This window comes from Zingiber officinale, chromosome 4A (genome assembly GCF_018446385.1).
Source record: "Zingiber officinale cultivar Zhangliang chromosome 4A, Zo_v1.1, whole genome shotgun sequence".
In the NCBI taxonomy this organism is placed as follows: Eukaryota; Viridiplantae; Streptophyta; class Magnoliopsida; order Zingiberales; family Zingiberaceae; genus Zingiber; species Zingiber officinale.
This window is the reverse complement of record NC_055992.1, coordinates 47,280,751-47,352,839: the sequence shown is the minus strand read 5'-3', so window position 1 is coordinate 47,352,839 and position 72,089 is coordinate 47,280,751. Positions and strand designations below refer to the sequence as shown.

At 34.6% G+C, this 72,089-nt stretch overlaps 1 protein-coding gene across 15 annotated transcripts; it reads left to right on the top strand.

Annotated features, from left to right (window-relative positions):
* The first annotated feature begins 30,341 nt into the window (after positions 1–30,341).
* Positions 30,342–65,465, top strand: LOC121969892 (probable inactive histone-lysine N-methyltransferase SUVR2). Of its 15 annotated transcripts, none has more exons than XR_006108698.1 (13): positions 30,342–30,581; positions 30,803–31,020; positions 31,219–31,807; positions 31,907–32,023; positions 32,751–33,931; positions 34,301–34,566; positions 46,870–46,936; positions 47,044–47,094; positions 54,289–54,382; positions 58,089–58,236; positions 60,037–60,089; positions 61,655–61,892; positions 65,186–65,465. XR_006108698.1 is itself a non-coding variant. In XM_042520197.1 (10 exons), exons 1-9 carry the CDS (start codon positions 30,491–30,493, stop codon positions 54,379–54,381), a joined length of 2,625 nt encoding a protein of 874 aa, XP_042376131.1. In that variant the 5' UTR covers positions 30,342–30,490; the 3' UTR covers position 54,382; positions 65,186–65,465. The 15 variants fall into 15 exon arrangements, 4 of the variants coding, with proteins under 4 accessions (XP_042376131.1, XP_042376128.1, XP_042376130.1 ...); XR_006108695.1 differs by having other exon boundaries at positions 58,081–58,236; XR_006108696.1 differs by lacking the exon at positions 58,089–58,236.
* The last annotated feature ends 6,624 nt before the right edge of the window (positions 65,466–72,089 follow it).

Below are 72,089 nucleotides of genomic sequence, written 5' to 3'. Positions count from 1 at the left end.
ATTTTCTTCTACAATGGCCCGCTAAGAAGGCTGCAGCACAACCCACATGCCTCTTTTCTTCGGTGAAAACTTCGGCTACTGGAAGGGCAGAATGGAGTACTATCTGAAGACAGAGATAGAGATGTGGATCATCATTCAAACGGGCTTCTTCCTACCAGTCGACAGCACTGGAGCACTTGTCCCCTGTGACAAATGGGGCACACCAACTTGCAAGAAAATTGAAGCCAATGCAAAAGTAACATAAACTCTTCAATGTGGTATAACCAAAGAAGAACTGAATCGGGTTGGTCCCTTCAACAGTGGAAAGGAATTGTGGGAAAAATTAATAGAGTTGCACGAGGGCACCTCCGATACTAAGGTAAGTAAAAGAGATCTAATTTTGAATAAATTATATAACATAAAAAATGCAAGAAGGTGAATCGACGAGTCAGCTACACACACACATCCAAGACCTTTTCAACGCCCTCCACGCAATCGGACAAAAGGTGGGAAATCGCGACGTCATCAGGTATGCATTAAATGCATTTCCTAGGAACACTCTATGGGCATCAATGATAGATGCTTAGAAGGTCTCTAAGGATCTTTCTTCAATTAGATTAGATAAATTATTCTCAAAGTTTAAATTACATGAGCAGACTAATGCATTATCAGATGAGAAAGGTATTGCTTTGATTGCAGGTGCAAGCAGAACGAGAGAACCAAAAATCAAGCGCCGAACTGAACATGAGTCCGAAGATGAATCAGACTCAGAAGATGACAAAATTACCGTCGAGCTCATAAAATTGGTACAAAAAATGTGCAAAAAGAAGAAGGTGACTCAATCGAATACGAAGGTCAAGTCTAGAGTAACATGTTATGGCTGCAGCCAGAAGGGACACTACAAGCCGGACTGTCTGAACCAGAAGCAATGAAGAAGGAAGTCCTTGAAAACAACGTGGTCTGAGTCCTTTGATGATTCTGGCGAAGAAGAACACAAGCAAGCAAGTTACCTTGCTCTACCGGTACAAGCGTACGTTGCCGAAATCGAGTCCGAGTCTGATATCGAGAGTGAATCGAAAATCAAGTCCGAGAGAAGCCACGGATCCGTATCCATTTCCAAAATACCTAATCACATTGTAAGCTCTCTAATTTCTGGTACTAATGTAGATGATTTACAAAATTTAGTTTCATATTTATTATAGAAATTAGCCAAATCCAACGTCCGAGTCAAGTCACTCCAAAAGGGAGTAGCAATCCTTAAGGAGGAGACTAAACTAAGTCATTTGACTGAGCCTGTTCAAAATGGATGTTCAACTCAAGCCCAACAACTTGAGGAAGAAAATTCCAATTTGAAAACTCAAGTTAAAGAACTTAAGGACACGTTGGAATGGTTCACCTTAGGTTCCAAGAATCTTGATTTGATTCTTGGAAAACAAAGACTGTTTACAACCGATCTGGACTTGAATTCAAGGCTAAACATAAATTTAGATCTTATTTGTCTATAGTAAAATGCTCAAATAGAAACTTACTCCAAGCATAGGTCCCTAAGTCGAACTTGATTAATTAAGTTCGACTTGGTCAATATTGGATCCCCAAGGATTAGATTCATTACCTTGATAGACTTTATCGAGGCTATGATCCAGGGGGAGCCAATAAAAAGACCATTTTTATCATAAAATAGAATTTTATGATGTTTGATTTACTATTTTTTATTATTCATGCTTAGACTAGGATAGATAAGGATCTATGCTTGATTTACACTTGACTAGTTAGATCGAGGAGTTTCAAAAAGGATATTAAATATCCAATTTCATTGAAAGGCTTTGTCTAGAAGTAGTGGATTATCTCATACCCAAGAAGACCTAGTGTCTCGGCACAGCCTGGAAGTCAATCATTGAAATAAATATTTAATTGACTAATTGTAAAACCTTAGTCTAACTCAATTGTAAATCAATCTTTAGATTAGAATTTAAATTGAAAATTAAATTAACCATCTCACAAAACTATTAAGGTTCCCTGATTGAAAATCTAGAAAAGGGTGAGAAGGATTTAGGTTTAAAGTAGTTAACCAAACCCAAATTAATTAAACTCGATTAAGTTTACTAAAAATTAATTCAATTAAACTAAGTCATTTTTATTAATAATCATAATTAATTTTAAATTGTTAATTACTTTTAAATCATAATTAAATTATAATTATTTTCAAATTATAATTAATTCCAAAAAGTTAATTAGTTTCAAATCATAATTAATTTTAAAAATATAATTAATTTCAATCCTTAATCAAAGTTAATTATTTTCAAGTGATTTAATTTTCAAAATCTTAATCATAATTATTTTTAATATTATTTAAAAATTTAAAATTTAATTACTCCAACATAAATGTTTTCAAATTCAAACTTATATTTTAAAATCTCAAATTTAGTATTTTTAAAATCTAAATTTAACTTAAATTATGTTTGAAATATACCTCTATATCATAAATATTTTTCAAAGTTAAAGATAAGATCAACTTAACTTAACTCCGTCTCACACACATTCATAAACTTAACATGCTTGATAACCTAGAATGGATGAGATAGAAAATTAGAAAAAAATAAATAATAACTTTTATGCTTATTTTACATGCTTGGACTCTAGAATACCCTAAAAGACATTTATTTAATTTTTGTCATTAATTAAGGGGGAGTGAAAGGAAGGCTAAGACATTAATTTTTATTTTATTTTTCAAAGATAAACTTTTTAAAGAGGAAGTTCAAACTATTTTTGAAAATAAAAATAAATTATTTTTGAAAAGATATTTTTAAGTATTTTTTAAAGAATTCATTTACTTAGCTAAGTATTTTTATCAAAATTTTTAAACTAAGTTTTATCAAAATATTCTTAGCTAAGTGTTTATCAAAATATGTTTAAAGCTAAAGTTTTTTTTAAACTAAGTTTTTATTAAAATATTTTTAAAGCTGAAGTTTTTATCACAATATTTTTAAAGATAAAAGCATTTTTATCAAAAACTTTTTAAACTATGTACTTAACTAAGTTTTTATCAACTTTTTTAAAGCTAAGTACTTAAATTAGTTTTTATCAAAAAAAATTTAAACTAAGCTTTAATCAAAATCATTTTTAAGCTGAGTACTTTTAACTAAGCCTTTTTCAAAACCTTTATAAAGCTAAGTATTAAAGTTAAGTTATTATCAACTTCTTGACAAAACAATTATTTTCAAAGCTAAAATTTAGCTAAGCTATTTTTTTTTTAGAAAAAGCTAAGATAGCTCCAAAACTTAAGCTTAGCTAAGTTTTTTTTACAACTAAGTAATTTTCAAAGCTAAAATTTAGCTAAGTTATTTTTTTGAAAAAACTAAGTAGTTTCAAAGTATTTCTAAATTAGCTAAATGTATTTCAAAGTACTTATTTTCAAAAGCTAAGTTTTTTTTTTAAAAAAAAACTGCCTCACTTTCAAACGTTTAAAAATTAGCTAAGTTTTTTAAGTGCTACCCTTCAGGGGGAGTTTAAAGTTAAATAAAATAAATATATTTTTCTTCTATCTTTATATGTAAAACTACCTTCTCTCTACTTAGTATTATTTTTAATTTATGACAAAGGGGGAGAGAAAAGTCAAAGTTAAGAATTTAAACATAACTTTTATGAAAGGGGGAGCATAAGGGAGTTTTTTTTACAAATTATTGTATTTATGCTCATGCTTAAATTCCTTTATTTATTGTTATGTTTTACTTAACTTAAAAACGTGTTGTCATAATCAAAAAGAGGGAGATTGTTGGTGCGGGAAGCATCCGACGATCAAACCTGTATTTTGATTATATCAAAGGGTTTAAAGTTAAGGTTATCTGTGGTCTAACAAGTTTGAATGAGATTGCAGGAAAGTACTAAGTGTTCTTAGGCAAAAGTCCTAGTGGATTCTAGGCAGGTGGAAAACCCTAGGGGGTGGTAATCCTAGGTCCTAGGGGGTGGCAACCCTAGGCGAAAAGTCTTGGCGAGTCGAGAGCTTTGGGCAAAATCCTAGAGTCGGGGACTCTAGGTTGGAATCCTGGTGTCGCGAACCGGGTGGAAGTCTAGACGGGTCGTGAAGCGAATGCCCAGCATGAAGATCGGAAGCTTCGGGCGCTGAGCAAAAGTCCAGTTGATCTGGAGGATTAATCTGACAATAAGTAAACTCTCCTGAGAGGAGTAGGAGAGGACGCGTTCCCCAATGAGGGAACAGTAGGTGTCGGTTCGACCTATGATTTCTGAGAAACTTGAAGTTAGAACCGGATAGTTCGAAAACCGTCAAATGCTTTATTATTCATGCCTATATGTGCTAACTTTATTTTGTAGGGTATGGTTGGTTTCTTGGACTAACGTATGTTGCAGAAAGTGAATTAGATATTTTTGTCTCAGATGAACAGTGCTCAAGGCGCCTCCATGGGGTTGGAAGGCGCCTTGAGCACACTGGTCGAAGGATCCGCGCGACAGCAAGCGAAGGCGCCTTCAAAGGACTTAAAGGCGCCTTGGATAACTGACGGAAGGCGCCTTTCGGTGAATAATCAACGATCACAACAGAGCTTATCGATGACTGAGATTTGGGGGATAAGAATTCGCTGAAGGCTCCTTCCAAGGAGCTTGAAGGTGCCTTCAACGACCCCATATAAGCAGGTCACGAATTGATGCATACAACAACTTCAAATTGCGATCTTTCTACTATGCACTACTCTATAAGACGAACCTGCTACTCAATAACGCGATTCCTGCAACTGAGCGACGCGACTCCGGCTACCGAGTGACCCGACTCCGGCTACCGAGCGACGCGACTCAGACGACCAAAAGCACGACCATCCATATATGAAAAGTCGTCGATATACTTTCAATTATTGCATTAAAACTATACTTCAAGTTGTAAAGATTCTCGAGCTTATAGTGATTGCCCATCGAAAGCAATCAACGATTGCGGGCCTTGGAGTAGGAGTCGACACAGGCTCCGAACCAAGTAACCAAAAGTGTTAGCGATTGTTTTTAGTTTACTTCTATATTTCCGCTGCGTATTTACAAAACAAACGAATTAGCCCGAGCGCTATCCACCCCCCCCCCCAACACTTTTCAATCCTATAATGTCAATTGGATTCGGTTGATTAATCCATGGGTTCGGTCGATTGATCAAGCCAGTTCCTGCAAAATAGTGTTAAATAAAATATTTCTATAAAACAAAGTTAGAACAATAATATAAGATGTATGAGTAGTAAATGATAGTAAAACTGTCTTGATCTCAACTTGTAAACCTTCTCGGTTTCTTCAATTAGATCAGCGACCTAGGATTTATTCCTTTCTAGAACACGACCTCACTGTCACTCCTCCTCAGTTACTTACCTCAATCTACTTGTCAAACATTGGTCCTCCAGACCTATTTGGACTTGGCCACTTAGTATCAGATCGGCTCACCAGGATTTCCTCTCGATCTTCGGTCCTCTAGACTTATCAAGCTTCCTTGCCAAGTATTGGATCCTCTCAACCCACTTGGGCTTCCTGCCTAGCTTCCACGGTCCGCTAAGACTTTCTCAGTCAAGTAAACATCCTGCACACTTAGTTAACTTGTTAGATCACAACAAGACTTAACTTGAGCATTTGACAATATCAAAACTCAAATTTAATTCTGGTACACCCTGCACCAACAGGAAGGTCGTGTCCTGGGAAGGGACAAACTATAGGTCACTTATCTAACTGAAGAAACCAATGAAGGTTTTTAAGTTGAGATCAAGATAGTCCTAACTATCATTCTCATGCATATTTAATATCTATTATCTATCTTTATTTTATAAGATCAATATCTATTATCTAACTCTGTGTTGTAGAATCATATGACTCCTTGACCTTCAAAGGATTATAATTTTTGACTCAAAACTCAGAATCAAGCTTTGTTAGTGGCCACGCTTGTAGAACTTAGAGGTCATCATTTAACCAAGGGTTCGGTCAATTGAACAAGAGGTTTAGTTGACCGATCATGCCATTTTATTAGTTGACCAAATGGAGATTCGGTCGATCGAACAAGTAAGAATGGAAAATAGATCAGGCTCGTAAATATGATATCACAGCATGATCGGTTGACTGAACCTAAAGATCGGTCGATCAAACAATAAAAGCATTAATGACAAAACAAATTTGGATCGTAGCGTAGAAGGCAATTTGAGGGATCAATCGACCAAATAAGGTGTGTTAGAGTGTATACTAAAAGCCTAGCTTTTGGTATAAACATTTATCTAGAAATAAGAATCACATTGGTCAAATGTCTACATTTATGATAAATGTAGTTGTTCAATTAATTTATATTGTAGATAACATGGTGTGTGGTGCCACACACAGAGGATCATGTTATCAGTATCTTATAAATTATAAACAGTAGCTCACGACCATAATGGAAAGGAACAAACCATTGGAAGGTCGTAGTGTAATTAGGTATCAGTTTATCTTGACTGTATAATTACACTAGTACACTCAGAGTGTATTGAGTAGGACCATTTGAGGTCGTTTCTTTTATACTGACTTTATAAAGAAACAAAGACCTCGGTTATTATGGAAGTGTGTGCTCTTAATCCTAATATAATAACAAGCACATATATTTGATATTTATTTCTTTAATTTATCAATGGGTGAGATTTAGTTCGATAAATCAATAAGCCCGATAAGTTGGGAAATGGTATCACTTATAGTGTGTGTTATTGATTATAAAAGGAAACTGTGTCCTAGAGATACTAGGTTGATAATGTCCTCAAGAGGAGCTCATAAGGATTGTCATGTTAAACCCTGCAGGTGGACTTAGTCCGACATGATAATAAGGTTGAGTGGTACTACTCTTGGACTTAGATATTAATTAAATGAGTTGTCAGTAACTCACTTAATTAGTGGACATTCGATATCTTAAACACAGGGAGACTAACACACTCATAATAAGAAGGAGCCCAAAAATGTAATTTGGGATTGGTGCAGTAGTTCAAGAATAGTTCTCTAGTGGAATGAATTATTATTGATAAAATTAAGTTGTGTGTTCGGGGCGAACACGGGATGCTTAATTTTATCGGGAGACCAAAACCAATTCCTCCTCTCGGTCCCTATCGTAGCCTCTTATTTATAGAGTATTATACCCATCTATACCCACCTTCAAACCCATGAGAAAGGGGCCGGCCAAGCTAGCTTGTGGTTCAAGCTAGGGCCGGCCAAGCCTTGGTTCATGGGTGGCCGGCCCTAGCTTGAACCTAAGCTTAGGTGGCGGCCCAAATTTAATTAAAAAGAATTTTAATTTTAATTTTATTATGTGAAAGATATAATTTATTACAGAGATTAAAATTAAAATATCTCTTTTAAAAAAGATCTACAAAAGATTAAAAGAAAGAGATTAGATCTCTTTCCTTATTTGATGGAAAGATATTTTATTTTTTCTCTCTGAAAATTATTCACATGTTGAAAATTAAAATTATAGAAATTTCTTTTATCAACCATGAAGGATTTTAAAAGGAAATTTTATTTTTAAAATTTCCAAAGACAAAAAGGAAGTTTTAATTGTTGATTAAAATTATCCTATTTGCTCTACATGAGGTGGCCGGTCACATACAATTAATTAGGAAACTTTTTTGAATTTTTTTTTAATTAATGGTTGTCAAGGAAAGTTAAGGAAATTTTATTATAAATAAATTTCCTTCTTTGCCAATGCCAAGTAAGATAAAGGAAGGGGTAGGGGTGCCTTCATGAACAACCTCTATTATTTTCTCCTTTTCTTTGGTGTGGTGGTGGCCCTTCCCTTTCTCTCTTCTCCTCTTGTTGGCCGAAACCTATCTTCTTGGTGGAGCTTTTGTTTGTGGTCGGATCAAGGAAAGAGAAGAAGGAGAGAAAGCAAGTCTCATCTCTAGCATCCCTTGGAGCATTGGTGGTGGCCGAAATTATTCATCCTTGAAGAAAATTATTGTGGCCGGCCATCCTCTTCCTTTCTTCCTCTTTTGTGGTGGCCGAAACTTATCTCTTGCTTGGAGTTCTTGTGGTGGCCGGATACTACTTGGAGAAGAAGAAGAAGAAGGAGAGAAAGCTTGTATCCCTTGGAGCTTGGTTGGTGTTTTGTTCTTCGTCCTTGGTGAAGCTTCTTTGTGTTGGCCGAACCTAGCTAGGAGAAGAAGAAGGTGCTTGGTGGTTTCTCATCTCGGAAGATCGTTGCCCACACAACGTCCGAGGTTAGAAGAGGAATACGGTAGAAGATCAAGAGATTTTTCTACAAGGTATAACTAGTAATTTTTCTTTCCGCATCATACTAGTTATTTATGGAAATAATACCAAATACAAGAAGCTTACGATTCTAGAATTTCGAATATGTTTTTCGATGTTGTGTTCTTTTGTTTTTTCTTTTCCTTGTGATTTGATTGTTCTTTTCGGTTAACCTAAAGTTATTTTAGGAAATTAAATATTAGCTTTCTATAAAAGGTTTTGTCTAGTCAGTGGTGGTTGCTCCCATATCCAAGAAGGTCGTGTGCCTCGCCACGTCAGTACTGGGAACCAATTATGGAAATTAATATTTAATGGAATTAGTAACTTAAGGTGATTTGGGTCGAACGTGTTAAGTTCCGCAGGAGATCCAAGTCAAAACCTAAAAGAACAAATAGATTAAGTTTTGGATCAAACGTGTTAAGTTCCGCAGGCGATCCAAAATTTAATTTAAAAGAACACATGGTAGCTAGGAAAAGGTTCAGACCTTTGTACAAAATTTTTGTACAGTGGAACCTCTAGGTTTTCCGAGTAGCAACCAACAAGGTGATCATTTGACCAAACAATTAATGCACTTAATAGAGTGAAGATCGGATCTAGGCAAAGAAGGAAATCCACGTGATTAGTTGATCAAAAGGATCAGTCGATTGAACATATTTTCGGTCGACCAAACGTGGCTTATAAAAAAACCTCAAGATCAATGTCGAAGATCAACTTTTATGAGCAACATTCTAATTCTCTCTGTTCGTGCTATTGCCACTACTATGCTTCATTTATGTGTGCAAACTGCTACGACTCTTCTCCAACAATCTGCACTTCAACTCTTCATCTTTGTCAATATATGTTGTACTTGCATTATTTCTGTAAGATAGTAGTTTGTTAATATCCTATACATCATTTGTATAAATTACTTCTTCTCCGAAGTTTTTGAAAAGAAGACTATTAGTGAATTACCCAACAGTGCGATCAAGGATCATGAGGTCTTGGAGTAGGAGTCGACACAGACTCTGAACCAAGTAATCAATTGTATCTTTTATGCATTGTTCTTGCTATCTTATTCCATTACTACTTTGATATTTGTTTTACGAATCAACATAAAAAGAAAAGGATTTTTAAATGAGTGATATTCACCCCTCCCCTCTATCGTCTCTATTCGATCATTTAATTGGTATCAGAGCAAGTTACTCTAAATTAACTTAACAGTTTTTTGAGCACTTTAAAAATCTTTTTTTTAAAAAAAAAAAATTGTTATTGTTGTTACATTCTCTTTTCTCCTTTATCTTGCATTGCTAATCCCAAGATAAGAGTCTTGAAAATTCTTTTTGTTTCTCAATTTTTAGAGCAAGAACAAATGCTACAATCTAAGGGATATTCCACCATGTGTCCTCCTCTATTTGATGGAAGTGATTTCCCATACTGGAAAAGGAGGATGGAAGTTTTTCTCAAAACTAAAATTGACGAATGGATCATTATCTAATGCAGCTATATAACACCAGTCAATGACCTGGAGGAATGGACTAAAGAAATAAAGAAGAAAGTACAAATCGATTTAAAAGCACTTGATACTTTATAATGTGGCTTATCAAAAGAATAATTAAACCGAGTAGGCCCCTTTGACAATGCAAAAGATTTATGAGATAAGTTAGTCAAATTACATGAAGGAACTAACGATGCAAAGATAATAAAGCATGATCTTTTATTAAATTTATTATTAAATATTAAAATGCTAGATGGTGAGTCGACATGTAATGATCACCCTTCTTACTATTACTACTCTCTAAGGGTGACCGTTACTTAACTACAAACTCTACCTAACCGGTATAATCGAAACCACGAGGAGTCTCTACCGAAAAATTTCGGTAGCATCTCCCCTGTACCGGTGACCATAAACTGAGGTACATATATAGTATACATCAGCCACAGGCAGCCGGAACATATATCAACACTCACGCAATTAAATAAGTGTCAAACTCATCTCAGCATACAATCTAAAATCGAATAATCTCCAATGACAAGAGATGTAAAATACAATCATAAATATTTATTAATCACTAAAATGCGGAAACTTAAAAATGCCCAAGTCTCTCCCATAGTCCTGGCATCACACACCATCCGCGCCACCTTGTCGTCTTCCTTTGCTAAAACTTTTCCTTTCCTGTATTTACAGTAAGAGGAAATGCAAACTATAAGCGAATGCTTAGTAAGCGTTGTCTAACTCACAAAAACTCGAATATGCATGTAAATATACTGAAATCCAAGAACTGAAAGCTCTAAAGAAAATACTACACATGCTCATCTAATAGCAAAAGAACAATACATACTGGAATGCTAAACATGTAAAGCTAATCAGAATAACATGCTAACATAAGGAAAACTAAAACTTGCTGAATTTTAAACACCTTCTGAATCTTATTTCACTTGCTTAAAAACTTATTCTTTTTATTTCACTTGTTTAAAATTTATACTTTAATACTTCAAAATAATAATAAACTTTCTTCTTGGGCCCAGACATAGTATCATCTTATGCGCATTCCCTAATAGGTTGGGGTAGCGAGCCACCAATCCTAAAAGAGCAGACTTCGGTCTACCAGGGTCAAGACCTCAGAATTGGACACCTAGATTTGTTTAACGACAATCTCGGAAGTCAGGTACTAGCCTCTTAAATAAAGTAAAATACTTGTTATCTTTTATTACCTCTAATATATAATGTCTCGGCATTTTCTTTAGCACCTTGTGTGCCAAAATCCCTAAAGTCTTGACTTTATGATCTACTTAAGACCTTGGCCTTTTTCTTTCTTTTCTTCATCTTGCTTAAACTTGTTAACACTTCTAATAAAAGAATGTCTCATACAAAACTGAAATATCAAAAACTGCATGCTTATAAGTAAAATCGTTCATGCATATTGAGGTAACAAGGAAACTCAAATCTGTATGCTTAAATGAATGGTAGCAAAGAAGCATATCTAAACCACATGCTAGAATAAAGAAACTCAAATATGTATCCTAGAATGAGTATAACTAGAAAACATATCTAAACCTCATGCTAGAATAAAGAACCTCAAATCTGTATACTTCAATGAAAGTAGCATATCTAAACCTCAAGCTCAGATTTAACATAAGCAAATTCTAGAATTTAAACTGCATTATACAAACAATGGCTCAAAACTACAATCCGAACACTTCCAGATATCCATGCTATCTCAAACCACAAACCAAGATTTGCAAGGCTACAACCAATTAAAGCTTGCTGGAAAACTAAAACAATACCTATATAAAACTTTTCCACAGCTATACTTTTATAAGGCAATCGTAATCTTTAAGCATGTTACAAGATCAAAAACTGGAATACTAAGCCTCCAACAACCCAATTCAAGGAAATCGCTACGGTAACAAAAGGAGACATAAGGTTGCTAGCTCCCATTCAACCCAAAGAAAAACTGATAGGGCACATACTATCCATATTGCATACGGAAAACAATGAAAACATCCAAATACCAAAGGAAACAGTGGGGACTACTAAGCATCCCAAGGAAACAATGAATACCTCAACAACTTAAGCTACACTAACTCAAATGCCCCTAGATTTGTCCTTGAATACCAACAACACCAAGAAACCATCACAACTTAAAATAATCTCATCATATCCAAAATTATCCCAAAATTCCAGCACTGCCTAAACTAATACGAAAATTCCAGCACATGCAAAATTGTTCACAATAAATTCCTGCATACATATATCTGTACACTAAATTTCTATGTGCAAAGATACCCTTAACTTGTCTAAGTATAGTAATCCTACCACTAAGATTACACAAGCACATTAAGCTCTACATGGTCAAAATATTCACACTGGAAACATGATATATCCTCTAATTAACTTCTCGGTCATCAACAGGTATAATGCAGAAATCTCACAGCAACATCGACGTGGAAAACAAATCAAACTCATGCTACTCTTAAATCCCTTCTCATCTTCTTAAAAACTCACGGCAACAAATCCAAATCAATCACTTTCATGGCACGATTCGGAAACAAGAAGTAACAAGAGGAAACAAGGTCCGAAGCAAACAATCACAAGCTAAACAACAGACCCTATTTCCTTTCTTTGAGGTACACGGCAGAAAGCTAAAGACTAAAAGAAAATTTACAACATACTTCGAATTCAAGGAAAACAAGATCCGAAACTACTCCTACCGCAGGTGAGAAACAACTTACATCGTGTTCTTGAACTCACAGCCGAAAAAAAACTTCTAGGGTTCGGATAACTCGAGTTCTCCGGCTCCTCTTTGTGCTCACAGCTTCTCCTTAACGAGAAGATCTTAAGGAGGTGGAGAAAACCCCTCGGAGAACCTTGGCCGGCCGTCGGAAGAGAAGACCTAGCCTCCTGCGGATTTCGCCCGAGTCGCCGTCGTCGCACGAGAGAGGTGAGGAGAGAAAGATTTGGGTTCGGCAAATACCTAAGTTCTCTTTTCTTATAACTAGGGCTTCAATTATAACTTATATATATATCGCTCCATATTTATTCATAAAACGCTTGCAGAATAGTTGGTTAGCTGTGTTTTGACCGGGTCAAAGGTCGAAGGGTTCGATTCCTCAACCGCGCCTTTTTTATTTCAATTTATTTTCAATTCCCTTACTGCTTAAATATATTTTCTTTTCTTATTTGATCAGCACGCCCGCTTGGGTTTCCTGGTCAGCCATATTCGCTTAAGACATCGGTTCAGTCGGAGGTCTCAAGTTCAAATCTTGGCTTGGACATTTTTTTGTCGAAACTTCTTTCGTTTAGTAAAAATACCAAACGACCTCCAAAAATTACATAAAAATACTCTAAAAATTTTTAAAAATCCCTAGAATATTTTTATAGCATTTTTAAATATTTTTAAATTACTTTTAGGACTCTAATTGAGGAAATTTGGTTTGTTACACGACAAGCCAACTACACATAAGGATTAAGGATATTCTCAATGGACTACATATCATCGACCATCAACTTGAGAACTGTGAAATCATCAGGTACACACTTAACTCATTCCCTCGAAACTCCTTATGGGCATCTATTGTAGATATCTATAAAGTTGCGAAGGATCTTTCCATTATTAAATTAGATGAACTATTTTATGAATTAACATTACATGAGCAAACTAACTTGAGTCAAACCGAGAAAGGGTTAACTTTGTATACAAGAACAAACAAGGAAGTTAAGCCCTGATCAAAACTAGAACCAAAGCACTTGAGTCATATAGCGTTTATGGAAAATACTGAAGAGTCTGAATTCGAGTCTTAAGACGAGTACAAGTTAGAGTATGACGACGAGTTCGAGAGAAGCCACGGATCTGCATCCATTTTTGAAGGACCCAATAAGGTAACTTTCAATTCGTAGTTTAAATGTTGAAAGTAATTAAATGCTTGTTTAAAAAATTAACAAAATATGAGGAACAAAATAACTTACTACTTAAGGAAATTGACCAACTTAAGGAGCAAGTTAGCTTGAATCACTCAACTAACCAAGTTCAAGTTAGAATTTCAACTCAAGTTGCAAAACTTGAGGAAGAAAATTTCAACCTGAAAGGTCAAGTGGAGCGACTCAAGAAGATGTTGGAAAAGTTCAGCTTTCGATCCAAATATCTAAACATGATGCTTGGGTCTCAACGAGCTGTGTACAATAGATCTGGACTCGGATACAAACCAAACACAACCAACAAATCATACTTGTCTTTACTTAGTCAAAATAGTAGAACTCGAGTCTAAGAATGGGTCCCTAAATCATATTTAACTAAACAAATTGAACTAGATCAGTACTGAGTCTCTAAGAGTCAAATTCATCTCTTAGATAGACCATATTTAAGCTATGACTTAGGGGGAGCAAATAGAAAAACTATTCACCCTATTTGATTGATTAAATATGTATGCTTAGATTTAGATTACTTTTCTGCTTAATTTAGAATAGTTAATTAAAAAGGTTTAACAAACCCTAATAACATAGCATCAGAATAGATTGAGATGATAATACGCCAAGGAAACTTTGTCGAAGGTATATCTAGACTAAATTATATGTGTTCTACCTAGTGCACTAGATCTAGTGGGTCTGGCCGAAGCTACCCTAGTTATTAGTTAATGTAAAATACCGGAAAAATAGGGAATATTAATAAGGGATTTTTCCGGAATTTTTGGAAATTTTCCGGGTATTTTTTGGAGCTCGTACGGACGAGTTAACGGGGACAAAAACGGGGCCCGGAAAAGCCTGTTTATGCTACCCGATTTAAGCGAGGAAAAGATTATATATATATATACTTTTCATTTTATTTTCTTATTTCTTTTTCCTTTGCTTTTGTCGCCGTTTCTTCCCTTGCCGAGCCATCCCGACGCCGCATTCCTTCTTCCTCCCTGCCCTAACCGCTGGCCGGCGGTTCCTCCTCTCCGAGAGCACAAAAACGCCGGCCACTTCTTCTCCCTCTCCTCCTCTCCTCTGCCGGAGCCCTAGCACCGCCGCCCGACCGCCTGCCCGAGCCAAACTCCTCTTCTCTGCTTGCCCTAGCCACCCGACGCCGAGCCACTGCCGTCGGCGACGCACAGAGCAGCGCCGGTCATCTTCCTCCTTTCTCCCAAGTCCGACTTCTCTGTGCCCTTCTTCCTCTCTGCCGCGTCTTGGCACAGCGCCGATCGCCTCTCCCTCCGCCCGGAGCAGCGCTGCCGCCGGCCTTCCTCAGCCCTAGAGCTTTCCCTCCGATCGTCGAGCAGAGCTTCTGCCCTAGCCGAGCCCTGCTGAAGTTGTGCCCTTGCACTGCCGCCGGCCACAGGTTCGTTTCATCACAAGACTTAGGCTTTGTACCCTAACTGTGATTGGAATTAGGTACTCTTTCGATTTGAGGTTAGGGTACAGATCCAATCAGTAGCGTTTGGGCCTGTTGGATAACATCAAGTGTTGATTTTGAGTATTTTGATTTAGGAATCAGTAATTTCTGAGGTAGCTGCAGCTAGGAATTTTGGCAGTAGGTTCCTCAGGATTGGAGCAGTTGTTTACCTTGAAATCCAGCAGCAAACGACTTGTTTTTCAGCAGCAAGCAGTGGCTATGATTTGAGGTAAGGGGTAGGAATTTGATATATTTTGTAGTTAGGTTCATGTGTAGTAATTTTGATACGTGATGTTGATGAATTAGGTTTATGTATCAAATTGGAGATAAATTGGATTTCTGGATGGTTAGATTGATCAGGGTTTTACCCTAATTTAGTCTTAAGAATTTTATTTAGCTATACATTTGGATTGGTTAAATAAAATATAATTGTATTGGATACAGGATTTTGACGCGAGACGAGTATCTCGATGTCGGATTTGGACATTCCTATTGGAGGCGGGTACTTTTGACTTATGTCATTTGATATGCTTAGTAATTAAATTAACATGTTGCATTAATTGTGTTTCTTATCTGTTTCGGTTAATCACTACCCAAATCTTACATGCTTGATTGATTGATTGGTTTTGCATCTCAGGTATATTTTACCTGTTTGTACATGCTTATAGGGGTAGTGATATGCCATGCTTGACCATGTTCAGGACCTAGGTTTTATACCTTCTGTATACCTTTGATTCGATATGATTCGTTGACCTAGGTGCACTTTTCTATATATATGGATTAGGTCGATGTTTATATGGTTATTGTCATGCATCATTTGCATGATTGCAGTGCGATAGTCCGCTCCATTATTGTTGAGCACATCGCCGATACATGGATCTGCACACACCACCACCATGGGTTAGTGGTCATTCTGGATGAGTGTGTTGCGGGACTCTTAGGCACCGCTGGTCCGCCATGGGTAGTGTGACACAACGTGTTATCCGGCAGGGATTCCTCGTCTTCGAGTACCGGGAGTTGAGAGCATTGCGCTCCCCTATCTATGATTTGGGGTAGGAGGATAGGTGTACTCGACAGCATCCCGTCCACTCGGTCAGTGACGTCGGAGTGCACGGTTGTCACAGCCCTACCCACTCGGCCTCACTTTTGTATGAGATGATCGACTGGCGTCAGGGGTGACCAGGACGCATCATTGGCATCATATGCATGATGCATTTATTGCTTGTGTTTGTGGTTGCTGCATTTATATGCTGCATATTGTTTGGATACCTATGTTTGACATGCATACAGGATTCCTTATCCCTCGGACTGTTTGACCTTATACTCAGGACCTGGTTAGTACAGTATTCTCCTATTTATTTCAGATGCATTCTTATCTTTCTTATCAGGAGACTGTACGCATGATTAGTGCTAGGTGTTGTTTCTTTACTTTGCATATCAACTGTACCTGCTGAGTGTTGGACTCACCCCGCCTCCATTGTTGTTATTTTCAGGTTGATGCTGTCAGGAGGGAGTTCCAGTCGCTAGTCCCCACTGCACGTAGTGCTACTCCGCTGCTGGTTTTTGAGTTGTTTCATTTTAGCTTTTCGCTATCAGACTTTATTTTAGTTTTGTTTTGGACTTACATATAAATATTGTATGGAATCTTTCCGTTGGATGAACTTTTCGTATGATTTGGATTTACTCTACTACATGCCTGCCTGAACGGCAGAAGAGGTAAGAAAAATCGGATTTGGGCTTTACGAGTGTAGTTGAGTAGGGTTGATTTCGAGTCAGAGTATTACTATGTTGTTTATTTTATTATTACTGCGTGGTTGTGTCAGCTAGAGGCTGAATATATAAATATAAACTGCGTGGTGATTGATTTTTATTACTGTTATTATTCCAGCCGCCTGTGGCTGAGTATTTAGTGCTTGTAGAAAATTTTGATTGTCCGCCGTACAGGGGAGATGCTGCCGAAATTTTCTCGGACAGGGACTCTTCTGGGGGCGTGACAATTTAGTGGTATCAGAGCAGGTTTACGATACTTTCTGTGTGTTTTGGATTTTGAATTTATCTGATACCAATTTATTTGGTATCAGAGCGGGTTATGATACCTGCTTTTGGTTTTCTGGAAATTTATCGGATATCGGTTGTTGGTATTCAGGATATTTGAGTTAGCCAGGTTTGCGAGTCAAACTGGGCATTTTCGGATTTCGATATGGTTATGTTTCGGATTTCCGTTTTGGATTTATTTGGATTTCCGGCGATATGTACGTTCGGAATTTTGAGGTCAAATTGGGGACTGGACAGCGACGGAACATCTCCAGACAGCAAATAGGTATGTTGTTATTTTATGTTGGTTATATTGGTATTGATATCTGTAATTTAATTTAACAGATATGAGACGATCTACTCGTATTGCTGCGAGACGTGGTGCTGGACGACCACGTGCGAGGACCACGGGATCTCTGGATATGCCAGATACCCAGTCAGGGACAGACTCAGGATGCAGCGGGAGCATCGGGCTCTCAAATCCCGATAGCTCCTGTAGAGATACCTACTTTGGCCACACCGACGGTATCCACGCCTACCCTGTTTACAGTACCATCAGGAGTACCATTGGTGTACCCGACATCTGCTCCAGCGCAGCCTACGGCGTATTCAGTGCCACCACCACTTGGATCTACAGTGTATCCTATACCAGTGGCACTGCACTCTGTGGCCTCATGAGCAAGCAATGCTCTACATCCCACCTTTCCACTGCACTCCAGTTGCCACCACTTTTGTTCCCAGCAAGCGGCACCACCACGGCTTATGCTCCAGATATACAAAGAAGACCGGAGTTCCTCCTCCGCTTATTCCGCGGTACCACCTGTAGTATCGCCCAAGTGTTTCCGATTCCAGCCGTCCCGACATGTACCATCGAGCGTCCCGAGCTAGGTTCCAAAAAGTCGATGAAGACTCGTTTCACTCTTTTCGCGGAGATCTCGATCCAGTATGGCTTTGTCATGGATAGAGACTATGGAGCGCACTTTCTTCTATATGGCTTGCTCCGAGTGGGAGAAAGCGGAGTGGCTGCCTACCATTTACGGGATGAAGCTAATGCCTCAGCGTTTTATTATTGGTGAGCGTAACGTCACATGGACCAGGTTCGAGAGGCTTTTGAGAGCCGCTTTTCCACCGTCCCTATCGATGGCTCACGGTGATTTTATGAGTCCGAGGCGTAATAATCGCCTGCGGACCGAGTATAACATCAATTCCTCCGTTGGCTCAGTTTTGTCGAGTTAGTTCATGAGGACGTAACTCGCGATGCGCTTTATCTGTGGATTGATGGTTATCTGCATGTACGACTTGCCGGATTAGGGATTTCATCTTACTCGATGCATTGAATCGAGCTTGATGATAGAGTTAGCTCAGACAAAGATATCCGGACAGAAAAGAAAGCATACGGTCGACTTCGTAGGTGTCCAGCAGACAAAGCATGTGACTGCCTCGTAGTAGTCACTGCACGGTCAGTCGGGTATTTCGGGTGTCTCGAGCCTCGTAAATCGTGGCTTCTTCGTGAGATGTTCCGGTTTTCTCACAGAACCGAACCACCTTCCGTGATACTCATTGTTTCGATGTGGATCCGGAGATCACCTCACCTCAGCCTGTTCTCTAGACCGGTTTGCTTTTATTGCAACCGCCGGGCACCAGAGCCGAGATTGTCACCAAGGCTCAAGACACGGCCCTGAGGGTCAGTCGAGGGACAGCTCTAGTCATCGGTATATCGAGGAGGGCGAAGCCCAATCTTCACAAAGGAGCATCCTCCGCAGCGAAAGATTTGGCATGCTTGGACAGAGTACTCAAGGCTTCGTAGCACCCCAGTTTTGCTTCAGACCTTATTATCCGACTTAAAGTGATCGACTCGCCAACCGTGACAAGACGCTTACCATCCTCTCGCCTTATCTCGCACATAGTCAGCGCCGCTGGCCACCAAGAAGAAGCAGTACAGCATTACCACCTCCTCCTCCGCCAGAGACTGGTCGTGTTCATGCTATTACCAGAGAGGATGCTCAGCGGGCCGACGGATCCGTTTTCCGCGGTACGATTTCCATTTATGCATTTACTGCTGATATTTTGATTGATACTGGTAGTTCGCACTCTTTTATATCCCGTACCTTTATGCGGGAGATTGGTAAATTACCTACTGTTAGGTTGCGGCGATTGACTGTCTCCCTACCGTCCGGTGATACTTTAGACGTCACCCAGGAGATCAGAGGTTGCCCGTTAGACTTTGGCAACATGATACTTACGGTAGATCTTCTAGTATTGGAGATGGTCGAGTTTGATATCATTCTTGGCATGGATTGGCTGTCAATATATCATGCTACCATTGATTGCCAGACGAGGGTGGTCCTCATGGAGTTTCACTGGCATTAGAGACGACGGCATCTCGATTATTTCGGCGATTCAGGCGCAGAAGCTGCTGTCTCACGGCTGTCATGGTTTTCTGTTGTCGTTGATCAGTACTGAGGACAGTAGTAGTTCGCAGCTCTCCGACGTTCCTGTTGTCCGGGAGTACCCAGATGTATTTCCAGAGGAGCTGCCAGGTTTGCCTCCCAAAAGGCCAGTGGAGTTCACTATTGAGCTGATTCCGGGAACCGCGCCGACATCGAAAGCTCCGTATCGTATGGCACCAAAAGAGTTGAACGAGCTGAAGGTTCAACTCCAGGAGCTTTTAGACAGGGGATTTATTCGCCCTAGTGTTTCACCATGGGGTTCTCCAGTTCTATTTGTCAAGAAGAAAGACGGCACCATGAGGTTATGTATTGACTACAGGCAGCTGAATGCAGTGACCGTCAGAAATAAATATCCATTACCACGGATTGAGGATTTGTTTGATCAGCTCAGAGGTACATCAGTGTATTCTAAGATTGATCTGCGATCCGGATATCATCAGTTGAGAGTCAGAGATCCAGAAGACAGCTTTCCGTACCAGATACGGTCATTATGAGTTTTTGGTAATGCCATTTGGGCTTACCAATGCTCCAGCGGTGTTTATGGACTTGATGAACCGCATTTTTCTGGAGTATCTGGATCAGTTTGTTATCGTTTTCATTGATGACATATTGGTCTACTCTCGTTCCGAGGAGGAGCATGCACAGCATCTTCGCACAGTCTTAGAGATTCTTCGACGACATCAGCTGTACGCGAAGTTCAGCAAGTGTGCATTCTGGTTATCCTCAGTTGGTTTTCTGGGACACGTGGTTTCTAGCAGAGGTATTTCAGTTGATCCTCGAAGATCGAGGTCGCTGGGAGCACCAAGTCGGATTCAGAGATCCGTAGTTTTCGGGATTGGCGGATATTACCGACGCTTTGTCGAGGATTTCTCGCGTATTGCTATGCCATCTTACCCGGAAAGGCGTGAAGTTCATATGGTCCGAGGATTGCGAGACCGCCTTCAGAGTCAAGCGAGATTAGTGTCGGCCCAGCTTTGGTTTTACCTTCCGGAGAGGATGGATTTGTACTTTACACGACGCTGCCTCTGCTGTGGTTTGGGCGCTGCTCGATGCAGCACGCAGAGTAGTCTCTTATGCTTCGTCGGTTGAAGGAGCATGAGAAGAACTACCCGTTCATGACTTGGAGTTAGCCGCCATCATCTTTGCTCAAGCTTTGGCATCATTTATACGGTGTCACATTTGAGATTCTCACCGATCATAAGAGTCTCAAATACATTTTACTCGAAGGAGCTTAATCTCCGACAGAGGAGATGGATGGAGTTCTCGAAGGACTACGATTGTACCATTAGCTACCACCGGAAAGCTAATGTGGTTGCGAATGCACCTCAGCAGAAGTTCGAGGGACTTTGGCTTGACACGGACTTCATACGGACTTGATTCAGTTTCTGAGTTAGATCTTGAGGAGCAGGGGACCCAGAGCAGGTATTCGTTACCATGGTTGCTCGATCCGATCGTGACGAGGATCCGAGAGGCACAGGCGGTGATCGGCATTTGTAGTTTATTAGCAGTCGATAGCTTCCGGGCAGCAGATCGAGTTTACACGAGACGAGGAGGGTATTATATTCTTCCGAGGCATTATGCGCACTCGGCCTCATCCGGTCTTACAGAGCTACTTCAGAGGCACACCGTTCTCGATTTGCGATCCATCCGTGGGGACTCGTATGTATCGAGACTTGGAGCGTTCCTTTGGTGGAACGGCATGAAGAAAGACATCGCGATTTTGTAGCTAGATGTCTTGTCTGCCAGCAGGTGAAGGCCGAGCACGAGACCTGCAGGTTACTTCAGGATTCCTATTCCCGAGTGGAAGTGGATCACATTACCATGGACTTTGTGGTAGGTTTGCCGAGGACACGACGAGGCCATGACGCGATTTGGGTAATCGTTGATCGATTAACCAAATCATTCTTAGCGATTTGAGGACTGATTCCCTGGATCGATTAGCGATTTGTATTGTCGAGAGATTATCAGGCATGGTGTTCCGTTGAGTATCATTTCGGATAGAGATCCACGGTTTACGCCTCGCTCGCAGTCTGCAGCAGCCTTGGGCACACAGCTTCAAGATGCCTTTCCATCCAGCGGATGTATGGACAATCGAGCGACCATTGACTTTAGAGGACCCGCCGAGGTCATGTGTTATGGATTTGGAGGCGCTTGGGAGGACCATGCCGTTAGTAGAGTTTCGCCACAACAACCTTCCATTCGGCCATCCGGATGGCACCGCTTGAGGCGTTGTATGGTAGACCTTGTCGGACACCCGTCCTTTGGGATGAGGTTGGAGAGGCTCGATTGTTGGGACCTCATAGAGTTCAGCAGAATGCAGAGTTGGTCCGTACTATCAGACGGAGGATGTCGAGGCGCAGGACCGCCAAGAGAGTTATGTCGATCGAGACGCACCACTAGAGTTCTCTCTCGCACCATGTATTTCTTCGAGTTTCACCCACGAAAGGGGTGAAGAGATTTGGCCTCGGAGGTAAGCTCCGCGGTACTTTGGTCCCTTGAGATCTTGGAGAGGATCGGAGCGGTAGCTTACCGGCACTACCACCGTCCCTGTCGCGTGCACGATGTATTTCATGTATCCATGCCGAGGAGATATGTACCACCCGCGCATGTATGTCCAGTTCCAGTTCACCGACATTACTTATGAGGAGGTTTAATTCTCGACCGGAAGAGCGTCGCTATGAACAAGACTATCCGATCGGTTAAAGTCGGATGGCGGATCATCACGAGGAGGCTACTTGGGAGCTCGAGGATACGATCCGAGCTCGATATCCCCATCTTTTCACTTGAGGTATGTGATTTATTTACCGTTCAAGCATTTATACTCTATATCTGTTGTTAGTATTTGCGATGGTAGATAACAAATTTGGGGACCAAATTTTTATAAGTGGGGAGAATGTAAAATATCGGAAAAATAGGAAATAAGGATTTTCCGAATTTTTGAAATTTTCCGGTATTTTTGACTCAGACGGACGAGTTAATCTGGGGGAAAAGCCTGTTTATGCTACCCGATTTAAGCGAGGAAAAGATTATATATATATACTTTTCATTTTATTTTCTTATTTCTTTTTCCTTTGCTTTTGTCGCCGTTTCTTCCCTTGCCGAGCCATCCCGACGCCGCATTCCTTCTTCCTCCCTGCCCTAACCGCCGGCCGGCGGTTCCTCCTCTCCGAGAGCACAAAACGCCGGCCACTTCTTCTCCCTCTCCTCCTCTCCTCTGCCGGAGCCCTAGCACCGCCGCCCGACCGCCTGCCCGAGCCAAACTCCTCTTCTCTGCTTGCCCTAGCCACCCGACGCCGAGCCACTGCCGTCGGCGACGCACAGAGCAGCGCCGGTCATCTTCCTCCTTTCTCCCAAGTCCGACTTCTCTGTGCCCTTCTTCCTCTCTGCCGCGTCTTGGCACAGCGCCGATCGCCTCTCCCTCCGCCCGGAGCAGCGCTGCCGCCGGCCTTCCTCAGCCCTAGAGCTTTCCCTCCGATCGTCGAGCAGAGCTTCTGCCCTAGCCGAGCCCTGCTGAAGTTGTGCCCTTGCACTGCCGCCGGCCACAGGTTCGTTTCATCACAAGACTTAGGCTTTGTACCCTAACTGTGATTGGAATTAGGTACTCTTTCGATTTGAGGTTAGGGTACAGATCCAATCAGTAGCGTTTGGGCCTGTTGGATAACATCAAGTGTTGATTTTGAGTATTTTGATTTAGGAATCAGTAATTTCTGAGGTAGCTGCAGCTAGGAATTTTGGCAGTAGGTTCCTCAGGATTGGAGCAGTTGTTTACCTTGAAATCCAGCAGCAAACGACTTGTTTTCCAGCAGCAAGCAGTGGCTATGATTTGAGGTAAGGGGTAGGAATTTGATATATTTTGTAGTTAGGTTCATGTGTAGTAATTTTGATACGTGATGTTGATGAATTAGGTTTATGTATCAAATTGGAGATAAATTGGATATCTGGATGGTTAGATTGATCAGGGTTTTACCCTAATTTAGCCTTAAGAATTTTATTTAGCTATACATTTGGATTGGTTAAATAAAATATAATTGTATTGGATACAGGATTTTGACGCGAGACGAGTATCTCGATGTCGGATTTGGACATTCCTATTGGAGGTGGGTACTTTTGACTTATGTCATTTGATATGCTTAGTAATTAAATTAACATGTTGCATTAATTTTGTTTCTTATCTGTTTCGGTTAATCACTACCCAAATCTTACATGCTTGATTGATTGATTGGTTTTGCATCTCAGGTATATTTTACCTGTTTGTACATGCTTATAGGGGTAGTGATATGCCATGCTTGACCATGTTCAGGACCTAGGTTTTTATACCTTCTGTGTACCTTTGATTCGATATGATTCGTTGACCTAGGGTGCACTTTTCTATATATATGGATTAGGTCAGGATGTTTATATGGTTATTGCCATGATTGCATGCTGTGTGATAGTCCGCTCCATTATTGTTGAGCACATCGCCATACATGGATCTGCACACACCACCACTCATGGGTTAGTGGTCGATTCTGGATGAGTGTCAGCAGGGACTCGTTAGGCACCGCTGGTCCGCTCATGGGTAGTGTGACACAACGTGTTATCCGGGATTCCTTCCCGTCTTTGAGTACCGGGAGTTGAGAGCATTGCGCTCCCCCATCTATGATTTGGGGTAGGAGGATAGGTGTACTCCGACAGCATCCCGTCCACTCGGTCACTCATCAGGAGTAGTGACGACAGAGTGCACGGTTGTCACAGCCCTACCCACTCGGCCTCACTTTTGTATGAGATGATCGACTGGCGTCAGGGGTGACCAGGACGCATCATTGGCATCATATGCATGATGCATTTATTGCTTGTGTTTGTGGTTGCTGCATTTATATGCTGCATATTGTTTGGATACCTTGATTGACATGCATACAGATCTTCTATACCTTTCGGACTGTTTGACCTTATACTCAGGACCTGGTTAGTACAGTATTCTCCTGTTTATTTCAGATGCATTCTTATCTTTCTTATCAGGAGACTGTACGCATGATTAGTGCTAGGTGTTGTTTCTTTACTTTGCATATCAACTGTACCTGCTGAGTGTTGGACTCACCCCGCCTCCATTGTTGTTATTTTCAGGTTGATGCTGTCAGGAGGGAGTTCCAGTCGCTAGTCCCCACTGCACGTAGTGCTACTCCGCTGCTGGTTTTTGAGTTGTTTCATTTTAGCTTTTCGCTATCAGACTTTATTTTAGTTTTGTTTTGGACTTACATATGAATATTGTATGGAATCTTTCCGTTGGATGAACTTTTCGTATGATTTGGATTTACTCTACTACATGCCTGCCTGAACGGCAGAAGAGGTAAGAAAAATCGGATTTGGGCTTTACGAGTGTAGTTGAGTAGGGTTGATTTCGAGTCAGAGTATTACTATGTTGTTTATTTTATTATTACTGCGTGGTTGTGTCAGCTAGAGGCTGAATATATAAATATAAACTGCGTGGTGATTGATTTTTATTACTGTTATTATTCCAGCCACCTGTGGCTGAGTATTTAGTGCTTGTAGAAAATTTTGATTGTCCGCCGTACAGGGGAGATGCTGTCGAAATTTTCTCGGACAGGGACTCTTCTGGGGGCGTGACAGTTAAACATAAATTACTTAGACCAAAACCTAGTATTAAGTTCTTTAGATTGATCATTTTTGAAAAGTTATCTCAGATGTGGTTACCCTAATGATTTCCATGTAATTCACCACAGTTTAGAAACTGACCCTATAAACTCCTTTTTATCAACCCAAAATTAAGTTTAAATTTGACATGGGTCAAACAACATTTTCTTCAAGAATTCTTAAATAATTCAAAATAATTAAAATAATAATCAACTCTAATTGAAATATGTAATAATCTAAAAGTAACTTTAACTAATTAATTAAAATTTTAGATCCGAATAATAACAAATTTAATTAATAAATTAATCAAACTAATTTAAAATTAATCTAAACGTAATCTAAACTTAAACCATCTAAATTTAATTTTAAATTACTTGAATTAATCCTAATTAAAAACCAATTAATTAATCTAAAAGTAATTACTTAAATATAAATTAACTTAATCAAATATAAATAAAATAATAACAAAAAATTTATTAAAAATAATAATAATATTTAATCAGCAATTATACCAAAATTTGAAATTAACTTAACTTTTAAAACTTAAAACAAATTAATTAATCTTAACTTAAATTTAACTTAACTCTAAATTCTTGATTAATTTTAACTTAAACCTAAAATGAAATTAAATAATTTTAACTTAAATCTAAATCTAAATTAAATTTAACACAATTAACTTTAATCAATTTTAACTTAATATTTAATTCTTAAACCTAAACAATTAATCTTTAAACTAATAAATCCCAACTAACTTCATTAATTTAATTAATTTTTAATCAAATAAACTTAAAATTAAAATTTAATAAAATGATCTTAAACTTAATTTAAACTAAAGTCTTTAATTAAACTCAATATTCTAACTTTAAATCTAGCTAATTAATTCAAATGAATTCAATTAGATTAAAGTATTTATCTTATCTTAATCATAAATTGATAAAAAAAAATTAATTAAACAATTTAATCCTAATTTAACTTAAACAATTTTTAACTAATTAATATCTTTAATAATAATTAATCAATTATTAATAATTAATTTTAACTTAAATTAATTAACCAATTTAATTAAGAAAAAATAATATCAATTTAATTAACTTAATCATTAAATTATTAATCTTAATAATTTAGAATTAATCTTATTACTAACTAATTCGAAACCAAATAAAATCAAAATTAATTTGAAGTTAACTTAATAATAATTAATTTCGAAACTTAACCTTAATCTAATAAATCTAATACAAAATTCAAAATTAGTTTAAACCAATTTAATATCAACTTATTTTTAAATGAATTAATCTTAATAATTCTTAAACCCAATTCCAACCCTAATGAAATCAAATTATTCAAAATCAAATAATCTGAATTTCAACTTAAATTAAAATAAAAACTTAATCAACAACTTATAATAATTAACCTTAAATAAAGTTAAACATTTAAAACAAATAACTCTAATAAGTAAATCAAAATAATAAGTAAATTCTAATTTAATTAATTAATCTAAAATCTAAAATTACATTAACTCAAATTTTAATTTAACTTGATTAAATTTTAAAGATGATTGTTTACACTAAAATAAACCTTATACTTTCTCCAAAATCGTTAGGTTTTGCGATGACTCCTGTTTTTTGATATGTGTCAAAGGAAAAGCGATATAATATTCAGGAGAGAATTATTGAACTCAAGGGGACAACTAAGAAATTGTTTACTTAACTTTGTAATATTTTAACATAGCTGTGAACCTTGGTTGTTAAACATGAAAAAGAAATAGATTACTAGTGCAGGGTGCATCAAAATCAAACATGAGTTTTGATGTTGCTAAAATTTTAAGTTAAGTCATGTTGTTATATGATGAATTGACTATGTAGCCTATTTACTCAAGTGGGAAAGTCCTAGTTGTGGTTAGGCAGTAAAGTTCAAACAAGTCTGGAGAACCCGATGTTTGGTAGGTAGTTTGAGATGAGGTAAGCAACTAGAGTGGAGCGATGGGGAGGTCGTGTCCCAAGAAGGGACAAATCCTAGGTCACTGATCCAATTGTAAAAACCAATGAAGGTTTCTAAGTTGAGATTAAGACAGTCCTAACTATCCTACTTATGCATATTTAATATCTATTATCTAACTCTGTTTTGCAGGATCAATATCTATTATCTAACTCTATGTTGAAAGATCATATGTCCCCTTGAACTACAAAGGGTCATAATTTTTGACTCAGAACTCAGAATTAGGCTTTGTCAGCAGCCACATGTGAATAACTCAAAGATCTTCATTTGACCAAGGGTTCAGTCAACTGAATAGGAGGTTCAGTCGACCGATTAAACTATTTTATTAGTAGATCGAATGGAGGTTCAGTCGACGGAGCAAGCAAGAATGGAAAAATAGATCAAGCTCGCAAACATGGTATCATAGCATGACAAAGCAGATTCGGATCGCAGCAAAGAAGGTAGTTTAAGGGATTGGTCAACCTAACAAGATGATCAATCGATCGAACAATTAATGCACTTAATGGAGTGAAGATCGGATCTCGCCGAAGAAGGAAATCCACGTGATTAGTCGACTGATAGGGAGATTGGTTGATCAAAAGGATTAGTTGACTAAACGTATTTTCAGTCGACCAAACGCGGCTTATAAAAAAACCTCAAGATCAGTGTTGATGATCAACTTTTCTAAGCAATATTCTCATTCTCTCTATTTGTGTTGCTGCCACTACTACGTTTTATTTACATGTGCAAGTTGCTAAAAACTCTTCTATAACGATCTATGCTTCAACTCTTCATCTTTGTCGGTATATTTTGTGCTTGCATTATTTTTGTAAGATAGTAGTTTGTTACTATCTTATACATCATTTATATGAGTTACTTCTTATCCGAAGTTCTCGGAAAGAAGACTATCAATCAATTACCCAACGGTGCAATTAAGGATCATGGGTCTTGGAGTAAAAGTCGACATAGATTATGAACCAAGTAACCAACTATGTTTTTTGCGCATTATTCTTGCTATCTTATTTTGCTACTAATTTGATATTTGTTTTATAAATTAGCACGAAAAGAAAAGATTTTTTAAACAAACAATATTCACTCGCCCTCTATCGTATCTATTCGATCATTCAGGATCAACGCCTAAGGGTTGTCCCAAATGGGATGCATCCTTACTACCTTCTAAATTGAAAGGTTTCTCTAGGACTTACCTTACTCGCCAAACATTCAATTTGCTGACCTATTTGGCTCATCCTCCGGAAGTGCTTATTTTCCACCCCTCGTAGCCGACTTCTCCAATTCATTAGATCCTGACAAGCCAAGCCGCAACTTGATGTCCTTAACGTAGCTAGCCACGACTTCCATGTTGTTCGCTTTCTTCCAAATCTTGATTATAAACACCAATGATTCCCATAGGCTACCATGAATTGATCCAAAGCTCCAGTCTTGATCTCAAATTGTCACCGACTTATCGTGTCTCTTTGCGTCATTGAGCGGAGGTGAAGGGGATTGGATGACGACAGGAAGCCATCGTCGGTGCTCCTCCAAGAAGACGACAATGGTGAGAAATCATCAGGATGATGATGAAGGAGAATGATTGTGAGATTAGAGTTTTTTTATGAGAAAAAGTAAAAGTGGTTCGGATGAGTATATGAAAAGGAAAAGGGGTATCAAAAGGAAAGGGGCAAGTAATTTTGAAAATTGCAAAATTAGGTATGTGATTTAGGTATCTTGGAAAGTTTTCAATGTGGTTCAGTATAATGCCATTAAAAATTTGATATTTTTCGAATAAGGGGAGTCCTAAGAACCCATTATTGGTGTTTGTTGATAAGTATCATTGTCCTAAACCTTATAATGAGTTTGTGTTAACTTTTATCAAGCCTTTACAAGTTTAAAAGTTCATTACTCTCAATTTATGTTATCAAATTCAGATTCGAAGGAATAAATATATTAAGGAGGTTTCCAACAGTACATTTATATTTTTTTGAAGATTCAAAGTTTTCTAGATCCATCAGTAGGTACTTGGGGAATATGATACATGATTTAGGTATGATAAAAATTAGGTATACGATTTAAATAATAAGAAAATAATAATCTTAGTTAGTCTCATGAGATTTAAATAATACACGTGACATGTGGCAATGTAGCAATTAACTCATATTAAATTTTGAAAAATGATATGCTCAAGTAAAAAATCTCAATGAAATGCTCACACATAAAATGATAGAGCTCACAAAAAATGAAATGGTAGGCCATAAATTTATATGTCTATCCTTAAGTATTTCATTAAGATTTTTCCTTGAGCGTATCATAATATATTAAAAGGACGCCTATCGTATTTTATAATTTTAGCAAAAACTACTGGAACATGCTACAAATATTTCAAGTAATTTCAATTAAAATTGTTTTAGTAATATACAAAATTAGTTAACTAGTCTAATAAGATCACAATTAATCTAACCTTATCAAAATTAGTCAAATTCTATGATATGAAATAATTATATTGAAAATTACTATAACACAAATAATTTTAAATAAAAGTACTACAATATAAAATAGTTGGTCAAAATTATTTGAATTAACTTTGATCAAAATTACTTTTGACCAATTATTTTACTTGTAATAATTTTATTAAAGTTGTTATAACAACATTAAAAATATAATATTTTTGCAAGGAAATATAATGAATATCATTTTAGTTTTTTAAAATTAAAATATTCTTTTACCGATAACTATATATCTATGCATATTTGATTGTAAATTGACTAGGAGTTCGAAGGATGGTAAATTTCTAATCTATAAAAAAATATAGATCAAGGAAGAATTATTTATAATTGTAGTTGAATCGTAATCGTTATCCGATTACAATTATTTACGATCCCTTTTTAGATTTACTATCTCTCTAAATTATAATTTGAATCAAGACGGATAATCGAAAGTTACCACATTTAGCACTCGATAACTTGACCATTTATTCTCCGTCGACTTTAAGTTATTTATTTCGGGACGGAAGAATCACATCTAATTATGTCTTATTCATGATTATAATCTGATTATAATTACAAATGATTTATTATCTGATTTTTTAATTTTTATTTTATTATTATTATTATTATTATTATTGTTTTTAAGAACTGAGGATCGAGACCGTATTGAAAGGTCCGTGGGTTGGAGTTATAACCTCGCGACAGGACTCAAATCGCAGAACTGGTCACGGGTCGTGACTCGCTTCACCGAGCGACTGACTGTAGCTCCCTGCCCTGACTCCAGGGACCAGGGCTGCTTTTTTTTCTCCCCCTTTCCGTTCATTTTCCTTCCCATTCTTTGAGCTGTCAATGGCGACACTGCATGCTCTCGTCTCAGTGTACACTAGCACAGCTTCTCGCTGACATACCATCTTCTGGGCTGATCGGAGCGTCCCCAACCTCTAGTATCTGCTGTATGACTGTATCTCAGTTTAATCTGCCTTGAATACCTTAGGAACTTTAGGTCTTTCCTTATATTTCTTGGCTATAATTAGGGGTTTTGTAGGTTTTTGCATTTTTCTAACCATCGTTTGAACATTTATTGTTGTATTCGCTCCCGGCATTGGATTTTGTGCTAGAGTTTTGCTCTTTCGTATCAGCATTTAATGTTTTTCGCTCTCCTTGTTTTCTGCAGCTCTTCTTGGTGATATTGGAGTTGGAATGGCTCCGATTACTGCAAAAACTAGGGTAGCACTGAATACAATGAAGGCCATCGGAATACCTATGCAAACAGCTAAACCAGTTTTGATGAATCTTCTTAAGGTTTATGATAATCACTGGGAGTACATTGAAGCTGAGAACTATAGACTTCTCGCTGATGCTATACTAGACATGCAAGAGTCAAAATCAAAGGTACCATTCTGATGCTACTCATATGTTCTATGATTTTTTTTTCCATTATATATATATATATATTTAAATTCTGTCGTGAAAGCTCCACGAGGAACATGAGAAGATTCTTTATGGTGAATGAGGATTGTATCCTAATTTAGATCTTCTGTATGTGTAGCTTCTTTTCTAGGCTCAAGCACTATTAACTTGTTTGAACAGGATATGGGCGGTATGGGTAAGAATGGTGTTGCTCGTAACGAACCTGAGCCTCTGAAGAAAAGAACAAGAAATAGGAAAGGGGCCAATGACCCTGGACCAGCAGTGATTAGCTCTGATACAGCTGCAGAGTTTTCACTTAAAAGGCCAAAATTAGAAGAAGATGTTCGTTCTGAAGCCTATCCTGTAACAATAAGAGATGAGCTAGCTAACTCAATGGACCACAAAGGGAAAATAGTTGAAACTTCATTGCCTGAAGTCCGTCCCATGTTAGTTTACACAAAGAATAGCAGAAGAAAAACTGTTGAATCAGAATTGCCTGAAATAAATCATAGAAAAGATCAAGCAGTTTACTTAAGGAACCGCAAAGGCAAAAAAGTCGCAGAAACATCATCTCAGCCTACTTTTGGAGAAGCACCTGAGAAATTATCAATGCCGCCATGTTCTAAGAAGCAAAGGACAACTGAGACCTTGTTACCTCAGTTACATGATAGTTTCCGAAGGACCGGGCAAGCTTCATCTCCTATGAATTCTAGAGTGACAAGATCTCAAAAACAAGGATTCGAAACTTGTTCTGGTCCAGATCAAATTGGTAAGCTTTCTAAGGACCTGCATGATTAATGACAATCGATGATTCTTTGCTTGGAAAGTTAAAAGTTGAATGAGTAATTGACTTTTGCAAATAATGCAGGTAACTTTTCTTCTGTTCCAGTCAGGCCTAAAGATGAACCACGTGATGATGACTTACCATTATGTGATACTCCTATTGCAGTGATGCCCCCTCCTCAGTCCATATCTTTTCATGTTGGTATATTGACAATCTCCCCTTTCAGCGCAGTAGGTTTGCATTAATTGTTATATTGTTCTTCCAGTTCTCAGTTCCTTGGAAGCATTATGCACTTTGGTTTTACAAAATTAATTTGTTATATCTAATTATAATATTATCTCTAGTTTGTTACTATCTCTGTTGTCTGATATTGGAGTTACATTACTTATATATATTTACTTTATTGTACCTTGAAATGTAAGATTTATCTTTAATGTGAAAAATGGCCAATGCACTTATTTTTTAGACTGATTTTTTACTGCATTAAGAAATGTTGTCAATTGAGCTAACAAATTTGACAAAGGATAATAGCACAGCAGTCTCTCTTAGTTATTTGTGTCTACCTGACATCCAGTCACTCTTATCCGTGGTTTTTAGTTGTTGATCTAGTTGGGTAGTATAATAAGTATTGCTGTTAGATTCAAGCCGTGTTTGACTCATTGATCTGAATGTAGTAGGAATATCTGAGTCCTGAGTAGCTGCATCACTTCAGGCCATGTCGTGGTATTAGAAGTTTAAGCATGCGGGTTATTCAAATTGTAGTTTTAGTGACTTCACAATTCCTAGACAGACTTGTAATTGAATCTTGACACTTTTCTTTGAAGAAGCACTTTTTTTTAGTACCAGGCATGCTATATTTGTCTACAAGCGGTTGGTCATGCAAAGTACTTTTCATGATTGATTTAATTTTCCCTTTCTGCTCTTGAAGGTGAAGTAAGTCATCAACATTCTTTGAAGAATCCTATTTTGCAGAAAATTGTTGTTCTAGATGGAACACATAATGAACAAAATGAGAAGGATAAAGAAAACCTCCCAGATAACACATGCAACAAAGGGTCCCCATCCAAAATCTTATCAGTTCAGGACTCATCTTCTGTCAATGTCAATGCTGGTTCATCAGATCTAGGGGAGGTAAAACTTTCATTTTGGTACAATTTTGATCGACCTAGTTTCCATGTGCCAAACTTGGAGGATGTTTACAAGCTAGTGGAGGACAAATGTTTGAGATCATATAAGATTCTGCAACCTAGCTTCTCCATTAAAAACCTCATGAATGAGATGTGCCAATGTTTTGTAGAACTAAGTTCTGAAATAACTGACAATGAGCAGGAAAATTTTGTACAGATAAATTCTCTGCTTGATTCACTTAAGAAACCTGTTATGGCTAGTGTGTGCATTCCTGCAAGTTCAGATGGTTTCTTGGGTTCAACACTGTCTGGTGGTTTTCAGGACAGATCTGGTCCATCCCACTGTCATAATGATGCAGAGAATAATCAAAATGGGACTAGTAAGAAAAGAAAGAAACCTGAATTTTCTGAATCTGCAAAGGATACATCACAGGGTTTGGTCATGGTTCAACAGCCACAATATCGACTTGCAGAATTTAGACCACTCCATGATGTGGATGACATATCTAAAGGTGAAGAAAGAGTGCGAATACCAGTGGTAAATGAAATCACAACTGATAAGTATCCACCATCTTTTAATTACATACCACAAAACTTTGTGTACCAAAGTGCATATCTGAATTTTTCTCTTGCTCGAATTGGAGATGAGGACTGTTGTGCTGACTGTTTCAATGATTGTTTGGCTGCACCGATTCCTTGTGCATGTGCAAGAGAAACAGCAGGTGACTTTGCCTATACAACAAAGGGGGTTGTAAAAAGGGATTTCTTGGATGAGAGTATTTCAATGTACCGTGAACCAGAGAAGCACCACAAATTTTATTGTCCAGATTGCCCTCTTGAAAGATCCAAAAATGAAATCTCACCAGAGCCATGCAGAGGACATTTGATTAGGAAGTTCATTAAAGAATGTTGGAGAAAATGTGGCTGCAGCATGCACTGTGGCAATCGTGTGGTACAGAGAGGCATTACATGCAATTTGCAGGTGAAACTTATTGTTTGTTGGAAATTAATAAAATTGTGGCCTCATTTTCTTTTTGTTTAGGTCTGTCTCTAGCCACATTATGTTATAGCTTTGGTTGAACACTTGATGTTTCATGATAACCAAATTCTCTTTACAGTAGAAAAGAGCTATACCTATCTCAAATACTACTAGATCTTTGTTCTCTCTCTTTTATCCCACTATGCATACTTTTTGAGTTGCTGCTAAATTTTTTATCATTATATCATACATCTACGAGCATATCTTGACAACCAATTCTCAGACGAAATGAGATATTCCTAATTAAAATGCTAAGTTTCCAATTGACTTACTTTTTGAGTTATAGCTAAAGTTTGTATCATGTTTACCCAGGTATTTCGTACATCTGAGGGAAAGGGATGGGGTTTGAGAACACTTGATGAATTGCCTAGAGGTGCATTTGTATGTGAATATGTTGGTGAAGTACTGACAAACATGGAGCTTTATGACAGGACAGTGCAAAAAACTGGCAATGCAAAACATACATATCCTGTGCTACTTGATGCTGATTGGGGATCTGAAGGTAGACTTAAGGATGAAGAAGCACTTTGTTTGGATGCAACATTTTATGGTAATGTGGCAAGGTTTATTAACCATAGGTATGCTCCTCGTAAGATTTGTTCTCTCTCTCTCTCTTTTTTTTTTTTTCCTTTTGCTGTAGGTTAGATACCTTTGGTTATGGGTGTTGAAACTATTGCTACTATTGGTCCTGTTATTTTTCAGGTCCCTAGGAGATTCTAATGTTTGAAATGATCTTGTTTTGTGCATGAGTTCCTGTTCCATCTGTTTTATCCAATTAGTTACTGCATTTGAAGTATCTACATAGCTGAACAAAACGTCGGGTGTGCTGAGGGTGGTTAACATTTAATTAATAAACCATTATAAGGAAATTATCATTATTTATGTTTATTAGTTCTAAATTAACATTAAGTTTGATGCCTGTAACTTGTAATACTTGCAATTAATGGCAAGTCTTGCAGGTTTTAACTACTAAAAGCTTATATTAGTATAAATTATTAATTAATTGATGTTTCTAATTTATCAATGATTATTGATAATTTACTCTTACGTGAATATTAATCAGTTAATGTTTATATTAAGTATTAACAAGTTATAATGATATTTTGTATGACTTATAAATATTTACAAGTTTTATTAATATCTGTAAGTATGTCAATATAAGGAGTGCAAGTTCATGTTAATTATAAAGATAAATAATGATATTATTAAACTATTGATTCCATTAATATTAATAATCCTGACATGCTTGTAAGAGTGCCAATGCATGTCAAGCATCAACGCGATACAATGTCAAAACCTTTTCAAAACCTTTTCATTTTAAACGAGGCACTGAAACTTTGGAATTGAACAATAAAATTTCATCATCTCACAACCTAATTCTATCATCACTATTAATTTTCTATTTAGCAAAAAGATATTGTTCCTTTTCTGTCATAATCAACTTATTACCTAAACACAGATTAAAACAAATATATACTTACAATAATTCAAGTTAGGGAGTCAAATTTATATTTTGGCTCATAGATCACTTAAAAGATATGAGATCCACTTTTTATTTTTTTCATATATTTTTTTTAAAGTCAATCTCCATTTTAAGGTTGATGAGTCAACTTCTAACTAACATGGTGGTTCATCTTTGGACTATTGTAGATAATAATTTCCTAAATTGATGTTAAATCTGTTACCTTTATTTCAAATTTATGAGTGACTTCTTGTTATATATCCAAAAAGCTTAGGAACAATAAATTGATAAGCGTTTAGAAGTTCAATATGAATGCTTAGACCATCTCCAACCCACATCACCAAATTTGGTGTAATTTTCACATTAAAATGATGCAATTTCAGCACCAAACACTATTTCAACTCCAACCCATCCACACCATATCACACCAAAAAGGAATATTCTTTAGAATATTCTATTATTCTTATTAATTTTTTTATATGATAATTAATTATAATTAAAATATATTAAATAAAATTAAAATAATAATTTTAATAAATTAAATATTTACAAATATACATAATAAAATTTAAATATGCTATTAAATACACTTAATTTAAATTTATAATAAATAATAATTACATTTAATTATACTATAAATAAAGATAAAGAAAATAATAATTATTAATTAATTACATTTGATTTTATAATAATATAATAAAATTAAAAAAAAATTCTCTCCATCACCAAATATGGTGATGTGAATAGTGCAACACCATATTTGGTGTTGCACTATTCACATCACCATATTTGAGGTGGGATTTGGTGTATGGGTTGGAGCAATTTGGTGTTAAATTTACACCAAATTTAGTGTTTTGGTGATCGGTTGGAGATGCCCTTAGTTATCAAATTTTAGGTCACCATTGAAGCGCTGGTTAAAAAGATCCTTAATGTTGTGGTTTGAAATCTTGTGAAACAGTCGAACTAGTCAAAACATATCATTCCGGTAAATTATCGAAACTCAATACCATTCGAACCAAAGTTTAAAATCTTGAGCCATGTTGGTTTTTTTTTTTTTTGATAAAAAAGATAAAATTCTAGTATTGTGCTGCTTTGATACATAATGCCTATGGAGGTTGAAGGAGGAAAAAGATGAAATAAAGGAAGGAGACATTGTCTGAGCGAGTGATATCTAGTTTTGGTAATTTAACAATTCGACTAGTCTGATACAAGATTTAAAACCGTGTTAGCATGAATAATGTCTCCTTCCTATGCTTTATCTCCTTCAACTTCAATCCATTATGGACACCATGCATCGAAACATCAACACGAAACCAAAACAATATCGTTCTAGTCAAAGATGGAAACTTTAATATAATTTGAGATTTTGAACCTTGCTTAAATAAAATTAAATTTAATATTAAGTTAAATCCATTTCGAAGACCTACTTATAATTATAGATCTAAAAATGGAAATATTAATATAAATGTCAAACAATGCAATGGTCTCCCCAACTAAAATCATAGTTTTTTAAAATTGTTTAGTAGTCTTTTGTTGCTGTTAATACTATTACTATTTAGTTTATAGAGTAAATAGTTCTCTTATTTAATGATATAGATGTCTAACTGATAATTCACAATGTATCTAATTAAAATTTGAGTAAATTATATATTTATATGATTAAACCTGGGTCAATAGTATTTTTGAACTAGATATCTATATTAACTCAAGATTCAATACATTACATTTTTGACATGTGATGTGAGATTACTGAAATAATCCAAATTGGGATGTGAGATTGGGTTAGATTGGTGATCCATTTGATTTTGGATTTTTTTTGTTTTTTTGCCACCCCTACTTATAGAGATATAAAGATAGTTTATTATATCATTGTATCCTTATAATAATTGTTAAGTTCAGCATACGCCTCTATACACTCATGTAACTCTTAATTGTGGTAAGTAAACAACAAAATTAACTTTCTAGGTTGATTAGCTTTAGAAATTTAAGTTATTACAAAGAGACATACTAATGGAAGTTCATTCCTAATAGATTTGTTAATTGTGAGAAGGATGTCTTAAATTTTTAATTCATGTTTAGTTAATTTTTGTCTTTCATTTCATAGATATTAGATAATGTGAAAATGTTATGCTTTACGAGGAAAAGTCATGATTTATGTCATGTAGAACATTCTTTCTTTGAGGGTTAAATCATCCATAGTCTTTTTTTTAAAGTCAAGTTTTGGGGCTTAATTAAATTTTCTTTATTATTAAGAGAAGGTTCTCTTAGTGGGATTTTCATGCCCTAGGAACTTTCCCCGCAAGAGGGATTAAGGGGGAGGAGAGGGTTCAGAGAGAGGAGTTAGGAGTGCTTATATAAAGAAAAATGACAGTGGAATTAAATAATTCTTAAGATTCTAAAAAAATCACTGTTGTAATTAAATAGGGTGAACTTGACTATCCTATCCATATTTAAACATTATTAAATTTTAAATAAGTCAAAATAAATCCAAATCCACCTATTTAATGGTCTCCACCAAATCCTAATGCGACTTTCATTCAACCCTAAAACTCAAAATATTGGGTTGATTTAGTTTAATTAATTATCTAAAAAAATTTAAAAAATTTAAAATGCAAAATTTAAATATGATAAAATTGCTATTTAATATTGATAAGATTTTTTGTTCATGTAAATTTGGTGACATCAAGAGCGAAGGCTGGCGATTGTGTGAGCAAGCAACTAGAAAGTTAGGGTTTGATGAGATTATTGTTCTTCTCATCTTCCTAGTGTTTTTTCTCACCCTTAGTTAAAGTTAAAAATAATTTATTTATTTATAAATAATTGTAATTCATTCTTTAGAATATTGTTAAAGATACACGATGATTGCAACAAGTGTTCATTTTTCACATTAGATTATTTAAAAAAATATAAAAATATTTTAAATTCAAATTTGATTTTACCGAATAAATTTTGAATCCAAAATTTTCAAATTTAATTAAGTTTGAGTAAAGTTTTATATTCTTATAAAACCAAATAAATTTAATTACAAAATTTAAATCTAATTGAAACCTAAAATATAATATTACATTTCAAAATATGAAAAACCTTAGATCTCTATTTTTTGTTTATTCTAATAATTGTAGGTACATGGAAGAAAAAAAAACTAAATTGGAACTAAGTAATAGAAATTTGAATTATTTATGTTTAATTTATAGTTTATCAAATAAAATACTTTTAATGTGTAATTTTTTTATTAAATGCTCATGGACAAATTTTAAATGCAATTATATAAACTTATAAAACTATACATTCATTTCAAACAAAATTACACCTCAACAATGGAAGCTTCTCAAGCCTTTGAAATTATTGTATTGTTGCATAATTTTAAAGCAAAGCATACCCTAATTTATAAAGGATCAATGAAAGTCTCATGTTGTATTCCAATGTTGTACTTGCAAAAGTTGAATAAACAATAAGCACAAATCATTATGAGACAGAATATTACAACTTATGAATGACTAGAGTTAAAAATTAAACTTAATTAGTTGGAAAAAATTTTAACTCTAAAAGTTAAAAACTGAGGTGATTAAATTAATCAACAAACATGCACAGTAGAAGAAACAAGTAAAAAGGGCAGCCCCGGTGCACGAAGTTCCCGCCATGCGGGGTCCAGGGAAGGATCCATTGTACGCAGTCTTATCCTGCTTTTTACAAGAGGCTGTTTCCAGGATTTGAACCCGTGACCTTTTGGTCACATGACAACAACTTTATCGTTGTGCCAAGACTCCCCTTCAGAAGAAACAAGTATTAAATATATATTAACAACCTAAATAATTATTAATTTTTAATTATAATAAAAAAGTCAATTAGAAGTTACAATTTATATTATATTAAGATTAATATTTAAGTATAAAAATCATACCGGCATGACACCTTATAGCCCTAAAACTATATTGTGTTGAGTCAAAGATTGAAACTGCAGAACGACTCTAGATTTTTAAACTTTGGTTCTAGGCACATTGGCTTGTATTCTTAGATCTTACAGTTGCTTAGTGTTATCGCACTAAATCCATTTCATAATTCTCCTGTACACATTTGTCTCTATTACTACAAACACTTAGTCGGGTGCTATATACTGATTTTTCATAAGAAATGCTCAAAATCATGGGCTTAATTGTGCATTTGGAACTCAATAGTAATGGTAGGATTCTATTCAACATGTTTGCCTTAGTAGCGGTAGAACTTGAGATAGAGCCACATTAGGCCCTCGCTATAGCCCATGCCAATTTTTTTAATTCTTATTATCTATATAATTTTTATTAAGTATTGGATTTTTTTAACAAAATAAATAAATAAACAAATTGAATCATCAAACATGAAGCGAAGGTGCTGATTTAAATTAGATTGGGTCAAATAAAACATAGGCGTGAAAATAAGGAATATGTTGGTTTAAACGGGGTTGATTTGATTTTAATTTTGATTTGGCCAAGTTATAGTTGAACCAAGTTTAATTGGATTAAACTGGTTTAATTGATTTAAAATAAGCTAGGAAATTTTTGAGAAAACTTAGGGTGTGTTTGGTTTGCATGTTTTCCATTTTCATTTTTTGGAAAACGCGCGTTTTCTAGAAAACGACTTTTTGTCATTCTCTATTTTTCTAGAAAATGCTAGCTATTTTTTTAGAAAACAGACACGAAAAATGCAAACCAAACACCATTATTCAGAAACGCGCATTTTTCAGAAAATGAAAATGAAAAACACAAACCAAACGCACCCTTAATCTCTCATTTTTTAAATTCTTTTCCATGTATGCAACCTCGTCAAGTCTCCACGTGTTGACTTCTTCTTCTTCTTATATTCTCTTCTCCTTTCTTCTCCCTGTTTTTTTTCTTCCCAACCATAGCCTAGTTGTTTTTCTTTTCTCTTTCTCGGACAACCGTTCTCTTTTATTCTTTCTCTTCTCAAGAGCAACTCTCCTTCTCTTCCTTTTATTGTTTTCCAACCGACTAATAGCAACCTAGTCCTTCCTCTCCAACGGGAACATCTCTTATTTTACCTTTTCTTGTCATTGGAGCTAGTCAAAATTGTCGAAAAAGAGGGTAAGCAAGGATTGCGGTGCCGTTTCGTGCCGGGCGGCACGAACGGTTTTTACCGTTCCGTCGCCCGGCCGAAACCAGCACACGACACGCCGCGATTTCAGCGCGTGTATTGCGCGGGCGTGGGCTGTGCTTTCGGCGCGTGATACGCGCGTTGATGCGCGCCAGCACAAGCTACACTCACGAGTCGCGACAGAAGGAATCGAATCGATTCCGAGCGGCGAGGTCGCCCCCAGCGGCGAGATCGGGTGCGCCTCGTGTGTGCCTGAGAGCCGAGAGATTTTATTTCGATTTTAGAAAATAAATTGTAATTTGGATTTATAACAATTCCTAAAGTTGGCGTGATATTCCAAACGTAATATTCCAAACAAACTTTTATAAATCCTAATTAAATTTTCTTAATAAAAATTAAAATATATAAAAAATATATTTAAAAATTAAAATTTAATTAATATTCTGAAAAATTAATTTTTAATGGTTTAAATTATATTTAAAAATTTAAAAAAATTATAATAAATCTGTTTAAAATTATAAAAAATTATAAAAATTCAGATATATGTTATAATATTTTTTTATTTAAAATTTAATTTATTTTTTAAAAAAAATAATAAAAATTCAGATTTATATTCTAATATTCTAAAAAAATAAAAATTCTAAAAAACTAATAAATTAAATTTATATTTTGATATTTTTATTATTTTATATTTTTTAAATAATAATTAATTAATTAATTAATTTGTATAATTATTATATATAAAATAACATCTTTATGCTAATTTATATATTTATTATAGATAATATTTTTTATCTTAGAATTAATTTAAAATTTGGATCCATGAATATTAATTTTGTACTTTTGTAATATGTTTAGAAATATTACAACTTTACAAGTCTTTTATTTTAAAAATTTTGATAAAGGTATGTTGTTATGTTTATGATTCCTAATAAAACACTATTAATCTTGTGCAATTCTGATCAATCTAAATTGAGAAAGATGAATTAATATTTTTAGGAGATTGTTTCAAATTTCAGAAGTTGATGTTTATAGTTTATACTTTATATACTTAATTTGTAAATTTACAATGATAAATACATTTTTGACATTATAAAATGATGATCATTACCTAGAAATGTATATTATCCTTATTTTTTGTATAATGTATAGGTAATGACACCAAAACAACAATCTCATGATCTAGCTTGGAGACACGCACGTCGATTAGAAAATCGATTCCATTGGCAATGTTTGCATTGCGATATGATTGGACGCGGCGGCGGGGTCACACGCTTAAAACAACATCTTGCTGGTGGATATCCAGATGTTTCTATTTGTCCAAAAGTTTCTCAAGAAGTTCGTCGTGCAATGAAAGAGGAACTTGATGGCAAAAAAGCATTAAAGTATAAACAACAATGAGAACGTGAACTTGTTGATAGTCGAAGCTCTAAAGAACCAATCTATGATGAAATGGAAGGTCGTGGTGAAGTTCCAAATGACGAAGACTTTTTAGCAGCTCTCAGTGCCTCTCGAATTCAATATGACTATGAGCAAAATATACGACATAGAAGTGGCTCAACAACTGCATCAACATTAGGAAGGAGTACAAGTGTTCGTATTACTTCAACACAAGGTGATATTGATCATTTTTTTCCTTCTGTGGGACGAATACGTACAATTGATATTGCTGATATTGATCCACTAGCATTTCCAGACCAAGCTAGCAAACAGACTAGGATTGATGATGCATATTCAAAAGAGAAGAAGAAATCAATCGGTAAAAGTATTGCTAAATTTTTTCATTTTAATCATATTCCCCCTAATGCAGCAAACAACACATACTACCGTAGCATGGTGTCCAACATCCAAAAATCTGGTCCTGGTATTCAACCTCCGACTGCATATGAAATTGCCGGTCCATATTTAGATGAACAAGTGGAGGAGATCAAGACTTGGATCCTATCATGCAAGAAACAATGGAGCTTATATGGGGTTACGTTGATGTGTGATGGCTGGACAGGACCTACACGGATGAGCATCATCAACTTTCTACTATACTGCAATAGAAAAGTGATATTTCATAAATCTATTGATGCAACTACAGACTATCATGATGCACCCTACATATTTCGTTTGATGGATAGTGTAGTTCACGAGATAGGTGCAGAACATATAGTACAGGTGATTACAGATAATGGTGCCAACTTTAAAAGGGCTGGAGTGATGTTGGAGCAAAGGTATCAAACATTATTTTGGACACCATGCGCAGCACACTGTATTGATTTGATGATGGCAGATATCGGTAAGCTCGATATAGTGAAGAAGGTAGTGAAAAAAGGTCAATCTTTAACAAAATTCATCTATAATCATCATTGGGTTCATGGATTAATGAGGAAATTTATTGATGGGGAGATTCTGCGACCAGGAGCGACTAGATTTGCCACTCACTTTCTACTGTTAAAATCGTTGAATCAGAAAAAAGTCGGATTAAAGGCCATGTTCTCTTCTGAGGATTGGGAAGCCTCTCGATATTCTAACACGACTGAAGGTAAGGAGGTGCAAAAAATTATTATGTCTGTCAGATTTTGGGACTATATTGCAGATATTCTTATAGCAGTAGAACCATTGTACGTTGTTCTACGTAAAGTTGATATGGACAAGAAGCCACAAATGGGCAACGTTTACCGCCTAATTCATGAAGCAAAAGAGGAAATTAAGAGGCGTCTACAATCACCGACCAAGTATCAACATTACATTGATATAATCACTACAAGATGGGATGATCAAATGGGAAAACCTATTCATTTGGCCGGTACGTATTTTTTAATGATAACGAATTTTTAATATTGTTATTAATAATTATATATGTTTAATTATTATAGGCTATTATCTCAATCCGGCATATCAATATCGTTATAATCTTGGCACAAATGATGATTTATTAGTGGCCCTCAGACATGTAATATCAAGACTGCATACAAACACAGAATCAATTGCTGAGACTATTAATGAAAGTCAATTATTTCGGGAAGCATATGGTTCTTTTAGCGATCCTATTGCAGTGTCATGCAAATATAAAATGGATGCAGGTAAGTATAGTAAAAATTATTACTAATTATTGTCAATAAATATAAATATTATTTTAATTTTGTTCTTATTTATCTTACAACTGAGTAACGGTTACAATATGGAGGATCAACTCCAAATTTGAAAAAGATTGCAATACGAATTCTCTCACAAACAACGTCTTCAAGTGATTGTAAAAGAAATTGATCAACTTTCTCCCTCATTCATACAAAAGTACGAAATCATCTTTCTTATCGTCGCTTAGAGAAGATGGTCTACGTTCAACTAAGAGCAATAATTGAAGAGAATGAAGAACAAGAGTCTAGTGATATAGACCCATTTGATATTGGATTTGTCCACACTGAAAATGATCCAATGATGAATTGGTGGAGCGTTATTGAGACTAAGAATCCATTACTTGATGAAGCAGGAGACTCACCATGACCATCTCAATTTCTTACTCAACAGATTAAAAAAATAAAAGTTAGAGGAGATATCTGTGAGGAAGAAGATAATGATTAAGCTTTTGATCAAAATTTTCAATTTTTTGGATCTCGGTCTAGACGTTCTCAAACATCCTAACCCCAAACCTAACCAAAGTCCATAAATAAAGACAAAGGCAAAGCTCCTATAATTTTTATTAAAAAGAAAGAAAAAGACAAACTTCCTGGTTTTACGGGAAGGTGTTAATTGAGAATTAGAGAAAATCTACTTGCAAGAACATGATGACAGTGATGAAACATCATCATCTTCTGACATTGTAGTCCGATGGAAGTGATGACAGTGGTGATGCATCTAGTGGTAAAAATTATGTCCCCTCTACTCTAGCACCAGAGCCATGGACATGTGAGATAGATTACACACATGCAACTCAAGATGATGATCATGGAGCTAGAGGTAGTACTATTCAATATTAACGTCGATATAAGGGTGACAAACAAAAGAAGCTCATAATTATCAAGATATGCGAGAGAGTTTAGCTGAGATTGATTCTAGTCGAAGTTCATCATACTCGCAACCTTCTTATTATAACTCTGATGCATCATATGGTGATCCGTCATACCAGAGCTCGGGGGCGTATGCTTATCCTTATCCTGTGCCTGTACCCGTTCCGATTTCAGTGGTGCCAGTTCAAATCCAACATCCAGTGATGAATCGAGACATGCTGATGAACATGTGGAATTGGAAAATTATGGAGTTGACCTAAGCAGAATGTCGCAAGAACCGATGCTTCCATCTGATTCACGCCACTCCTTTTGGTATTAATAAGGTAACATATTATGATATATCAATTTTAATTCAAGTTATTCCTAGATCAACTTTTTTTAAAGAAAACTATATTTAATTATTTTTTCTAACCATATTAAGTTGTTCAATAATTAAGAATTTATATAAAATTAATATACAACTTATTTTTAAATTATACACAATAAACATATTTATCTAATAATTACTATATATAAATAAAAAAATACCGAAATAGTATCGGCACGACACGATACGATACCGAAACCGTATCGTTCCGGTCTGGGACCGAAACCTCGGCACGGGTCGAGATTTTAAACCTTGAGGGTAAGACTTCCGTTTTCTTTTCATTTTATTCTTATAGTTGTTTTGTTGAAGAGTATAATGTAATGTAATGATTTTTTATTATATATATGTAATTTATTATATTTTTTATAATAATATAGAGGTCATGAGTTCGAGTCTTAAAAATAATCTCGTGCAAAGCAAGGTAAGACTATGTACAAGACCCTTTCTCGGGATCCCGCATTGACAGAAGCTTCATGCACCGGGCTATTACATTAAGTTCAAGCCCATCCAAACTGTAATTCCTGGATTCGTCCTTAGGTAGGACCCTAGTGGACATGTCAAATGAAGATGTAACTGTATGATATGTAGCTACAAAACAAAAAATAAACATAAGTTATTTATTTGTGAATAATTACAATGATCAAGCTAGTACTCTGTATGTAATTTGACTTGATCAATGTTGAAATCTTTGAGGTCTCAAATTTCTTATGAAATGTTCGATTAAGTTGACAACATATAAGTTGTTAGAAGATCTTGAGAATTTTATAAGATAAATATAACACAACCAAACTTTTATCCTACTAAGTGTGGTCAACTAACTATATGGATCCTTCTAACCCATTGAACTCGATCCCTCATCATTTATATTGAAATTAATTTTATCTTACTTTATCATTATTAATCAAGTCTTCATTGATCTCCCTTTTTCTATATTAACGTGCGTATTTTTCTCGATCTCATATTATTGGTCGTCTAAGTACATGCCTATACTATCTTAAACGTGCCTCTCTGATTTTCCCTCAATAAGTGCAATTTTATTCACTCTCTAATGTTCTAATGTTTTTGTATATTTCTCTTAATATCCTTTTTTCTACAACCCTTATCTTCTACTCCTTCATAACCCAACATTCAACTCAATATAATATAGTAAGTGTAAACCCATAAGTCTAATTGTCCTTTTGTAGAGTTTCTCTTTAAATTTTAGAGAATTTTATAGGATAAATAAGAATAAGAAATCATGTAAATTCAATGTTAAAACCTTATAGAAGCAAACTATAAAGGGATATTTTTTCTTCAGGGAGATGAGAGAGAGATGAGGGTGTATTTGACTAAAGAGTAGGGTTATGCCAAGAGAAATAGATAAATTATAAATTCTCACAAAGGATAGGTTGACGCCATTGGATTCATGTTAACTCTTCTCATGTGTTGAACAAGTCAACTCTGATGCTTGGAATCTTCTTCTACCTTGCAAATGTGTAAGATACTAATAGTCACACATAAACACTTAATACACTCTTCATATTTTTGTTGACCATGTTAATTGTTTTTAGAAATAGCCACGTTGGACATTTTGATCCACACTTGTGACACCTGAGTTAGATACTTACATGAGTTCGTGTAATCTGGATTCAACAACGATGCCCATAGCATACCTTTACAATAATATTGCTAGTAACATGTGCACAACATACTTTTGGACCAGACCTGTCATTATTGTGCGAGTACTAAAGATGATCAATAATCTTATGTTCAAGTATTGCTTTGCAAGTTTTGGTTCAAGCCTATTCCTTGTCATGAAACTACAAAGTTGCTGGAAGTTTATTTCTCTCTTTTAGTTCTAAACTTGTAATGTACTTTAATTGATTATTAGTGTATGTCTCTTTAACTCTCATTGTACATGTTCTTGATGAATTATTTTTTTCACCACTGAGTGTAACACATTACTTCAATTTTGATGTATTGTTTCTAGATGCTGCGATGCCAATCTGATTGAAATTCCAGTTGAAATAGAAACACCAGATCATCATTATTACCATGTATGTGCTGAATCTTTTCATTCAAAATTTTTTATTCAGTATTCAGGCAAAATTCCAGATGTCTTTTATGCATGGGAATCTTATGTACCTATTGAATGCTCTTGTAGCTTGCTTATTTTACAACTAGAAGAGTGGAACCTTTGGAAGAATTGACATGGGTAAGTAGTTCTAACTTATGATGTAAAGCATGTTTCTTATCTTGTGAGAACACAATAAATTTAATTTGAGTTTCTGAAGATCTTTTGCATTCTTAAAGATGAAAAATTCTTGAAGTCCCTGTTTTTCTGAGTGTAGGAAATTCATTGCAAAAATGTACCAAGAATTTCCAATTTCTATTACCTTGTTCTTATCAACATTATGTGGAACTGGAAACATTTTGACAAGATGGGCCAAACATATGCATTGCATTTCTTACGATGATACATAATATGATTTGTTTTCATATTACCCTTGTGTATTGTGTATTTTTTCCTCCTGAATTGATGTTATGTCACTTGTGTTACTTATTAACGGTTACCAAGAACATATTAATGCATAAGATTTTCTTTCCTTAAACCTTAAACTATTTTTGTTAAGTTTTTGTTTATGTGCAACATGGTACGATGATTGTTTGTTCTTGATTATCTTAAATTTTAAATGTTAAGTACCATATAATATTACGGATCTAATGTTTAATATAGGTAGAGAAGACTAATTAGGTAGTTTTCTCATTCAACAGTTTAATGGAGTTCTTAGTTAAAATATGTATCCTTCTTGGTGTTGAATGGTCCATTGACTAGCCATTCCACCATTGACATCATACCTATGGTGAATGCACTATTGTTTTAAGTGCTGAGTCATGTTGGTTTGCATCGACAAAATTTATTATTCCACTTGGTGATTGACACACAAAACCCTTCAGCATGGTGACAATGCTGGTGAAATAGAGGAGAAAAGATTGAATGAGCGAAAGGAGAGGAAGAAGAAAAGGCATGCCACAACACTAAGAAATAGAGAAAACGAAAGAAAGATAAGAAAAATCGAGCAAGAGAAAGGAAAGGAGGATAAGAGAGGAAAAGAGGGATACCGAATAGGACGCAGGTAGTGGGTAGGCACGAACAATCTTGGTGATGTGTGGTGGTGTGTGACACAGGCGCTTCACGCGATCAAAGAGGAATAGAGACCTTCTACGTGATTATGGAGGAATTAGAAGGAATGTGATGAAAAAGAGTAATTAAATAATTACTAAACTTATTCATACAACAACAACAACCAAGAATTATCTCACTAGGTGTGGTCGACTATATGAATCCTTTTTCGTCATTGGACTTTATCTTTCATTATATCATTGCTTGTATTTAAATAAATTTTATCTTATTTTATTATTGTTAATCAAGTTTTTTTTTCCTTCTTCCTCGTTTGATATGCACATTTGTCATAATTTTATATCGCCTAACTGGAGCATTTATTGGTCGTCTAAGTACATGTCCGTACCATCTTAAACATGTCTTCTGAAGTTATATGTCTGCACATCCATTTTAACATCCTCATCTTTGCAACTCCCATTTTTTGCTCATGTACTTGAGGCAATAGCCCAACATTAACTCCATATAACACAACAAGTGTAGCCGTTGTTTTGTAAATGTCTTAGATGTACTTTAGGATCATAAAGAATGCCCAACGCTCTCTTCTATTTCAACCTTCTTGTTTGTATTCTAAGACATTTCTATTAATCTTTCAATCCCTTCATCTTTTTGCAAAATGATCATAAATACTTAAAATTCTTAATTATAGATAACTCGGTATCTCTTATCTTAACAATTGTCTCATTATGTCTAATATTATAAAATTTAAATTCCATATATTCTGTCTTTACTCTACTAGGTTTAAAACCGTTCACTTCTAACGTTTCCTGCTAAGGTTTAAGTTTAACATTTCCTTTTCACATGCCTCATCTACCAAAACAATATCATTTACAAATAACATGCACCACAGTACGTATCTTGGATGTGCCCAGTGAGTTCGTCTATAATTAGTGTCAAAAGATGAGGACTCAGGGTGGATCTAACTCTATCTTTATGGGACATGCTTCGGTTAATCCGCTTGAACACTTCACTCTTGTCATTACATCCTTATACACATCCTTTATTGGTTTTTTCGGTAAAGCCGTTGAAATACCCTCCCACATAGGGTTGCTTGGTACCTGATTTACTCTCCTATTGGTGGGGGGCTGCTAGGGCGACGGATTTCATCTTTTGAAGAAGTAATTAGTTCAATAAATGTTATGCTAACGCCTATCTTTTCTAGAATAATTTTATCATAAACTTTTTCTAAATCGAATATCATATGTAGTTTTGTTTCAATTCCGATACTTTTCAATTAGATGTATAACTTCAATTATTGACCTTCTATATATAAATTCAAATTGATTTTCGATCATCGTAGTCTCATTCTTTAGTTTTTTTTTATTACTCTTTCTAAAGTTTTATGGTATAAATTATTAGTTTAATACCCCTATAATTTGCACAGTTTTATATGTCTCCTTTATTCTTATATAACGGAACTGTAGTACTTATCTTCCACCCTTCACTAATTAGACATTTTTTTTTAAATTTTCAATATCAAGTTGAATAACTTTGTAAGCTATTCAATTCATTATTTCCCTATGCACTTCTATACCTTTATCAAAATATCATTTGGTCTAACTTCTTTTCTATTTTGTATCCCATTTAAAACTTGTACTTTTGAAGTTTGAATTCTATGATAAAAATTTAAATTTTTATATTCATTTGACCGCTTAAATTACCTAAGTTAAGTTGATCACCTAAACCTTCGTTAAAAAGTTAATAAAAATACTTTTTCTATTGCTCTTTTATTTTCTCATCATTTACTAGTAAGTTCATCTTTAATACATCTTATTTGGATAAAATATCCTATATTTATTTCTCTCGCTTTAGTTATTTTAAACGTCTCTTTTCCCTCTTTTATATATAATTTGAGATATAAGCGTTCAAAAGTTTCATTCTTAGCATCATTCACGACTTTCTTTGCCTCTTTCTTAGCTATTATATATATTTTTTATGTTTTTTTCATTCTTACCAGTATATATAATACCTTATAGGCATTCATTTTTCCCTTATTGTCCACTTTCTCATTCCATCATTAAGATTCTGTACTTTGTGGTGCATGCCATTCTTGGCTATTATTTTCAAGTTTGATATTTTCTTATCCGATGTCATATTCTAGTTGTCGTCATGGTTTAAAGTGCCGTGCCGAAACGGGCGAAACGTCTCGTTATGCTCGGCGACTAGCACCGGCACGACCCCGACGCCAGACTCATGACAGGTGCGACATGTTGCACGACCCCGTGGTCACAGCAGAGGGGTCGCTCGACCCTGCAACAGTAGCGGAGAGGTCGCATAATCCTTCCGCTGCCATCGTGGAGGTATCGTGCGACCTTGCGGTCACTGCAGAGGGGTCGCAAGACCAACGTGGTCGCGCCGAAGGAGTCATGCAATCCTCGCGGCCATGGCTGGTTGCGCAACCCTGTGACAACATCGAAGTCGTGCGGGCTCGCGAGTGGGGTCAGATTTCAAATTTTTTTTAATTAAACTTAGGTTAATTTTTTTAATCAACTCCTAGTTATGTGGAGATAATCTAAAGAGACTTTATTAAATCCTAATAAAATTATCTAATTAATTTTATATTTCATTTATTTTAATTTAAAAATTATAATAAAATTTTTATTTATTTATTTATCTATTTTCATATCTTTTCCTTTTTTAAAAGATTATTTTTTGTCTTGTTTATTTTTTAAATATTTATGTTAAATATTTTAGTTTTTAATTAATATATTTTATATTTGAAAAATATCGAAACTATATCGGCACGACACGATACGGTATCGAAATCGTATCGTTCCGTTCTAGGATCGAAACCTCGACACGAGTCAAAATTTTAAACCTTGGTTGTCGTATATTTTTCCTAAATTTATACTCTCTCCTTAAATATGTTTTACTTCTCTTCTTAAATATGTTTTACTTCCCATCCTTAAAGTTCAATCACTTAATTTTAGGAGGCGTTTATAGTTTCCTTCATACTATGCCTTATATCTAATAAATTAACCTATATTAGATAGTTAAGTTTTCTCGAGGGATGACTATTACAAATCTTTCTATCCTTTTTTCTAACTATAAGAAAGTCAATTTGCGATTTATTTTTCTCAACATAATCAAATATTTTTCTCTTTTATTAAAAAATGTATGAGTTAGTATAATGTCATATGCTATCGTAAAATCTAATAGTTTTCCCTTCTTCATTTCTTATTCTAAATCCATAACCTGTTACACCCAATTATACCCTATTATATTCTTTATTGTTCACTCTTACATATTCATTTAGCTTCTTATTAGAATCATTTTGGTTGATAGAATATTTTGTAATAGTTCATATAGGTTGTCTCAAAGTCTAGATTTGGTATGTTCATCTAATCGAGAAGTGCATATATGCTAATTACATTAATAGTTTCTTTTGCCACCACTATATTAAGAGTTATAATTCTATTCCCTTTTTAACTACTTCTACTTCTTTATTTTTTAATGAACTATCGCCAACAGTACCTACTCCATTTCTTGTTTTACTTTTTTTCTATATATCATAATATAAAATCCGAATTCTTTATCATCTTTGTCTTCTCTCCTATCCGTTCTATCTTTTGTACATGCAAAATAATAATTATTTTCTTAATTATCATATCTACTACTTCCATTGCTTTAGTAGTGAGCGTTCATTTCATGTTCCAAATTTTAGACAGTTAGTTTTTCCATAATATTTATTTTTATCCGATCTACGGTGTGAAAACTCTTGCATATTTAAGCATTAAAATCTGGAGCAGTGTCGAGGTTTCAATTTCGAATTGGAACGATACAATTTCAATATTGTAGCGTACCGTGCTCATATAGTTTCAGTATTTTTTAAATATAAAATATATAAACTAAATATAAAAAAATTAATCTAAATATTTAAAAATTATATATATATATAAAATGAGATAATTTTATTAGGCTTTAATTAAACTTATTTAAATTATTTCGATCAGGAGTTTATTAAAATTATTAATCTAAGTTATTTATTAAAGTATAAGTTAAAAATAACCTCCTACCTCGGCCCGCATGACGCGTCCGGACTCATTGTTGAGCTCGCGCGACACGTTCGAACTCATTATCGGGCTCGTGCAAAGTGTCTAGAGGTGTCGATAGTTTTATATTTTTTAAATATTAAATATATTAACTAAAAATTTAAAATTTGATCAAAATATTTATTTTTTAAATTATATATATATATATATATAATTAATGAAATAATTATAATTAGGCTTTAATTAAGCTTATTTAAATTTTCTCAAAACTATAGTTGATTAGAATTAGTAACCTATATTTTTTTTAAAAACCTAAGCTAACCTGCCCTACTTCGTTGTTCCATGACGACATTAACTTGTGCGATGATTCGGGACACATTGCAAGGCTCGCACAATGCAGGACTAGGCTGCGCGATGCTAGGACGTGTCACCGGGCTCGCACAATGCAAGACTAAGCTCATGTGATGCTAGGACGTGTCAATGAGCTCGCACGACATGTTAGGATGCATGGTGGTGTGTCGACGGTGTGCTGGTGCCGGTTCGTGGGCAGAACGAGATGTTTGTCTGTATCGGGCGAAACAACTCGATATTTTAATCCATGATTCTCAAAGTGTTCCTTCAGGGAATATTCTGCATAATTATAATTTTAATTGATCAATTAATTGAATATTTGTTTGAAAGTCCACATTTGCTAGCAACCTAACGAACTTATAAACTTTTAAAAATGCAATCAATCTAATAAATACGAACCAAATTATTTTATATATAAATTTATTTAATTATAAATTGACTAGAATAAATTCAAATTGAACTTAATTTGAACCTACTCAAACCAAAATCATGTCTACTTGATGGAAAATTAAAAGTATTAATTTAATCTATCTTAATTGCTATTATTCAAATTAAAGCATAATTAAAATAAAAAGTTATGTAAGATGCAATTTGAAAGATCACATGAGCAATCAATAAAAAAATTAAGGTTTAGCACACAAGCTAAATCATTAATGATTAAATAAATTTTATTTAATTATTCAAAAGTATTTTATTTATTTCCTTTCACTCTTTTTAGTTCTGTTATTTAAAATATCATATATTATTAAAATAATTTTTGAAAGACTATATTTCAATTCAAGGATAATTTTTTTTTCAAATTTGATTAAGTCTATTTCTAGTCAAATTTTTTATTTAAAAATTTTATACTTAAAAAATTAAATAAATTTAGTTATAAAATTAATGTAAGCCAAAAATATAATATTTTACATCCTAAATTAAAAAAAACTCGTACTTTTTTATTTTTCATAGACTAATAATTGTGGTTACCTGAAAAATTAAAACCAAATTATTTTTTTCATCTAAGAAAGTTTATTTTGGTTTTATCAAACAAAATATAAAATGATATTTAATTTACAATTATTTAATTAAATGTTATTGAATAAATTTCAAAAACAATTGCATAACTCATATAAATATACATTCATGACAAAAAAATACATCGTTAATTATGAAAGTAAAAGTTGAATATATTATAAGTGTAAACTATTATGAAACAAAAGAATTATGCATTTTACAAATGACTTAATTTAAAAATCAAAACTCAATTAGTTGCAGCCATATTTAATCAAAAAATTGATATGATTAAAATAATCAACAAATATAAAAAAATAATAGTGTATTTAATAAAAGTCAATTATTAATATTAAGAATTCAATTAAATAAGTACCAAAATCGTTGGCATGACACGTGTGATACCATAAGTCTATAAACATATTATTTCGGTGAGATACTAAAACTCTAGTACAACCCGAAATTTAAACCTTCTAGCTAAATCTGTCTTTTTGCATGAATTTTTTGGGAGTTTATTTTGATGCTTATGGAAGACTGATTCTTTTCTATGTTAGACCATCCACATCAGTTTCCCTATCCAAAATGCATAATTTAGGGTAAAAAAATTATTTTATTAAATTTGGATATCCACTTTTTAATACATCATATATCAGTTTCCCTATTTCTTCTCTCTCCTCTATAATGTTTAGGGAATGTAATCCATTCCCTAAATTTAGAGAAGTACTGTTCATAAATGTATAATTTAGGGAATCGATAGGGTAGCTGATGCAAAGATTTTTTAACTACTTTATTCAAAATTTAAGGTAAAATTTTTAAATAGGGTATCTGATGTGGATGCTCTTGCATAGTTTGTTTTCCTTTAATTCTTAGATAACATGTTCTTCAATGGCAGGATTATGGCATTGATTTTGATGATGATGATCACCCAATCAAGGCATTTAAATGTAGATGCGGAAGCAGACTTTGCAGAGATATTAAACGCTGAAGTAAGTTGTGTTCAAAAGCAATGTAATACCTACTAGTTGGATAATTCTTTTTTCTAGAGACGGATCTAAGATAGGGCTGTCCTGGGCTCTAGCCTAGCCTCAGAAAACTTACATAGGCATTTTATAGTCTACAACTTGGCACCAAAGAGAATTGCTATGTTCTTTTCTTTTTCTCTTTGTTCATTTTGTTTTGGTGCTTAACCCATCCCTTCCACACCCAAAGCTGTACCCACCTCTAATTCGTAGATCCATCCTTCCTCGAATTCGGGATCCATCCCTGCCTTTGGATCCGTCCCTGCCTTTTTTCTGCTTGAGAATACAATTGAGTTGATCATTGCTAGTCCTTTGTAGCATTATTGTATAGGATGTTCAGTATTTTCTTTTTAATATGTGATGCTACTAGTCAAGTCAAGCGCTCTTCAATAAAGTTCATTGCTTGTGAAAATGCCCTCCAAACTTGGGCATTCCCATCTAGAAGCAGGATTCCCATCCAATTCTTTTGCACTTGTAACTAAGACAATGTTTTCTGTTCTAGTTGTAGTGTTGTACTAATTCTAAGAACTTCTGTGGTATTTCTAAACCCTTGTTTTAGCCTGCAGTATGATGGTTGATTCATCTCGTCTCTTCTACCAGTCTTGCTGTGAAACTTCTGTCTATTTGTGGTTTTCTAATCTCTAAATGAGTTGAGACTATCTACTTGTTTAGATGAGGGATAAAATTGTTGTATTCTGTAAGTTGACCTCTGTTAAGATTACATGAAATAGTAAGACCTAATCTTATGTTATTCCTTTTTAAATTATTTAGGCCATATTGAAGTTGTAACTCAATTAGGCCTTATTTAGTGCCTACTATGTAGCAAAGTCTTCTACCCTTGTTGGCATTATCTCTCTCGTCCTCTTCCAGAAGCAAAGGGACCCACCCTATTCCCTTCTTTTCCTCAATGTCTCTCCCCACCCCACCTTGCAAGAGGGCCCCACTTCCTCCCTAGAAGTTTCCACACTCCATGATCTTCTCACCAATCTCTTTCAAGGATCTTCTAAAGCAGTTCTCCTCCCTCTCCTAAAGAAGTGTATAAAGGCCTTAGAAACTTAGACATGACACCTAAGGAATCCTAGGGAAATTACATGACGTAATCTGGAAGAGTTTCTTAAAGACTTTTCTATTTTATCTCTCAGCAGTACGAATAAACATACACATTTATTCTAATGGATGGATTCTTCAAACATAGAAAACTGAAAGGACTCATAAATATATTTTTATTATACTCTTGACTAAATTAGACTCTTTTAATTCAAGCTTCATTTTCCAAACTTTGACTATCAAATGTTGAAACTGTTGGACTTTATGACTTACTCTTTATGTTCTCATACTTTTGACTTACAAACATTGGAATTGGTAGACTTTACATCATTTCCTAAATATATTCATCATTTCCAAAATATGGCAAATTAAAAATTGGGCTTTAGAATCTTTATTTCTATGCTTATAACTTCTAGAGAAGTTTGCCACTTGTCTCCATCAACCTTCCTTGACTGAGAAAAACTCATCCCTTACAAGCTATTTGTTTTTAATAAAAATCTCAGTTTAGCTACTAGAATTCATCATTAATCTAAAAGGATCATGCCTTCCATTTGATAATATAAACTTTTTTGACAAAATTTTATAGTTTTTTACATCTTTAATATTTTTTTTCCAATCTTTGAAGTGATCCTTGACGAGCATTAGGTTCATTATTTACCTAAATATGATTATGTTTAGAGTATAGAGTGAGATCCTCAATGTTGAAGAAACTGTTGATACACATGTTTGCAAGTAGATTATGAACATAAGCGTTGGAGCTTATTTTCTATAGAATTTTGTAGGGACCAACATTCCTTTAGTGAAATTTCTACTTATAAACCCTTTTTGGATATCATTTTGGTCTTATACGGACCATAATCACATCATTTTCAAAATCAGCAAACTCTTTTTTTTTTTTTTCATATGAATATTTGTCTTATGAAGGGGAGCCTTGATGCAATGGTAAAATTGTTGCGGTGTGACCTTGTGGTCATAGTTCAGTCGCAGAAACAACCTGCAGTGTAGGGTAAGATTTATGTATAATAAACCATATGTGGTCCGACCCTTCCTTGGGACTTTTGCATTTGTGGGATTTTCGTATACTGGGGTTAGTCCTTTTTTATTAAGTTTTCGCATGACATCATTATGCACATCTTATCTGTGTGTTTGCTAAAAGCATTACTTCAGCATTTGGTCTTGCCTCTAATGGTAAAGAAACCAAATCAAGTGAATTTCTAAGAATTATTTTTGTAACAATTTCAAAATGATTGCATTTAGTGTGGACTTATTCACATAACTCTTACATGAAAATCCAACAATTATACAAATTTTATCCCATGTTGTAACATGATCTCCAATCAGGTAATGAAGTAAATCACCCAAACTTTTGTTGATTACATGTGTCTGGCCATCTCTATGAGGGTTGAAAGAAGAAGAAAACTTCAGCTTCATATTTATTTTTCTCGTGACGGGTCACTAAAAGTAACTTGTGAACATTTTGATCAGAAACAATTGTTCGTGGAAAACCATGAGAATAACAACTTAGCAATGTGCACAACATTGAAGTTTTTGAATATGGGAGAAAATGTGTCATTTTTGGAAAACAATCTACCACAAAAATATAGAGTTATTGTCCTCTAATGGTTCTAGGTAAATCAAGTACAAAAAAGTATGCTTAGGTTCTGCCATGGTTTGTGTGGAACAGGAAGTAGTAATACAAGCGTTCATTTTTCTTTCTTCCTTTGCAATACAACCTGTTTGTTGAATTACCTAAGAAGGGGAGCCTTGGCGCAACGGTAAAGTTGTTACTTTGGGACCAAAAGATCACGGGTTTGAAAATGGAAACAACCTCTTGCCAAAAGCAGGGTAAGATTGCGTATAATTGATCCTTCCCCAAGACTCCACATAGCGTGCACCAGGCTGCCCTTTGGATAAGTGGCATGTGAGACATCGAGACAATTTTGGCCACATCTTTTTTAAAGGCTAGGCCAATAGAAACATCTTCAACTGTTGCAGTCTATCCCTTCCAAATGATACCATGCTATCTCGCAAACAAGGTAGCAAATATAAAGCTGAAATTTTTGCACAAAGGGTAGCCTTTCTTGAATAGCTTAAACTCCATTTGTACAACCACAAAAGAATATACCATTCTTCTCAGTGCATCAAGTGCCTTTTTTTCAACATTGATTTGTGTTTCATTACGAAGGAATATTCTTGCACGAAGGCAACCCATTTCTGATGTCTATTATTTCCTTTGAGTTAATGTATCAAAGAGTTTGATGATCAGAGTATAGAACAAAGTCTTGTGGAAGAAGGTAATGTCGCCTATAGTGCAAAGCTTGAATTAATGCATAAAATTTTCTGTTATAAGTGGAACATTGTTGTTTTGTCTCATTCAACATTTTACTAAAAAATGCGATAGGATTCCCTTCTTCAAACATTAGATACATCACATTCCACTTTAAAAACCTTGGAAAAATTTGGTAGTCAAAGAATTGATGCGTCACCAATCTTTTCTTTCTTCAAAAGCTTGTGACACTGCTGGTACAAACAAACTGATATTTCTTCTTACAATCAAAACTTTTTATAAATGTTCGATAAATTGTTACTAGGCCATGAAAGCTACTGACTTCTTGTAGTGTCCTAGATAATGACCACTCTTGGATGGCTCTTAGCTTGCTTGGATGCTTCTAATCCTTTAGATTACACCATAAAACTCAAGATTATCACAGATGAAGTTGTATTTCTTCAAATTTATGTAAAGCTTCTTCCTTGTGAAGAACTTTTATAAATGGGTAAGATTATCTACTCTATTCTTGCTATAAATTTAGATAATTTTGAAATAAATAATAAGAATTTTTTTGATTAATTGTTGCAATACATAATTCATATGCGCATGAATGTATTAGGAGCATTTGAAAGGCTAATAAGCATGTCAAGTCATTCATAAAGGGTCATCTTTAATCTTAAAAGTTGTCTTCCATTCATTTTCTAGGCCTTCTGTGTATTTGATGATACCACTTTTCAAATCATTTTTTGAAAAGATACAAAAACCAACCAGCATATCCAACCAACATGGGGGAATGGGGAATCAATATTTGATAGTGATCTTATTGATTGCATGATTGTCTATGCACATGCACCAACTACCATCTTTTTTGTGTCAACAATGCAGGGACAATACACGGGCTTAGATTTTCACAAATAAATCCTTGGACAACCGTTCATCTACTTGTGTTTTCAATTTTGTATGACCACTTGAATTCATTTGATAGGTTGGTAGATTAGGTTAAAGAAAATTTACATCTATCACTTAATTGTTAAATTAACTATCCTTTCTAATTGATCCATAACTTTTGAAAACATTTTTTATATGAATCTAAGTAATTTAGATAACAGAAACATATAATACATAACAACTAAATGTTAATCAGCTGCTACAATCCATATAACAAAAAATTTATCTTGGCTAGAAATTCTTGCTTTTCTTTTGTCTATTTAGCAAAATATGTTTAATCAATATAAACTTTAAGACGCTAGGGATTCATTTAGCTTGTATAATCTGTATATGGCCTTAAACGAATGTTATCTATCTGGTCCCTAGGTGCATAAAGCATATGTGGCTACATAGGCAACTTAGGCAAGGGCTTCTAAACAGTGCTTTTATGATTTTTATAAAACATATTTTATAATTTTATATAGGAAATAATATGATTTGATTTTTTTTATTAAATTTTCCCAACTAGTTTTGACTTAGTCCATTCTTCCGATTTGATACAACTAATACTTGAATATTTTGCCATTTGATTTTCATGCTAACACCAACTATAGATCCAGAATAGTTTACTTCTCCTTGGGTTATGCTTATCTAAACACTAGGACCAACATCTCTTGTTGTTTTCTCATCCATCATGAGATTCTCATTCACTAACAGTCCAATGGTGGTATCAGAACCAATATCAAACTCAAGAGATCTGTCTCTCTTATGCGCATAGACATTTGAAGTTCTTATTGGATCTTAATGGGAGTACAGCCATCTCATTTCTCCACCATGCCACTTAACATGATTTATTGACTTTATATAACTTCTCAATCAAATGAAATCAATCAGCTTCATAAGTAATGCTCCTCTGTAACTTTGAGGAAATATGGGATGTTCTTTGGCATATTCACTCTCATATAAAGAATGCCTCTCGTATATATTAAGTATACACAACATGATTGTTCATTACCTGTATACGTTGTTGCTCTTCAGAGAATGTGGGATAAACTTGCCATATATCATCCCATCTCCACATATCCCAAAGTTTCCAAGTGTTACGAAGAATTTCAATTTTCAAGTTGCTAAGTTATTGTCTGCTTTGATGATCTCCACAGTGGCATCCATGTAATTTGCAACTGCTACAATACCATCTTTATCAACTGCCTTAATCTAAGTGTTGTGATCTTCTTAACCTCGGCTAAAGGTTTAACCTATGTTTGTAGACAAGATCTAGGAGGTGGAAGATGTGGTTATGTGGTTATGGATGCATACAGAATTCGTACCTACCATGAATTCATTTTAGTTGCGCTAATTTTTCATCAGATTGTTGCAGGATTGGTTTGGAAGATCATCTGCTGCACAAGATGCCACACATTTCGTTTCACTGTAACTCCAACATCGATCATAATTATTATTAGTTCAATTGAATATGAACTATTTCAGGCATTGTTCTAGAATGCAAATGATTGATCTAAATTTGCTATCACTACCACTTATTGATTCATATCTTGTATGTTAAAATCCATAATTCCATGTTTTCTGGTTCATATGCATCTTCACATCTGATAGACAATCAAAATTTAATTTCTACTCTTCACTTTTTAACCATACTATTTATCTCTAATGCTAACACTTCTCATTTAAAGGACCATATTCTTTTGATTCATGCTTATTGTTCTTAGTAAAAAATCTTTATGCTCCACAATTTCTCATGAAGGTATTCTCTATTTTCACTCTACGGGAACCTTAAGTAATTATGTAACCTGCTATCCTTGTCATTATGTCTTTAATGATCTATGCACAGAGGTAGGGTTGGTGACAATCATAAATATGATGGAATTTATTACATAGACGATCAAATCTTCTCTAATGCTCTTACTACCACTAGCATAACCCCTTACCAATGGCATCATTGTCTTGTTAATGTCTCCGGTTAAAATAAGAAAGATTATCAGTGTTTCAGTCTCACTAACCCAGTTTCAATGTGAAGCATTTGACTTGGCAGGCACTACCATTCATTTTTGAAGTAAGCAAACCCACCATGCATCTTTGAACTTGGAAAAGACCACATGCATCATTTTCCTTTAGTACTCATGAGCATACTTTATCCCTTTGGTGTTCACTCATATTTAAGGTCCTAGACCTATCTCTACTGACAATTGATTCATTATTCTGTTGACTGTCTTCACATGACATGACTTTTTTTTTTTTTGAGAAGTCAGCATGACATACTTAATATATAAACGATAGTTTTCTGGTGGAAAAGGCGACTACGCTTGCCCCCAACGCTCCCGTCAATCCGTCATAGGGCCAACACAGAGGAGGTAAATCACGAGTGGCTATTAGCCTTTGGAATAGTGACTGACGCATAAGGGAGGCATTTATCTCGGCTATACCGAGATTCGAACCCCAGATCTCATGGTGACAACACCTCATGCACTAGCCACTAGATCGTCCTGAGGGGACATAAACGATAGTTTTCTAATTCTATCAAAAGATAGTGATAATGCTTGTGTATATGCAAATAAGCTTTGTTCTTTTTTTTTTCTTTTTATATTTTGCAAGGTATCTTCCACTAAATCATATGTTCGAATACATATTGAAATCATGGTATCACAAAAATGCAAGAATCAGCATCTTCTCCGGATCACATGTTCTATGATGTTTTTGTATTCGTGTACCTTAACTATATTGGGGAGATGTTCTCACCTTATATTATGTCATTATTTTCTTCTCTTTATTCTTAATGGGTAAAATTTCATCATTTCTTCTTCCAATATAAAATGTTTTTTCTTGCTGCTTTAGGGTTTTTTGGTTGTTTATGCTCTGTTCATGTCCTTGCCTTGGACCAGGACATGATAATTTTATCTGTAGATCTACTCTTTGCATTTTTCTTGGCTTTGCTCCTAAGTTACTACAAGTCTTATGATATAGTATTTTTCCGTTTGTAGGTATATACAATGCCACATCCTTTGAAACTTCACCTTGTTTCTTGTACTCTTCACATCTCCACGTGACACCATCAGTTCCATCAACTCTACTAGGGCTATCCACTACCGCTCCATTAGAGGCTCATTGTTATTGTAGTGAAGACCAATCAGATTCTTAGTGGTCACTTGTAACTCTTTCATTAGTCTCTCTGACACTAGTACCTCCTTCATTCATTCTTGATTGCTGCTCTGCAGCAAGGTAAGTGTACTTTCATTATGTACCCTATTCCCAGTTTTAGTTTTATCTAAAAATTTATGCTTAGATTTTTGCATTCCCTTGTCTTTGCCATCTATGAGGATTTCCAGATTGCACCATGAGGCCGAACCATGGCAAGAAATATGAGAATTTGTTTTCCCATCACATGGTGTAGATCCTGTTTCCTGTTTTACAACCAATTATCTGTCTGATGGTTATATTGGTTGATATAAGGTTAGATTGATTACAAAAAGATACAGTTAAGATCAATTTACTTCAAACCTTATATGGCTAAACCTAAAAAGGGAAATCTTTAATCTAAACAAAATCATAGGATGTGGTTTGAAAGGTTTGTCATTAGGTCACCAAAGTTGTCTGGGGTGTACTAAGATTAGATCATTCAATCTTTGTCCAATATAGTGCTGCCAATATTATAATTTTAGCAATCTATGCCGATGGCATCAAAACGATATAACACCTCATTAAAAAAATAAACCAAAAATCAAATTTATCATTTCAAGATTTCTGAAGGATATGTTATTTCCTCAGGAAGATGCTTATTTATAGCTTTGAACAGTTAGTGTTGGAAGTTGGTTCATGTAAAAATTCTTATTGTTATTGATTAGCAATGGTATAAACCTTGTAGTATATTAAAGGATATCCAGGGAAAGGACTACCCGCAAGAAATATGAAATTCAAATGTTGACTCATTTTTCTGGCTATGCTGGGTCCTCTGTTGGCATAATTTCTACTTCAAATTCTTTATGCATTTCAGTGTCAATATACACTGACGACTTAGTTAAAGCACAATCTATATGCATTTTAAATTCTACATGAAAAAGGATGAACTTACATGTGATAGCACCTTCTAGTTAAAGCACAATATACAACATAAGTTTACATGACGACTTAGTTTTACAAGCACCAAACCAATGAATATGCATTACAACAATAAGCAACTATTTACATTGCAAGGAAGTTGGTGTTTCATGGATGCATTAAACACATTTAAGTATACTGTCACTGCCTTTGAGATGCCATGTGTCCAATAAATCAATGGACCATATACTCCTTTAGAAGAAAAACTTGTCTAGATTTTTACCAAACTATTTTGGTGGCTCAGTCTATATCTATGCAACAACTTGGGCTTGGTCGATATCTATCCTCTATTTCTATTTTGAGGGGTAGGGTTTGACATCAAGGGTAAGAATAAGTTCAAGTCATCTCTATGCAACAACTTGGGCATAGTCGATATTTGTCCTCTAGTTTGAAGGGAGTGTTTGATTAACAAGGCCGTGCCTATTAGGAGGCAAAAGAGTCATCCGACTCAGACTTTTCTTCCATAATTTCTCAAAAACTTCAAAAGTATTATATAGTATAAATTTCTCTAAATTGTACTAATCTAATCTTCTAACGTTAATCCAACCTTTCTTTTTCTCTTCTTTCTCTTTTCGATTCTCAAAAAGAAATGAAAGATCTTTTGGTAGAATCATTTTTTAGTAGCTGAAAGGTTTGATTTCTTCTTCCTCTTGTTTTTTTTATTATTAGTTTAGAGCATTTTTCATTCAAAAGTAAGAGCAGATTCTTCGATTTGCTTAATAGATGAAATGAGATTTGTGTATTTTCTTTGAGATCTTGAATTGAAGAGAAAAAATATTGGTGACTTTGTTAATTTTGTATACAAAGATAGAGTGAGTTTTTAGTTTGAGAAATTGTTATTTTTACTACTTTATTTTATGATAATGCTATGCTAGCAATTACGTTAATCTATTGTAAGAAATCTTCATTAAGATGAGATATGGATTAAATGCTTACTAAATATTTGAATAAATGTCTCATAAAATTGCAATATGTGATATTCTTTTGAATTGTTTGTTGAATTCCTAGGTTAACTATGCCTCCTAAGTACATGCCCGGGTCTCAAAAAAGACAAAGAAAGCTAAAGATTGAAGAAATAATTCAAAGTCAAACTGGAAATATTAATAAGTTCTTTGTTTCAAATAAAAAAATAGTTAGTTGTAGAGGTTGGATACGTGATTGATAATTCAAGTAGTGGTTAACAAGAAAATGAATTGGATGAGAATGAGATTGATATTGAAGAATTCTTGAACATGTCAATATGGATGAATTGAATGATAATGAAAAAGATGATGAGTATGTTCAATATGAGAACTCGAATTGGGACTTGCTCTAATGATACGGAGATGTGGAACAACATTGATTAGAAAATTACTTTCTCTAAGTATGCTCAACTACTTTCTCTTTATAATCAATCAAGCTCATTCTTCTCGAAAACTCAATTTGAATAATTTCAAAAATATGTAGAAACATTTGGTTTTTTATTTAGGAGAGGTTACAACGTGCATATGATGAAGCCTTGTTGAGGTCTTGCAAGAATCTTAAAAGTTCTGTGTCTCATAGGAGTTGTTTTGATATTATGGGGATGACTTATTTTCTAGTTTATATTCTCAAGTGTTCAGTACCAAGAGAACCAAAATCGGCAATGATGTAATGAATACTTGAAGAAAATGAATGGGTATTTCTCAAATGCTCATATTGCTTATAAAATTTTATTAACTATCGTGGTTATAATAGCAAATGCAGAACGAAGTTTCTCAAAATGAAATCTCATTAAAACTTTTCTCAGATCAATCATCTCATAAGAAAGATTGAATGGATTGACTATGATATCAATTGAAAAGGAAATTATTGAATGACTTGATCATACAGGTTTGATTAGTACTTTTTACTCTTAAATTGTAGGGTAGATTATTTTTTAGTGATCATTTTGGACATGCTTATCTTATTATTAGATTATAATAGAAATATTTTGTTAATTACATATTTTTTTAATTTTTATATTGTCTTTAATGTATTGATTTAATTTGAAAAAGTTGTTATGACACTAAAAGAATATGAAGACATTATAATTTAGAGGCCTTTTTTTTTTTTTAAAAAAAAAAATTAGACTCAGACCAAAAAATTGTTAGGATCGGCCTGGCTTGATAAAATAAGAATTGACCTACTTCCATTTGTTTTTTGATTAAATTAGTTCATCCCGATATGTATATTTTCTTCTGCTATCGGAAGTATATCAAGGCTTTCTATTCTACCTGTTTTCTACTATCTTAAACAAAGTGCAACCATCCTACATATCCTAATCAAATTATAAGAAATGAGGCTAAAAATAAAACGTTCTTGCCAGATGTAAAATAACAATCCACCATCCATTTTATGAAATAGCATGTGTAATATCTCTGCTATTGATCATCCTCTTATGCAATGTTCATTGTCAGGGACCCGATCAAGAGCATCTGCAATGTAGTTGACTGGACGTGAAGCTATAGATTTCGAGTAAATTTTGGGTGCATTCCAAATAAAAGTTTTTGTTAGCACTAACAGATAGTCAATAGAAACTGCTGTTGTGTAAATTAGATAGAAATCTCAGCGTTTTTTTGGTATGAGCATTATCTGGCACTTTCTTATCTTGGTTCCAACGTTTGATACTTGCGTTTTGTAGATATCAAAGCTGCCTATGTAAGCCACTTCAATTATAAGTAGGTGTTTGTGTATCAACGTTTGCATCTGGAGGATCGTCGATTGGTAATTGCAGTCCCTTATATTGCGTGCTAAGTGATAGATAGGATTCAAATTCTATGCAAGTTAACTGATTTTTTAGATATATATTATTTGCACTCTCTTATTCCGTGCATTTTTAAAAAAAAAAAAATAAAATCACATATGTTTGCATGAAAATGTTTTAATCAATGTCTATGATAAAATGATTGGTAAGGTTTCCTCCATGTAACTCATAAGGACTTTAAACTTGGTAGATTATCGATTCGAGCAAAAAGGTGATTATATTCATCAAGGTTTTAAAATTCGTTAGGCATTAGTCGGGTGGTAGATCAGCATTTAGCGCCTAGGTTGCTTAGGCAGAGATTAGGCATCGCTAGGCGGATTCCTCGGTATCCCTTATTTTACGTGGATTGTGGACAATGTTATATGTAAATTTGAATGTTGTCTTAAACAATTTTATAACAGTGGAGATATAACTATGTATGATAAAATAAATGTATACTTTTGAATACCAAAAAATGAAGAACTAGAAAAGAAAATTATCAGTTTTATGCAAAAGAAATATAATAGACTTTGTAAATACGAACAGTAGAATATACAGTAAGTCATCATAATCATATAGTAAATAGTAGAACATATATTCAACTCGAATTTTAAAATCTTGCTATAAGCTAAAATAACTTTAGTGGTGGAAAATATTAGAAAATAATAGCAAGAGTTCAATTTAAGATTATATCATTGTGAATCACTAAGCAAAATATAATTGTTGAATAATATAAATCATGCCTTAACAAAATGAGTTTAAAATTACACAACTAATAAATATTTCATAGATTTATATTTATTCTATTTCTTCTTCATAACTTTCAATCACTTGTTCTTCATCGGACACAAACTCAATATCATTATTTGGATCATCTTCTTTTTTGGATGCAAAATCATTTTCATGAAGTTCTCTCACTCTAAAGTTTTTTTGGAGTTGTAGATTTTCATTTTTTTGGAGTTCTCTCACCATTTGCCAAGTGAACCCGGAATCTAGTTCAAATTCATCATCTTTCCCACCATCCACAATCCAAGCTTGTGCATTTGAAGCATCTTTTGCAAGGACATTGACATTCCTTTCTTTTCTCTTTTTTTGTTTGTTCAACAATCTAACATTAAATTGGATAAATACTAAATTGTTCAACCTGTTCACATCCAACCTACTTCTTTTCTTTGTATGAATCGAAAAAAAGAGAAAGTAAATATTATAGTTAATACATGAATATAAATGTTAAAAATTATAGCTACTTTAATTAAAGATTGAAAGTTTAAAACTTACTCCTTCAAATGTACTCTAATTTTTTTCACATCCAGATGAATTTGTAGTTAATGAAAATATCCTCAATGCCACCTTTAGTAAGTTGGGTGTGTGAGCACCAAATGTATTCCACCATGCACATAGATCAAATGTATCATCATTTCTTTCACATGCTTTTGTTGTCAATATTTTTCGAAATAACCCAGTGTTATCTCTATATTTTACAAATTCCTTGTTAATAATTATATCTTGTAGATCTAACTCATTGACATGCAAAATTTTCATACATTCAAAAATCCTTGTCGCAACCTCCTCATAAAGAGCAATACAACTATCTTTATAGTAAAAATAAGGATTCAACAAAAAGACAGTGGTATGCAATGATATATTAAGTCTATCCTTTATTTGTGACTCAATAATGGCTATGATAGGTTGATAATTTGATTCCACATTGTTCAGAGCCACCTTGATATCTTCTTTAGCTTGAAGAAGCTTCCTATAAAGAGATCCCATCGATGGCCTTCTATCTGCATCTACCAATCGAAGAACTCTTACTCAAGGAGTAAATATTTTCAAACAAAGTGTCACACCATTCCAAAAACTCATGCTGAGTAAGCTAATTTTTCTTTGTTTGTTTTTGACTATTTATATTTCTCCCACATATCACTTGTAAATATGACCCTTAAACTATAGTTTTTTTTTTTCAATCAAACTTTACAATGTGAGGAAATTTGATGCAAACCTAGTAACTCCTGGTTGGACTATGTCTCTCTTCTTTGTGAAACTTCTCATCAATGACAAAGTCTTATGGTGAGCATAGATGAAAATGGTAAAAGACTTGGATTGCTTAATAACCTTTTTATATTGTAGAAGTTTGCCAATACTTCCAAGCATGAGATTAATCGTGCGAGTTGCACATGAACTCCAAAAAATCCTAGGTTTCTTTTCTCTCATTAATTTTGTTGCAGCAATGTTATTGGTGGCATTGTCTGTTACAATCTGAACAATATTATGATCTCCTACTTGTTCAACACACTTGTCAATATACTCAAAAATAAGTTCAGTTTGTATGTGCCTCATCTGAAGACTCCTTAGACTCTAAAAATGTAGTACCCTCCTTGCAATTAATACACAAATTTAAGATGCTTCTTCTTTTTCTATCACTCCATGCATCTGTCATGATCGAGCACCCATTCTTTGCCCATTCTTCTTCGTGTTTCTTCGACAATTGTTTTGTTTTTTCAACTTTGGCTTTCAACAGTAGCTCTCTAAGTTGATATTGAGTTGGAGGCTTGAATCTTGGTCCAAATTGACCCACAACCTTCATTAGTTGCTTGAAGCTATCATTATCAACAACATTGAATGAGATTCCATTTTCATAAACCTATCTCCCAACATATTATTGAACTTGTTTAGTTCTCTCTTTGAAAAGAGCTTCATTTATATTTTTTTGGCAAAACACTTACTGATGCATATCTATCCATGGGGCCAAGTGGAAGAGGTTTTTTAATTCCATCTATTCCTTCAATTTCAAGACCTTCTTCTTCGTCCAAAGAAATAGCCAACTCTGCTTTATAACTTTGTTCTTCCATTATTTTGTTCTTTTTTCTATTCCTTCCTTCTAAAATAGTCTGTTTGTACTTATTTTTATTTTCTTGAGATGCTTTTTGACAACTAGATACATTTCCAAATATATTTTCGATGTGCTCCTTGATCCTATATACTCCTCCTGATATTGTTTTTCCACACAACTTGTATTTAATTTTGTCAAGGTTCTTAGGATCAATTAATATCCCAAATTCTTATTCAATGTCATTTGATTTTCTTCTAAGAATCCCAGATTCGGGTTAAGTCGAAAACGGATTATTTGTCATTATGATAACAAATAATTTAAAAAAATTATATATAACATAATAAAATTTAATCATATCATATAATACAAAATATAATATTAACAAGACTATTTTTTTTATATATCTTATTCTAATTAATAAAATTTATTAGATATTTATTTAAAAAAATTAAATTTTAAATATATTTTTTATATTTTTAAATATAATTTATATAAATTAATAATATTTATTGGAATTTTTTAGATTTTAATTTAATTTCTATATTTTAAAATATGATTAATATAAATTAATAATATTTATTAGAATTTTTTAAGTTTTAAATTTAATTTCTATATTTTTTAAATCTGATTTATATAAATTAATAATATTTATTAGAATTTTTTAGATATTTTAAAATATGATTAACATAATTATAAAATTTATAGATCTGATTTATATAAATTAATAATATGTATTAGAATTTTTTAAATTTTAAATATAATTTTGATATTTTTAAATCTGATAACATTTATTAGAATTTTTAAAATTTTAAATATATTTTTTAAATCTGCTATATAAATTAATAATATTTATTAAAAATAATTAAAATTTAAATATATTATTTATATATATTTAAATCTAATTAATAATTGGGATAATTTTATTAGGCTTTATGAACCCTATTAAATTATCTGAGTTAGGAATTATTTTATTTTATTAAATCTTAAAAAAAGAATTATGCACATTAACAAAACGGGAAAATGCACGCACTTGATGGTACAGACGCTACTGGACGCGTTTGGCGACGTTCGGCGTTGTTTCTAGTGGCGCCGGTAGCATCATGGACAGCTTTTGACATCGTTGAAAGCTTCGAGAGATGCCGCCGGACGCATCCTGTGACGCTTCCAGCGACCGCGGATGCTTTCGATGGTTGCGGATGTCCTACTACGCGTCCAGCGCCGCTGGAGACTTGCCGCGATGACGGCTCCATAGGAGAAACAATAAAAATTAATAGAAACAAAAATAAAAATTTACTGGAAGCGGAAGCCGAAGCCGCGATGATGAGAGAAGACGAAGAGCTTTGAGCAAATTAGGATTTTAAATTTAGCCATATTAAAAGGCTAAAAATACTTGCACCACATAGTCGAGGCCCGCAAAAACCCGCGAGGGCCGTTGAAGCCCGCGAGGGCCGCCAGGACCACCTAAGCAGCCCAAACGCTAAGGTCATCCGCTTGGTAGATTTCTGACGTGGTTTCCCGTCACACAGCGCCTAGGTGGCCGACTAGGACATTTTTTCAAACACTGATGTTTATTCGAGACATCCTTCCGTTGTTGGCCTCAACATGTGGAAGGGAGTTAAATTATGGAGGATTTTTTGGCTTGTCGAGCGGCCTCTGTAATTCGAGCCGAGACTCGTTGGAGCAATTATTCAGCATTCGAACATGGAAGTTTTATACTGCATGATTAGAAATTTGCAGCTTAGTTGAGCATGCTTTATGGAAACGAGGCCTGGAGATTGATGATGCAGAGGACTGGAGTACTGGGAAAAAAAATAAATGAGGATCTTATTGTTTACTTCTGTTGTTGCTTTTAATTTAGTGTAATTGTTAGAAAACCACGCATTAGAATCCATTTGTTACATTGCCTAGTGTCAATGTGAGTGCCCTGATGCCCCAGACTATAGTGCATTGATTAGACTTTTTTTTAGTGGTTAATTAGGTATCTAAAATTCAAATCTCAATTACGGGGATAGTAAGGATTTTTTTTAGTGGGACAATAAATCTATGAACGCTAGTCGCTTGAATAGATTTTTGAGTACTTCTTGATTTATCCTAGTAGTCAAAAAAAAATTTCTATATAATTAGACCAGTCACCTTCCGTCTTAATTGATTCAAAAGAAATGAATATCTGGATTAAAAACAAATGTGAGTGTCTTGAAAACATGTCTAATTAGTCATTAGACTTGAGGTGACTATTTTTCTCCTCAAAGTATATTCATGAAAGAATAACATATACACTAGTTGTATATACTTGTTTGGTACCTTTATGCTCTCGAGCGTAGTCGAGTCGATAATCACATGACAAATTTGTAACACGGAGTAAGGATTCTGGTAAAGTCAGTGAAAAATATCCTCTCTCCCATATAAGAGTCTGTTCAGTATTTGATTTACTCTCTTTCAATAGCATGAGACAATTATGAGGAATTGTTAGGATAACAAATTTCATCTTTTGCAACTTATTTGATATATTTATAATTTTTGTAATTAATAGGGAACTAATTATAACTCCAAGTTCAGTAGAAAGTTCTCAAATTGATGCGCTTTTCAGTATATTATGACTATATCAAATGAATCCAAACTTACTTATCTAAACCAATAAAGAAGATCCTAATGTGGGATTAAAACGTGGGACCACTTAGGTTCATTATTATTCATTATTACACATTTGAAAGCCTACAATATAAGCATACTCGAGTTTTTGGCATGTGCAATGGCAAAACTAGTTCGGATGATCTATCTGAATTGATCTCGGACGGTGGGTCACAAGCGTCGACACCGACACCATCACCTCGAGCTACCTTCCTCTTTTCCTTACTTTTTTTTTCCTTTCTCCCATCGGAAAACTCCTCACCACATTTGGGTCCTCAAACTTCAGGCTAAGTAGGCGTTAAACGTGACTCCGCCCATATTATCATATAGCATAAACATAAGACATGATGATCATATTGTGAAGTTAATACCTAGTCTCTCAAGATTACTATGACTAAGGACCTTTTTAATAACATCACCATATGTTGTAAGATCATCTCAAGTCTATATTTTGATTTATCATTTAAGTAATGATGCTATTAGGATAACTGAATGAAATTGTGAATAAATGAACAATTTCATTCATATATAGCTTGCAATTATATTATATTTTATCTTTAGGAATTTATCATTAATAATTTCCTTGATTGTACCCGAGTCAATCATCCATGGTGGTAAAAGGTGAAATCATCATAATCAAAAGAACTAAAATTTGAATCTCAGTTACGACTCATTATAGTGTATTTATCTTCCAGTGAGAAGTGGGCCTAAGAACACTGACCTTTTGTATGAGTCTTCATGAGCGGTTCTCGATTTATCCTAGTGGCCAATGGAAAAATTTCGTGGGGCAGGTCGGTCATCCCCATGATTAGTTGATTCAAAGAGCAGGATACCTAGTGCCAATTAAAAAAATGGTAAAGCTGTCATATTGCCCTATGTGTTGGCATAATTGATACTTGGGTGGTTGCTCTAATAGGTCATAAGGTTAATTCTAGTGCAAAAGGTCTTATTGGGTGCCTGACCTCTTATGTAAAAGGCTGCTATGCTAGGACAAATGTCCATCATAAAATTTCCTTTTCTAGAGAGGGTGGGGCCATCCTTGAGGGGCTATTAAAATGACAACTTCACCTTTTGCTCAAAAAGGTGAAGTCGTTGTCTTAATGGCCCCTCTAGGATGGCT

Excerpts from the sequence above, each read along its gene's own strand:
- LOC121969892 (XM_042520194.1), top strand. The coding sequence starts at position 30,491 with ATGCTCTCGTCTCAGTGTACACTAGCACAGCTTCTCGCTGACATACCA. Across the intron at positions 32,024-32,750 it reads GTCCATATCTTTTCATGTTG|GTGAAGTAAGTCATCAACAT; the intron begins GTATATTGACAA and ends CTGCTCTTGAAG. Across the intron at positions 47,095-54,288 it reads CTTTGGAAGAATTGACATGG|GATTATGGCATTGATTTTGA; the intron begins GTAAGTAGTTCT and ends CTTCAATGGCAG.